The sequence below is a fragment of the Rattus norvegicus genome, chromosome 1 (assembly GCF_036323735.1).
Source record: "Rattus norvegicus strain BN/NHsdMcwi chromosome 1, GRCr8, whole genome shotgun sequence".
Classification (NCBI taxonomy): Eukaryota; Metazoa; Chordata; class Mammalia; order Rodentia; family Muridae; genus Rattus; species Rattus norvegicus.
The window spans coordinates 168,150,870-168,206,289 of record NC_086019.1 but is presented as its reverse complement, the minus strand read 5'-3'; the positions used below and the strand labels follow the sequence as shown (position 1 = coordinate 168,206,289).

Sequence of the window (55,420 nt, the reverse complement as noted above, 5' to 3'; positions counted from 1 at the left end):
CTTAGGTTAGTATGGCTCCTGCAAGGCAGCTGCTGAGGACTCAGCCCCCTTAGAGCAGCTGTCTCTGTGAAAGGAGTAGAGGAAGCATGTACAGGACAGCAAATACAATCCAGATTATAGGATCACATGCTGACAGAGTATGCAGCAGCCCATTCAAAACTGTCACCTTGCTTCAGTCATCAGGGAAATGCAAATCAAAATGACCTTGACAGTCTGCCTTATACCAATCGGAATGGCTAAGATCAAAGATGCAGGTGACAGCATATTCTGGAAGGGATGTGAAAAAAGAGGACCATTCCTCTATTGCTGGTGGAGCTAAAAGATTGGTAAATTCCTTTGGAACTCAATCTGGCAGTTCCTCGGAAAATTGGAAATAGTTCTATCAGAAAGCCCAGCTATACCACTACTGGACATATAACCAAAAGAAGCTCCAACATATAACAAGGATACCTGCTCCACTATTTTTCTAGCAGCCTTATTTATTACAGTCAGAAGCTAGAAAAAACCTAGATGCCCTTCAACAGAAGAACGGATACAGAAAATGTGGTATATTTACACAATGGAGTATTACTCCAATATTAAAAACAATGACTTCTTACACAACTGGATAGAACTAGAAAATGTCATCCTGAGTGAGGATACCCAGACACAAAATTACACACATGTTATATACTCATTGATAAATGCATATTAGCCCAAAAGTTCAGAGTACCTCACAAACCATAGGGAGCTTAAGAAGAAGGAAGACCCACAGATCCCTGCTCCCAAACCCCTTGGGAGAGCTCACTGCCCAGACAGGTGGGCAATTCTGAGACTTCAGGGCAGGAGAGACCGCCAGCACTGCCCACCCCTGCCCACATCCCTGGCCCAAGAGAAAACTATATAGGGCCTCTGAGAACAGGAAGATAGGGGCACTCAATGCTGTGGTCCAGACACTACCTGGATCTAAAGGGACCCGGTCAAAAAGCTCCCTGCACCCAAATCCCTTGGGAGGGAGAGCTAGACCTTCAGAGGGACAGACTTGACTGGGAAGCCACAGGAGACTACTCTCTGCCCACATTTCTGACTCTAGAGGAAAATGCCTACCTCCATCAGGGCACCCTATGCACAGGGTTCCGAGCGAAGGCAGAGCAGGCCCTTCTGGTTGCTGCCCTCACAGAGAGTTGAAACCCAGATCTGAGAAGTGACTCCAGGCTCTGGAGGAGAGTTAAGACCAACTTTTCTGCTCCAAGTGACCTGCTTGGTGGACCCAGGACACACGCCCATAGGAACACCTGAAGACCAGTAGACAGGAATGGCAACACGCCTGAAAGCAGAACACTCTGTTCCCATAATTGGCTGAAATAGAACAGGAAAACAGGTCTACAGAATTCCTGGTACACAGGCCTATAGGACAGTCTAACCACTGTCAGAAATAGCAGAACAAGGTAACACCAGAGACAACGTGATGGCAAGAGGGAAGCACAGGAACCCAAGCAACAGAAACCAAGACTACATGGCATCATCAGAGCCAAACTCTCCCACCAAAGCAAACACTGAATATCCAAACACACCAGAAAAGCAAGATCTAGATTTAAAATCACATTTGATCATGATATTGGAGGACTTCAAGAAAGACATAAAGAAATCCCTTAGAAAATTGTAGGAAAACACAAATAAACAGGCCGAAGCCTATAGAGAGGAAATGCAAAAATCCCTGAAAGAATTACAGGAAAACACAATCAAACACGTGAAAGAATTAAAAATGGAAATAGAAGCAATAAAGAAGGCAGAAAGGGAGACAACCCTGGATATAGAAAACCAAAGGAAGAGACAAGGAGCTATAGATACAAGCATGACCAACAGAATGCAAGAAATAGAAGAGAGAATCTCAGGAGCAGAAGATTCCATAGAAATCATCGACACAACTGTCAAAGATAATGTAAAACAGAAAAAGCTACTGGCCCAAAACATACAAGAAATCCAGGACACAATGAGAATATCAAACCTAAGGATAATAGGTATAGAAGAGAGTGAAGACTCCCAGCTCAAAAGACCAGTAAATATCTTCACCAAAATCATAGAAGAAAACTTCCCTAACCTAAAGAAAGAGATGCCCATAAACATACAAGGAGCCTACAGAACTCCAAATACATTGGACCAGAAAAGAAACTCCTCCCATCACATAATACTCTAAACACCAAATGCACAAAACAAAGAAAGAATATTATAAGAAGTAAGTGGAAAAGGCCAAGTAACATATAAAGGCAGACCTATCAGAATCACACCAGAAGTCTCGCCAGAGACTATGAAAGCCAGAAGATCCTGGACAGATGTCATACAGACCCTAAGAGAACACAAATGCCAGCCCAGGTTACTGTATCCAGAAAACTCTCAATTAAAATAGATGGAGAAACCAAGGTATCCCATTACAAAACCAAATTTACACAATATCTTTCTACTAATCCAGCCCTACAAAGGATAACAAATGGTAAAGCCCAACCCAAGGAGGCAAGCTACACCCTAGAAAAAGCAAGAAACTAATGGTTTTGCAAGAAAACAAAGAGAAGAGAAGTACAAACAATCTCACATCCAAACACGAATATAACAGGAAGCAACACTCACTATTCTTTAATATCTCTCAACATCAATGGACTCAGTTCCCTAATAAAAAGACACAGATTAACAAACTGGATACACAAGGAGGAACCAACATTTTGCTACCTACAGGAAACACACCTCAGAGACAAAGACAGACACTACCTCAGAGTAAAAGGCTGGAAAACAACTTTCAAGCAAATGGCCTGAAGAAGCAAGCTGGAGTAGCCATTCTAATATCTAATGAAATCGATTTTCAACCATTTTCAAGTCATCAAAAAAGATAAAGAAGGACACTTCATATTCATTAAAGGAAAAATCCACCAAGATGAACTCTCAATCCTAAATATCTATGCTCCAAATACAAGGGCACCTACATACAAAAAAGAAACCTTACTAAAGCTCAAAGCACACATTGCACCTCACACAATAATAGTAGGAGATTTCAACACCCCACTCTCATCAATGGACAGATCATGGAAACAGATATTAAACAAAGACATAGACAGACTAAGAGAAGTCATGAACCAAATAGATTTAACATATATTTATAGAACATTCTATCCTAAAACAAAAGGATATACTTTCTTTTCACGACCTCATGGTGCTTTCTCCAAAATTGACCATATAATTGGTCATAAAAGAGGCCTCAACAGATACAGAAAGATAGAAATAATACCATGCATCTTATCAGACCACCATGGGCTAAAGCTGGTCTTCAATAACAATAAGGAGCAAATGCCCAATATGGATGGAAGTTGAATAATGCTCTACTCAGTGATAACCTGGTCAAGGAAAACATAAAGAAAAAAATTAAAGACTTAGAATTTAATGAAAATGAAGGTACAACGTACCAAAACCTATGGGACACTAGGAAAGCTGTGCTTAGAGGAAAACTCATAGCTCTGCAGAAAGAAACAGGAGAGAGCATATATCAGCAGCTTGACAGCACACCTAAAAATTCTAGAACAAAAAGAATAAAACACCCCCAGGAGGAGTAGAGGGCAGGAAATGATCAAACTCAGAGCTGAAATCAACCAAGTAGAAACAAAAAGGACTATACAAAGAATCAACAGAAATAAAACCTGGTTCTTTGAGAAAATCAACAAGATAGATAAACCCTTAGCCAGACTAACCAGAGGACACAGAGAGTGTGTCCAAATTAACAAAATTAGAAATGAAAAGGGAGACATAACAACAGAGCCAGAGGAAATTCAAAAAATCATCAGATCCTAATACAAAAGCCTATATTCAGTAAAACTTGAAAATCTGGAGGAAATAGACAATTTCCTAGACAGATACCAGGTACCAAAGTTAAATCAGGAAAAAATAAACCATTTAAATAACCCCATAACTCCTAAAGAAATAGAAGCAGTCATTAAAAGTCTCCCAACCAAAAAGAGCCCAGGTCCAGATGGGTTCAGTGCAGAACTCTATCAGACCTTCATAGAAGACCTCATACCAATACTATCCAAACTATTCCACGAAATTGAAACAGATGGAGCACTACCGAATTCCTTCTATGAAACCACAATTACTCTTATACCTAAACCACACAAAGACCCAACAAAGAAAGAGAACTTCAAACCAATTGCCCTTATGAATATCAACACAAAGATATTCAATAAAATTCTTGCTAACGGAATACAAGAGCACATCGAAACAATCATCAATCATGATCATGTAGGCTTCATTCCAGGTATGCAGGGATGGTTTAATATATGGAAAACCATCAACATAATCCACTAAGTAAACATACTGAAAGATAAAAACCACATGATCATTTCATTAGATGCTGAGAAAGCATTTGACAAAATTCAACACCTCTTCATGATAGAAGTCCTGGAAAGAACAGGAATTCAAGACCCATACCTAAACATAGTAAAAGCCATATACAGCAAACCAGTAGCTAATATTAAACTAAACAGAGAGAAACTTGAAGCAATCCCACTAAAATCAGGGACTAGAAAAGGCTACCCACTGTCTCCCTACTTATTCAATATAGTTCTCAAAGTCTTAACCAGAGCAATCAGAGAACAAAAAGAGATCAAAGAGATACAGATTGGAAAGGAAGAAGTCAAAATATCACTATTTGCAGATGATATGATTGTATACTTAAGTTATCCCAAAAGTTCCACCAGAGAACTACTAAACCTGACAAACACCTTCAGCAAAGTGACTGGGTATAAAATTAACTCAAATAAATCAGTAGCCTTCCTCTACATAAAAGAGAAACAAGCCAAGAAAGAAATTAGGGAAACGACACCCTTCGAAATAGTCCCAAATAATATAAAATACCTTGGTGTGACTTTAACCAAGCAAGTAAAAGATATGTATGATAAGAACTTCAAGCCTCTGAAGAAAGAAATTGAAGATCTCAGACGATGGAAAGATCTCCCATGCCCATGGATCGGCAGGATTAATATAGTAAAAATGGCCATTTTACCAAAAGCGATCTACAGATTTAATGCAATCTCCATCAAAATTCCAACCCAATCCTTCATAGAGTTAGACGGAACAATTTACAAATTCATCTGGAATAACAAAAAACCCAGGATAGCTAAAACTATCCTCAACAATAAAAGGACTTCCAGGGCAATCACTATCCCTGAACTCAAGCAGTATTACAGAGCAATAGTGATAAAAACTGTATTGTCTTGGTACAGAGAAAGACAGATAGACCAATGGAATAGAATTGAAGACCCACATACCTATGGTCACTTGATTTTTGACAAAGGAGCCAAAACCATCCAATGGAAAAAAGATAGCATTTTCAGCAAATGGTGCTGGTTCAACTGGAGGGCAACATGTAGAAGAATGCAGATCGATCCATGCTTATCACCCTGTACAAAGCTTAAGTTAAAGTGGATCAAGGACCTCCACATCAAACCAGATACGCTCAAACTAATAGAAGAAAAAGTGGAGAAGCATCTGGAACACATGGGCACTGGAGAAAATTTCCTGAACAAAACACCAATGGCTTATGCTCTAAGATCAAGAATCGACAAATGGGATCTCATAAAACTGCAAAGCTTCTGTAAGGCAAAGGACACTGTGGTTAGGACAAAATGGCAACCAACAGATTGGGAAAAGATCTTTACCAATCCTACAACTGATAGAGGGCTGATATCTAAAATATACAAAGAACTCACAAAGTTAGACCGCAGGGAGACAAATAACCCTATTAAAAATGGGGTTCAGCCCCAGTGAATGTGATTGTTGAGGGGAGGGTGGCAATGGGGGAAGGATGGGGAGGGGAAGCCCATATGGAAGGGGAGGGGGGGGTTAGGGGGATGTTGGCCTGGAAACCAGGAAGGGGAATAACAGTAAGTCATTTCAACACTTACAACCTATAGGAGCTAATTTCTGGTCCTTCAATAATAAACCAAGGACAAGTTTCTGACACAAAGACAAAAAAATTTAACGAGATCCTTTTTCTTAACTCTTACTCCCCCTTCCCTGAGAGAAGCCTTAAGGTCTTTGATAAGGACCGCTTCCTTAGACATTTTTTGCCCATTCTCAATTAGACAGAAAACTCTTACCTGCTACGTCTTTCTCTCATGAGCAGTGAGAGCGCGAGGCTATGAACACCAGTTCGGCGCAGCTACTTTCACTTTATCTGCGTCGGTTTCTGGACAAATACCCGGGGTCCTCAACTTCTTTTTCTGTCCGGTGAGGGTCCGTACCTCGAGCCCCACATCGGACGCCACTTGCCCCCGCCAGCGGGGACCCAGTTATTCGTTGGGGTCGAGGGGGACCCATACCTGCGGGAGAACAGGTGAGAAAGAGGAGCAAGACCAAGCAGTGTCTTTGTCAAGGTCTGTTTATTGAGAGGAATGTACAGCACTTAAAGCTCTGAAGCAGGAATTGAAGCTTAGGGCAGGGGGAGTACTGGGAAGTGCCCAAGGACATAAGGTGAATCATTAAACTGCAAGATATCCTCCTTAGACAAAGAGGCAACAGTCTTCCAGGGACATGTTCTTTCTTTGAAAAGGTCAAGCCCTTCTCAGGAATCTGCTCAGGGCAGGGCACTAGCTTTGCTTAGTCCGGCAGTCCAGTCCCCAACATGTGAAAGGACTAGGTCTGTTCAGCCACAGAGTACATAATCTGGAGAGACCATGGGGCAGCTAGAGAGCCCTCTGCAGCTCACGACCCTGTGCACTGCTAGTGTGGTGAGGTGTTTCTGCTCGCTCTGCACATGACTCCTCCCCATCCTGCCCCTGCCGAGTGGCAAAATCTTACTGGTGTGGTCTTCCCTGAACTACAACTCCTTCCTGTTCTCATCCTGTAAGAGGCCAGCTCCAACCTCAGAGGAGCTGAGCTTTCCACTGCAGCTTTCTGTCCCTAGCCTTGTTTTTCCTTCCCTTTGGGCCACACCAAAGCAAAACCCAGCCAGGAGCTAAGGAACAGGAGAAACCATAGGGAAGGCTTTCTGTTCATCACAGGCAGATTTCCAAAGGGTCAGGAACTTTTTGGGTGATTTTATCCTGAGTCAGAACAAGGGACATAACTAGTTCCTGTAGCTCTGAAAAATGCCCCACGCTCCTGGAAGGCAGAGCTGACCCAAGGCAGTTGACTCTCTCTGGTGGTACAACCCCAGTTCATGATGTGGAACCATCCTGTTGCTTGATAGTTCTGTGGTTTCCTTTTCTCAGTTCCAACCCTCAAAGTCTTAGCTTTCATTTCTCTCCTGACTCACCAGCGGACCAGCTTAGCGACTAAATTCTCAGGGCATAGACTTTGGCCTGAGTTTGCTTCTTTCCACAAATTCTGTGTCACTTGGTTGGTGTCTGAAGGTGTGAGAACAATTTTAGACTGCAGAGTCTTGAAGAATTTAGAAGAAAACCCTGTCTCTGCCTAGGTAAGTTTTATTTGTACTAAGATGAGGCGGGCAGCAGAGGACTACTGGTATCCTGCTGAGTGTTCTGGGCCCAGGATTCAGAAGGAAGAGTAGCCTGAAGAAGACAGCTCTCAAGGGCTGGAGAGGGCCAGTTATCTCTCTACGTTCACTCTCTTCTTTTCTCATCTTTAATTTTGCGTTGCATGTGAATCTCCTGCCCCCTAAAAAGAAACTACTTTCCTCTGGTGGAAGTAGAACCAGAGTAGAGTTTGCAAACAAAAGTTTAGGATTTCCCTGAGAAATAGTGGATTTGCCTGTGATCCTCTACACTCATTCCCTATGCTTCTGTCTCTGTCGTTGGAAGTCCTGACTTTTCTGCAGCTGCCTATCCATTTACTTATTCTATGAAACAGCCGCGAGTCTGAATAAAATTCCTAATATAACTTAAAAGTTTTTACTCTTGCCTGCTCTTTTCATGGGGCAATGCCGGCTCTGTCTGACTCAAGATCAGCCCAGACTACTAATTCCAGCTACAAAGAAAGCTCAGCAGGAAGATCCACAGAGAGAGGGGGGGGGAGAAGAAGGAGGGAGGGAGGGAGAGAGAGAGAGAGAGAGATCATTGGAGGAGCACACTTTCTAGAAGTGTCAGATTTCTATTCCTTTGGGACATAATGTCCCTATATAGCCCAGGCTGAACTCATGGAATTGTCCTATGTCAACCTACACAGCTGCTGGGATTACAGGTAAACATGCCTGTCCCAGGACTTTTCTACTCTTCAAGATAAGAGTTCCTGATTGAGTTTAATGATATTAGTGACGGAAAGATGTCTGCTAATGGAAATATCTAGAGAAGCATGAAAAAAAGGGACTTGCAGCAAAGTATTCAGACTTCACACAAGCTAATGTAGACACCAGACAACACAGGTCAGGACTTCCTGTATCCAGGTTGGCTTTGAAGATTATCACCAGCCCATCCTCTTTCCCTTTGTACTCTCCAGCTCTTAGTTGTGGACACCTGTCTTTTGAACTTAGGAACTACCTCTCTTTACCACTGTATCTAATGAGATATTAAAATGCATATATTAGGGTTGTCAAATTTTAAGTTCAAATGCATCTAGGCAATACACATTAAGCTACTCTAGATAATACTATTTAGTACATGAAACCGAGAACAGTTTATTTTCCAGGACTATTTGAAAAAGGAGCATTTCTCATATGACTTCAGCACCTTGAAATTTCATCATCCTGAAAGAAACATTTTTTTTACTTTTTCCAGATTTACAATGAAGTGGAAAATAACCAACACTCAACTTAAATTATAATCAAGTGAATTCATTAATTAGTGCTAGTAGCTCAACATTCTTACAGCAAAATCAAAGGCTTGTCACACAGAAAAGACTAGAGGAAGTGTATTTAAAGGTGGACATCATAATCCACTCATTTGTGTGGGATGTGTAGCTGAGAAACTGCCTGCACTCCCTCACACGTGCGGAGCTGTCTCACTTCCTGTTGCACAGCAATAAGTGGGTTCACAAAACCAGAACAATGAGTTAATTATCTCATGGTAGTTTTATAATTCTTGGGAGGGGAGCAAAGAGTTAGAGTTGCCAGTAGCTTATAATTAGGAATTAAGAATAGTTGCCTAGCACAAAATGGAGTTTTCCTTAGCTGTCACATGCTCCAATCATTAAAGAAACAAGTTCTGTCTATAGACTATTGCTTCAATGAAACAAAACTAGTTATTTCCTTAATGTCTCTTGAGAAAAGATTTATCGTGTTGAAATTGAGGAACATTTGAGTAATTTTATGGAAACCTAGTATAGCGGAATATTCCTAAAATGTATGGTGATGCTAATGAGATATATTAACGATGGGAGGCATGGAATCTTGACTGGCAATCTCTTGTCACCAAACAAGGTTCCAGGTGTAGGACTGGTTTGCATTCAATTAAGTTGTTGGAATGCATGGAATTCCCCCCAAACAACCCAGACTTTTGCTAAGACAAAGGATTCCTCTCTGCAAAGTGTTAGAGGAGCCTTATGGCCAAGAACAATACCCACAGAATTAATTGAACGTGGAGATTCAAGTCGGTGACTACATGGAACCTTCACTTCTAAGTTCTAGTCTCTTTGTTGCCAGAAGGTACTCTGCTAGATACCAAAAGAAAAACATAAAAATCAACGCAGCCGCAAAACCTTTTCCTACAATATATCTGGACTGCAAAATACATTAGGGTAATGGTGACACAGAACTTGTCTGAGTAGCTAACCAATGTCTGATCTGACTTAAAGTCCACTTAAGAATCTATTCATATCTGACACTGCTTGAGTAATATAAAAACAGAGAGTAGATAACACAGAGGTGTAGTTGAACCAATTTAAACTTATCCCCATCTTGCTTATTAGTGAATGAGACTCAGAGTATGGTTATTTTATTTGGCTTTGACAATTACTGGGGTATTATTCCTTATCTACTTTTCTAACTCCTGGCCTGGCGACTTCCCCAGTGGTGTACCCCAAATATGTGCTATTTCTCCTGATCATATGCTCATGGTCCATCTTTTCTCATGGCAGCTTCCTCCTTTCTCCATGTCCTTTCTTCTCTCTCTTACATCTGTAGCTCCTAACCAGGTAATTCAAAACCTGCCTACCTGTAATCCCTCAAGTAACTGACTATAGCCACTTTTATTTAACCAATAGTTTTAAATGAAGGAATAAAGTTTGCACAACAAAAGCTGGCAAATGTGAGAATCCCCTGGTGGGCAACTAGACCTTCAGATACAGAATTTTGTATTACAATACATACCAACAGACCAAAGCTCAAAAATTCTCCTTTTTTGCCTAATTAAAAAGGTTCTTTTTCTTAAAATAATAAACAACTTAAATAGAAACAATTATGAAACAATTACGAAAATTTTTAGGTAAAATTTACATTAAAAAAGTCCATTCTTGTTCTTATTTGGCAACTCAGGAGAAAGTTCAGAGTTCTGTGTCTAATCAACTTCTATCCTAACTTGCATTATCACTCTAAAAACATCTTCTCAGACCTAGAACATCTTCTTAAATCCAAAACAACTTAAGTTTATTGGAAGACTGTAACTATCAGGTCTTGAGACTTGATAAGGAAAAAAATATCTGAATATGCAGAAAGTACAGGCAAGCACTTCCAAAGTTATAGAAATGACAAACAATTGGATGCCTGGACAGTTATCAAGTATTCTAAAACATTGAAGCATCATCTTCAGCATTCTGGCTTAGAATATCTGACATATGTTCTGTGAAGAATGAATTATGAAAGACTGACCTGTCTTGGCAGAGCTTGGTAATCAATGTCTCTGTACCCATTTGTCTTCTCCAAGCAGCATTCTGTCTGAGGATAAAGTTAGGGCATTTCCTTTGCTTGGTGGCTTTCTTGACACAAATGAAGCCATCTCCAAATGGAGGTCCTTCAATGGTCATCATCTTCTTCCAAGTGAAATGGGTTGCTTCCAGATCCTGGCATGTCTCAATGTCAAAAAAAAAAACCTTAAATTGCAAGGTTACATGGAGCAGCAAGTCCACTCAGTGACAAATGTTCTTCACATCTCTGTAGTCACCTCTGCCATCTCATGCTGACCAAATCCAGTGTCACAGTGGAGGCCAGAGCTGAAATGCTTTCAACAAGAAGCCTGGTATGAAAAAGAAAAAGTAAAAGTTTCATTGAAGTTGCACCCCTCTCATCCCAGAACCTGAGAGACTGAGGCAGAAGCTGGTCATGAGTTTAAGGTCACCTGAAGAGAGCAGCTGCGTGTTTCAGGACCCTTAAGCAGACCTGTGGAGAAGGCTGTGTGGGGAATAAACTGAGGTCTCTTACCAACAGCTCCAAACCCATTTCTCCCTTCTATGGATCCAGCACTTGAAGCTTTCTCAAGTGACATCCCCAGGGCAGTGACCCTGGCTTCTTTCTGCAGAGCTGTGACTCAATGTCTTACTGTAGGCTTCTGCCAGAGGTCAAAATACAGAGCCTTCAAAGAGTGTTTCTGTACCCCTATAAAATAGCAGCTAAAGATGGCATCTGTTTCCTGGTGTGTGGTCCTTTCTGAATCAATTTGGTTTCCATGGTGCCTGGGTGCATTTCCTGTCAGGAGGCTGACTATGGGTGATTTTTTTCCTTCTTGCCTCTGCTGCTGGGAAGATTCATCCCTTAATAAATGTGACTTCCTTTAACCAGTTTTACTCACTCTCCTTGATACTGTGATAAGATGCCTAACAAGAAGCAAATTAGGGCAGGAAAGGAGCAGTGTAGCTCACAGATTGACTATACAGTCCAACATGGAGGAATAGCACAGAATCGGAATAAGAGGTTGCTGGTCACATTGCATCCAAAGACAGGAGACAGAGAGATGCTGGTGTTCAGCTACCTTTCTCCTTTTTATTCAGTCCAGGACCCCAGCCTATAGATGGTGCCATCAACACTCATAATAGGCCTTCCCTCCTCAGTTAAATCTCATCGTGCTAACAATTAAAATTAACTATCACATCAATCATTTATCATGTTGGTTAGTGCCCTCTACTATCTTGCTGAGCTCAGAAACACAGACAATATCCTAGAATGTTCTATCTCCTCACATTTACCAAATAAATTTTCCCTTGGAAAATGGAAAACAGCCTTAAATTAATGAAAAAAAAATGTTTCAGTGCTATATTCTGAAAGTCTCTGTTGTTTTTGAAGACCAACTGTCTATTCATAGTGTATCTGCAAATATTGCTGGTCTCTAATTATTTATTATCTGTTTAACCCAAGATTTATATTTCTGTGATAATCCACACTAGGATCTGGCATGACTATGAGATTGATTTTCTGGTCATTAACTTGTGTTTCTCAACCATTCTTAACAGTTTGCATAACAGTTACTGAAAGGACTGGGAAAAACCTTGTATTTTCTTTTAATGAGCTGCATAAGTGTAATACCTATACAACAGCTGAAATATACATACATTGTACTGTAACAAAAACCTTACTTCCTGTTGGTAAAGAAGGTTGGTTATATATAGTACAAGTATAAGATGTCTGTACAATTTCCTTGGCTTGTTGCCAAATGATAGAAAATTCTTTTTGTAAACCTTTATTGTGAACATGCTGGTTTTGTTGTTTAGTTGTGTTTTACACATTTTGAAGCCTCTAGCACACTTCCTATCAATACCTGATTAATTTCCTCATCACTGGTAGACCTTTACAGTATCTGACATGTGTTAAATTTAATGGATGACTTCTATTCTGGATCTCTTGTGGTAGTTGAATAAACAGTGAAGTCAATTTGGAATGATCGTAAAAGAGCTCAACAGTTTCTATCACAAAATAATGCTTTCTGCATTCTGAGAGTCAATTACTATCTTAAGACACTTTTGACAATCTAGTAACACCATAAGAATAGTATATAACTCTGATATTTTTTTAGGAGACAAAAGTAAGAATTTTATTCCTTTCGTTTATATACTTATGTATCATATAATTTTAAATGAGGAACATATTAAATATATTATAATAGTACAGATCATTCTTTTTTAATAAGGTCTTGTGAACCTAAATGTCCTCAAGGCAGAAACTAGCCAAATTCTGACAGTCTCTTCACATGAATGAATATCATGTGTTCCTTTCACTCATTTTTATAAGGAAGAAAATTTTGTATGTTACCTATTTTCTATAACACTTGATGAAACTAACATAATCAATTTTTAAAAATTAAATACACAGTTATTTAGTATTTGAAATATTTATATTCAGAAACTTAGAATTCTTGATAACTCTGATATTTTAACTGAGTTATAAGTACCCTCAACTACCTGACTCATATCCTAAACCTCCCAATTTGCATCAGTATAAAATGTAAGAGCTCCAGAAATTAGTCTCCCTTTTACTATATAGGAGAGAATACGATTAGTGCTTTTTATAAACTGAAGTTGTTTGCTTTCTAGGTATGTGTTCATTTTTCCAAAAAAAATTTACAGCAAGATCTTTGCCAATGTTCATTTCTGCCCATAATGAGACAATCTCAGCATTAGTAAAAGATACCACAATCTCCAAGGAGCTATTCCTGCTAACTGATGAAGTCTCGTTTTTCCTTTACAATCAGTTCAGAAACCTTTTTATATAGGTCTTTAATTGTTACTCTCTTTCTGTACTATAAATATCCATTCTAAGATATAATCTGCTCTCTGCATAAGAATTCTGCTGAGAGATGAATAGAAGGCAAGACAACTAAAATCCAAGCCCTCTTGGATCAATGAGGCCCATGTGAGCATTTTGTAGTTTCTTTTTTATCAGAGCCAATTCCTTTCCAACTTTCTATCTTCTTGGACTATGTAATTCTTCATCACCTTGAGAGGTTTGAAATAAATTACTGAGCTCTTGCGTGATGTAACCAATTGTAGGCCAAATCCACTTTAATATCTCCAAGTAATTTTTGAAAACCATTAAGAGTTTTTAGTTGGACTCTCCTAATTTGTAACGTTTGTGGTTGAATGTCCTGCAGACTTACTTTATATCCTAATAATGAATAAAATCTTCTCTTAATACTTTCTTTGCTTCATCAAACATTTTTTCCTAAGGTACCTCAATTTGAATCAGCTAGCAAAATATCATCCACATAATGATAAAGTATGAATTGAGAAAATTATTTATGAATAATTTCCAATGGCTGTTATAGAAAATATTGGGGTAAATTAGGACTATTCAACATTCCTTCTGGCAGGATTTCCATTTTTTTGGTGGGTATTGTGTGGTTAAAATGTGGGCACTGTGAAGGCAAATCACTCTCTTTAGAACATTACTGATCTAAAGTGCACACACACGTACACACACACACACACACACACACACACACACACACACACACATAGACACACAAACACATACCCACAAAGATTTATTTTGTTGGAGTTATATATTTGTATGACTGCCTGTGACCACACATATTTGAAGGGAACGGCTGTGGTGGTCAGAGGTGCTGTATTCTCTCAAGAGTTACAGTTAGCTGTGAGCCGTTTCGTGTGAGTATCAGGAGCTGGATTTGGATCATCTACAACAGCCCTCTCTACCCCTATGTTGAATTAGTATGGGCATTTTACTAACTCACTTATTCACTTTGTTTTAATGTTATTTTACGTGAATCACTATCTTACCTGAATATGTGTTTGTTCACCACTTGAATACCCTATACCCACAGATACCAGTAAAGGTACCAGATAGGTAACCTGAAATTGAAGTTACAAACAGTTGTGAATCACCTATCAGGTACTAGGAAGGAAACCAAGGTCCTGTGGGAGAGCAACCAGTGCCCTAAACTGAGGATTCATCTCCCTTGATGAGTGCGTAGACATCTTCAAACACATGAGTACAGAAATTCTTGTATGAAATTGCACCACCTTTCATTTTTTTCAATACTTTTATACTTTTTGGGTACAGATACTTCATCTTGCAATAATTATTTTTCCTAATCCTTTCCTTTCTTGGTCTTAATAGTTTCATGAATGTGATTCCTCTTCATTTCTTTTCTTTTGCTAAAGTTATTTACTCATTTATTTTCAGTGCGCGCGCGCGTGCGTGTGTTTGTGTGTGTGTGTGTGTGTGTGTGTGTGTGCGTGCGTGCGTGCGTGCGTGCCTGCCTGCCTGCCTGCCTGCCTGCATGTTTCTGTACCATATGCATAATATCCCAGCAGAGGCCAGAACAGGGTGTCAGAGCCACTGAAACTGTAGTTATGGGGACTGTGATAGCTATGTGAGGACTGGGAATGGAGCCAAGGACCTCTGCAAGAGTAAGCAATACTCTTAACATTCAGGGATGCTCCAGTCCTTTCTTTGTGTTTTAAATGTAACAGTGTTTCACTATAGAGTCACAATATCCTTGAATTAGGCATCCTCCACCCTCACCACCCAGAGAAAGTGGATTTAGAGACATACGCCACCAGGCTCATCTTCTTAATTTCATTTTTAGTCCCTAATTATTTGTGACATTGCTGCACTGAACATTACATCTTACCTCTTTACTAAGCTCATGGCTGTTCTATCACTTGTAACATAGTTCTTAGGTGCATGCCTAATGGTTTGTTTGAGCTTTTCAATCTGCATTTCTTCCAGGTACTTACCTTGCTGTGATGACTAGAAGTGACAAAAAAAGATGAAAAGCTTTCCATTGCCTAAATTTGTTATGAGGTTGGCAATAGGATTCTCATGTATGGCTTTAAAATACAAAGATGTATGCCTATTTCTAGACAATTTTAGATATTTTATTCCTTAAAAACACTGTATTTTCAGATACTTCTCATGCAATGAATGACAAGAGTTTCTTTGTGGGGGATTGGGGATGACACAAGATACCAATGTCTAGATATAGGTGCCCTGGAACTCACTCTATGCTCCTGACTGGCCTTGAAATCACAGAGACCCACCTACCTTACAAGCATGCACAAACACCATTACCTGGTCAATATGTGGTATGGCTAGTTCATTGGGTTTTTTTATGCTAAACTAATATGACATATTATTGGGGGGAAGTCTGTATACTTTGAAGTATAACTTTTAATGTAGTTTTGAAGTCAGAATCATGCTGGCACACATACCTAGAGTCTCTTGTCAATGTTTTCAGCAAATTTCTAGACCAAGATAATAATCTCATCACTGACAGACACAATGTTTACATGACCCCAAGAAGAAGAGGGCATAATTCCTCACATACTTTGTTTTGGTTTTGAGTTTTGCCCTAGTGGTCACCTCTTTTTTTTTCTTGGTAACCTCTAAGAGTTAGAGCAGCCTTAGACACACACACACACACACACACACACACACACACACACACACAAACACACACAAGATTTCAGAGGGATGATTTTCAATGTCTTGAAAACAAAAGACCCTTCTGAGTGACCATCTCTATACATCTAGTACAGGTATTAACTTAACATGTGAACAAACACTCATGTAGTCTTTTATTAGATGCCAATCAGAGAAATCATTGCATATGTGCCCTAGAAGATGGGAACATCTACACTGCAGGTAAGCACTTGCTCTTTCTGGTAAGAAACTTGTAAGGAGAGGATCAGAGTGAGTCACACCAACAAGTGCTCAGAGAAGTACAGTGGCCAGAGACATGAAAGGTTTGGTGCTTTTGACACTGAAGATGTTGCCTGGGAAATTAAAGAGAAGGATAGAAGGGACTCTACACAAGGCTGTGGAAAAAAACATTCTCTCTGTTCCACTAAAAGGGGAATAACAATCCTGTGTCAAATTTGTCATTTGAAATATCATTTAAGAGCAGAGCACTTGAGAGTATGATAAAATGCTATTTGTTATGTCACTTAATATCTTTATATATTTCTTCATTTGCCCTTTTATCTTGACATTTTGGTCCTTCTTTGATCTCTCCAAAGGGTGCACTCTGCTCCTCCACTTCTTACCTGTCCCTTTTTACAATCCCTAACATGCAGGGATCTAGACAGAAGTGTGAGGAGTCAAAACAGACAGACACAGGATCACAGCAACTATGGCCTCATCTGTCCTGGAGATGATAAAGGAGGAGGTGACCTGTCCTCTCTGTCTAGAGCTCCTGAAGGAACCCGTGAGTGCTGATTGCAACCATAGCTTCTGCAGAGCCTGCATCACTCCGAACTATGAGTCCAACAGAAACACAGAAGGGCAGGGCAGCTGCCCTGTGTGCCGAGTTCGTTACCTGTTTAGGAACCTGAGGCCTAATCAACATGTGGCCAAGATAGTTGAGAGTCTCAAGGGGTTCAAGTCCATTCCAGAGAAGGAGCAAAAGGTGAATGTTTGTGCACAACATGGAGAGAAACTCCAGCTCTTCTGTACGAAGGAGATGAGAGCCATCTGTTGGGTTTGTGAGAGATCTCAGGACCACCGTGGTCACCAGACAGCTCTCATTGAAGAGCTGGACCATGAGTACAAGGTAAGGAAGCAGAATACAGGAAATAAAACATAAAACAGTAACAAATAGAAAACATCCACTTTTTCTGACAGGGTACTAATCGGAGCATCATGGACTTGAAACCTGACATGTCATGCCATTCTTTTAAACATGTTGAGTCTGAAAAGGTACAGTAACTTATTCCACTGAATCAATGAATATGCCTGGACTACAATGAGTAAGATAGAAAAAATTGGAACTGCTTCTTTAAGTTGAGTTGATATCCAAGAAAGCCAAATCAACAGAAAAACGTCTGCTGATATATTCTGTGTTCATCTCCTTTCAATGTTAACATCAGATTCATTCAAAGGGCATAACATGCTGTTTAGTGACTTGCAACAATGAGGTTAATAAACACATGGCACGCAGCAGTGAAGAGAATGTGTATTTGGCAACTGAACCATCAGAGGGGAAAGATTTCCATAATGGAAAGCACAGCAGCAAGTTCTGTATTAGACGGTTTCTGTGCTGTTGCTGTTTGTTTTTGAGCTGAAGCATAAACTCACAGAGTCTGTGGCTACATGCACAGAGCCTGAAAGGGGCTGTACCTGATGGGATCCTAGAACTGGAAGAAAAACTAGACAAATACTCTCAGCCCAAACCCACAAGTAATCTGTAACTGAAGGCTTTTATATTCAATATGTCAAATCTTTAATATATGAAGCTCTAGTTTTTATGAGATTCCCATGAGTTGGGAACCTGTGTGTCTCTGTGTCTATATGTACTTCTTGTGTTTTTTATTTAGCACTTTTTATAGTTTCTTCATTTTGTCATATTCTACACTTGATCTTAGCCAAAAGGCCGAGAAGCGATCATTTTGTCATATTCTAATGTCTTTAGTCTTTTTTTTCCTCTTTCATATGTACTTTCTTTTACTTTGTTATTGTTCTTTACATGCCTCTTTGTTTCCTAACATGAGAGAGAAGGGATGTGAATCTGGATGGGAGGAGAGGTTTTGTGCAAACCATAATCAGAATATATTGTATGGGGCTAAAGAGATGGTTCAGCAGTTAAGAGAACTGGGCTGCTCTTCCAGAGGTCTGAAATTCAATTTCTAGCAACCACATGGTGACTCACAACCATCTGTAATGGGATCAGATGCCCTCTTCTGGCCTGCAGGCAAACAAGAAAGTAGAGCACTCATATATATAAAACAAACGTTTTTTAATGATACTTTAAAATCTATTGACTGAAAAATCTATTTTAGTGGAAAAATATCTTAATTACAAAAATATGCAATTAAGAAACAGAAAAGAAAAGAAAATTTTCATGTGGCCAGAGTTATGGTGCAAGTTTTAGTCCCAGAGATCAGGCTGCTAATGTTGAAGGGTCTCTGAATTTCAGGAGTATGCTGTCTACACCAAAATTCCAGGCCAGCCAGGGCTACATAGCATGACCAAGTTGCTGTTTGTTTTTAAAGTGCAGGTGTCAAATGAAACAATATAGGGGGATATGATATAAGTTTATGCTTATAGGAAAAATGAAGAAATTAACAAAACACTCCAAGTTCTATGATGCTGAATTCAAAGTAACAGGATTTTACTTGGTGGGATGATTGAATAGAAGAGATTCCTGTGTTTCATTTATGGAGTTTGTGTATATGTAATACCAGAATCAATTGAGCCATAGAGTTAAATTGTACATACTTTATGCACATAAATATTGACACACTTTTTTAAAATTTTATTTATTTATTTATTTATTTATTTATTTATTTATTTATTTTTACACTCCAGATTTTATTCCCTTCCCGGTCCAGCCCCTGAGGGTTCCACATCCCATACCTCCTCCCTATACCCTCCCACCCCTGCCGCAACTGCACCACCCCCCATCTCCACAAGGATGTCCCCACCCCACCCACCCCACCAGAACTCTAAACTTCCTGAGGCCTCCAGTGTCTTGAGGATTAGTTGCATCTTCTCTGACTGAACCCAGACCCAGGAATCCTCTGCTATATACATGTTGGAGATCTCATCTCAGCTGGTATATGCTGCCTGGTCTAAAAGATCTCAGGAACCTAGGTTAATTGAGTCTGCTGGTCCTCCTACAAGGTTGCCCTCCTCCTTAGCTTCCTCCAACTTTTTCCTAATTCAACCAGAGGGGTCAGCAGCTTCTGTGCATTGGTTGGGTGCACAGATTTGCATCTGACTGTTTCAGCTGCTTATTGGGTCTTTTGGAGAACAGTCATGGTAGGTCCCGTTTTGTGAATTCCCCATAGCTTCAATAATGGTGTCAGGTCTTGTGTCCTCCCCTTGAGTTGTAACCCACTTTGGGCCTGTCACTGGACCTTCTTTTCCTCAGGCTCTTCTCCATTTCTATCCCTGCACTTCTTTCAGACAGAAAGAATTATGAGTCAGAGCTTTGGCTGTGGGATAGCAGCCCAATCTCTCACTTGTTGCCCTGTCTTTCTGCTGGAGGTAGATTGAATAAGTTCCCTTTCCTCACTGTAGGACCTTTCACCTAGAGCCTCCCTCACCCCTTTGAGTCCTGAGAGTCTCTTACTTCCCAGGTCTCTGGAACATTCTAGAGGGTCTTCCCAACCTCCTTTCTGCTAAGGTCGCCTATTTCCACTCTGCTGGCCCTCAAGGCTTCAGTCCTTTTCCCCTACCCAATATCAGATCATGTTCCCCTCTTCCCCCACCTCCCTTCTTACCTCCCTCCCTCCCCCATTGTGGTTGCTTTCTTCTTCCTCCCAAGTGGAACTGAGGCATCCTCACTTGGGCCCTTCAGCTTGTTGACCATCCTGAGTTCTGTGGACTGCATCTTAGGTATACTTTTTTTTTTGCTAATATCCACTTATTAATGAGAACATACCATGCATGTCCTTTGGAGTCTGAGTTACCTCACTCAGGATGATATTTTCTAGACACACGTTTTTCAAAAGAGAACAGTCCTAGGCTTCCAGTCTTTCCTGAAGAGTTTCTTGACCTTTGCTTAGGGACAGCAGTCCTACTAATCACACAACTTGACTCTGCTACAATTCCTTTCTCACAGAGGAAGCTGCAGGATGCTCTGCAAAAGCTGATGGAAAAAGAGAAAACATGTGATGAATGGCAAGAGAACGTTCAACAGCAGAGAACTTACTGGGAGGCAAGTGGGGACCCTTCTTAAGGGAGTCAGCCTGATGCCCAGGAGGGACCTGGTTAAGAAGCTACTGGGATCTTTATCTCTCGGAATTTGATGAGGCCAAGAGTCCTTGATTACTCCTCCTTATTGGTTCCCCTGGAACTGGAGATGCAAAGTCAGTGTATCACAACTGAGCTGGGCTCTGTGAGGAGCTGGCACCATGGAGGGTACTTAGTCAGAATAGCTGCTGGGTGCTGGGTCTCACTCCTGTTGTGCCTTCCAAAAATCAGAAGATGTTTGGGAAGAGACCAGTGTTCTATTCTTAAGGTTTAGTTTCCTCAGGGGTTCAGAGGTAGAAAGAGAAATATGCAGGCAGGCACAAGAATCTTGGTCAACTGAGTAAAAATGAGCCAAATTCCACTTAGGCTCAGGTGGTCTTGGTAAAGGTGACCTTACGTTTTTGTTTTGAAGTATTGTGAAAAGACATTGAAAGGAGACAAAGGCTTCCCTAAGATTCCCTTCCTTTTCCTAAGCCCAAGTCCCTGTGAAAGCCCACCTAGAGCCATATTTCTCTATCACCAAATCACATTTAATCAAACTGAATTCCTCTCCCTTTTCTTACCCCTGAAGACTCAAATACAGAGTGATGTAGAATATATTCAGAAGGAGTTTAAATTACTAAGAGAGCTTCTGGACTCCAAGGAGAATGAAAAGCTGCAGGAGTTGAAGAAAGAGAAGGAAGATGTTGTGAAAAGGTTGGAAAGGTCTGAAAATGAGCTGGTGCAGAGGAGGCAGCGGGTGAGAGACCTCATCTCATATATGCAGCATCAGTTGAAGTTCTCAACCATGGACATGCAGCAGGTAAGACTGCAGGAGGTCCTAGGATCTAGGTGTTAAAGGACATGGAAGCCATCGCCCTCCCTCTCTGCTGCTGTGATCTTCCTGGCGGTGACAATGAGCTCTTTCTGAACTCTTTCCTGAATCAGATTCAAAGGCAGAAAGAACCGTGGCATTCATGAAAGCCAAGGGGAAACTATTTTATTGGTTTATCAATAACGTATCAGTACTAAAGCTGAACCTTGGAAAGAAGATCTCTTGCATCATGGGTATTGTTACCCTGCTCTATTGCTGAGCATATGTGAAGCACATTTTCAACTGTCAAGTTAGTCACTTCACCAGAATTTGAAATTGGTAGAGTTTGTTTCTCCCTCTAATGATTTGAGACTTTTACCCCCACTACCTCTGATTCTAGTGGAATGGGACTCTGTTGGTGGGAGTACCATCCAAGAACTCTGAGAATTTCCCCTGACGCTGTCTTCCAATTACTGACAGGAAAGGTGTCTCCTTTATCTATGGAGGTATAAAGTTTGTAGTTTATTTGATCTCTATCCCAATTTTTTTTCTTTTTTTTTTCTATCCCAATTTTTAAATAATTTCTTTCAAAGTCATAGTCTGGTGGTGAATATCTCTTTATGAATTTGTTACTTTCATCTGAATTATCAACTTGTAGACCTTGCAGTTCTAGAAATTCTTCATAATATTTTAATTGTTTTTTTCTCCATTGTATTAATTGTAATTTAAAACATTCATAATAGTTAGAATTAGGCATCTATATCTAAAATGAGCTAGTGAACACAATAACCATAGCCCACACGCTTCATAATTCTGAATTTTTATCTCTTGACTAATGAATCTGATCATTTTTCTCTGCCTCCAGGTCCTGACAACCTCATTCTAATATTTACTGTTATGAGATGAAATATGTTTACATGACATATTTCTATGATATCATTTAGTTGTATTTTTTCCTGTTTCCAGATGCTCGCATATAACTAATTCTCTGAGTTCAGAAAAGCTGCCAAATGACAATGCTTCTGGGTTTTACATGCCTAATATTTTAATACATATTCTGACCATATCATTTTTACCCATTCATCTATTGATTAGTTCTCCAACTGACCTACTATTTTATTTATTACACTAATGGTTCAGTAGACATGGACTACTGAATTCTTCATGAGGATAAACTTGTGCATCAGAATTCATTTCTATTAGAATAATTGGATCTGTAAAGGAAATTCATTTTACTGTGAAATCTAATTTTGTTTATTTATGTTATATAAAATAAATCCATATGTGGTAGCCTGTGATCTCAGAACTTCAGAGATTCTAATATACAGAAATAAAAATACATATATATGATCTGCCCACAATAATGAAAAGAAAATATAGGCTTTCTATCCTAGATCGAGGTCTGGTGGCACACCCCTTTTACTCCAGCAGCTGGGATGCAAAAGCAAATGAATCTTAGGTATTCACGGCAAGCCTGTTCTATATAGTGAGTAAAGGCCATCACGGTTAAAGAAACTAACAACTCTCAAGGTAATTGCAAGAGACTGCAGACTGTCCAGCCCTAAACAGAGCATATATACTGTACCACTAATTCAGAGGACCAGGGATCATTGCAGAAGAAGGGACAGAAGGAATGTAAGAGTCAGTGTGGTAGATGACTACAAGGAAAACACTGTCTTCTGTGCACAGCTTAGCAGCAGTACATATACACTAAGATTGGTTTTGAGAACAAACCCAAGACCTGTGTAAGCCTAAACTACCACAAATTCAAGTACAGAAAGTAGGCTTGTTTAGGAAACCCACCGCGCTGAAGGAGCTACTGGTAATTCTCAACTGCAGGGAGTCAGAGGGTTATAGTTCTGTAAGAATGTAACTTTACATGTATCTACCAATATCCAGTGAAACCCAAACATCCAAGAATTCTTGCATAGTGGTAATTTAAAACACAGGAAAAATGGCAAATTTTAGTACCTATTTAACATGTCACAAAGGACCTGGTCAGTCAGGTCTTGATATCTGTCCTCAATAAGCCAATATAAAGAAGCCTAATTAATATTGGAAAGCAAAGGAAGGAGATTTACTAAAGGGTGCCACATTTTCTTTCTGAATCTGAAAACAACTGTAGAATCTTTATTACTTTCCTTTAAACAGTTGCCAGGACTGGAATCAACGATAAACAGAAGGTACAAAGTGGCTTGTTTTTGTTATCAGGTTTGGGGGATTGTTTTCTTGTGGGAACTTTTTGTCCTTTTTTTTCCTTTTTCTTTCCTTCCTTTTTTTAACAAATACAAATAAAACATGAAAAACTCTACCTCAAAAAAAAAAAAACAAAAAACAAAATCTAACAGTTCAACAAAAGTCTTTAGCTGTATTCTAGACATTGACAGGTTACATCACAATTTAAAAATTCAATGGGAAAACAGAAAAACAGAGGTTTAGAATTGTTTAGTAATCACATGTCCAAGGAACAAAGTTCTGGAAACACCTTTTATTCAGCTAGCCACACCTGCAGGGACCCAGTGGCAGTTGCCAAAAGGCAATTTTTCCACACCAGAAAGGAGTCATGATTTTTGTCTGCTTCCAAAATGTTTTTCAAATCCTGTGTCTCCCAACAATGAAACATCCATTGTGAGTGAAACGGAGTCACGTTTCTCTGGGGAATGGCCGTGAAACTCCAGTCTGTGTCTGCAGTGTGAGCAGGAAGATCAGGCTTTCCTCTTCTTCTTTACAAATGTATTCCTCCTAAAGTAAACTGGGAATGAAGGACTAAAAGGTCAAGAGAGGAAAGGGGATTGGGAGCCACACCGTGAACACAAACGAAATTAAAATTATACAAACTCAAGCAGTTTATAATAGACTACTCTGAGACACCAAAGGCTGATTGAAAGAATCCATCATTCTGCAGGACCTGGGGCTGTGTGCTGTGGGGAGATCTGAGCCAAGCAATTGGAGAGCTGAGCCAAGCAATTCACTACCTTGGAGTTGTAATCCCCCTGCCCACGGCAAACACTGGTTTCTGCACCATGCCTCCACCCGGACAGCCTCTCATCCCACCACTTGGCTCACCACCGGAGCCTCCAGGCCCCCAAAGGCAGTTATCCCTGCGGTTGCCTTCCCTGGCAGCTCGAGTCTTCTTATCCACATTCAAGCTGACTGTGCCTCGGAACATGACGGGCTTATTATTAAGGACCTTCAGAACAGGTTTAGAATCATCAAACACAACAAAACCGAAATTGAGCAACTTCCCACCACTGTGGATGCACAGCTCCACCACATTCCCATAATTTTGGGGAAAAAAATCCTTCAGTTCCGACTTGTCAATAGCTGGTGACTGTCAGGGTGCCTCACCATCCTTTGAGGTTCCACATCTCCTGGCTCACCCCCCTCACAGATTGGTCGGGGTCCTCTCTGAGGAGGGATATTGATCAACTACTCTCGAACACTCTGACTTCTCTTAGGCCTTTGTGGTGGGATCTGAGAGTCAGGCTTAGATTCTGATCCGGGTTGTGATGTGGAACTGGAATAGTCCCACTGGGAGGAAGGCTCTTACTCGTCACAGATGCCCCAGAAAATTCCTTACGCCCTCCTGTGCTGGAGCCATGTCTTCCAGAGCCCGGGAAGTACTTGCTCTTCTGCACACCCTGAGGAGCAGCTTCTTCCAATGCAGGCTCAGGCATGTCCTCTTGAATGTCTGGCACAGTTCCGGTTCCAGCTCTGGTTCCAGTTCCACAGCGGGCTCCTCTGAATGTTCCTCCAAGTCATTGCTGACAGTCTGATCATAGAAAGCTCCAGAATCACCAGGCACCACCTCTGGTGTCTGCTGTCTTTCTTCAGGTTCCTCTACTTCTTCCTCAGATTCCTCTTGAGGGTCTGTGACAAAGCCACCGAAGACCTCATCTCGGTATCTGAAGATGTCGTTGTGAACAGAGAGTTTGCTGGCAAAAGAGCCCTCAGGATCAAGGGCAAAGGTCTGCATGAACCTCTGCAGAGCGGAGTGGTTGGACTGTAGCCCCATCACTTAGACCACCGCCCCGTCCACGTGACGGATCTTGGTGTGGCAGTTGGTAAAGATTTGTGATATCACTTCCCTGTGGATTTCCGTCTGCCTGTAGACTTCATCTTCTGGCTTCCAATTGGAATCCAAGCCCCTGTGGACATAGGAAGAGTTCTTTTCACAAAATCTGTGCAGCATATCCTGGGCCTGGTCCAGCAGGGTGTACTACTGTAGAAAAACTCCTACCAGAACAGCAGGGGACTAGGCTTCTCCATAACCTTTGCTTTGGTGGATTCAACCTACACAACTGAGCCGGAGGATAGGGCTGCTGAATGGGAGGAGGTGGTGGTGTCCCTCCTGTGATGCCCTGGCACTACATTTTGAAAAGAGAGGAAGAGATTTAAACAAAAAAACACCTTCTGTGCATCCAATAATATGCACATATGTGTAGTCCAAGACAAGGTGTGGTCGTATCCATCATTCTCCTATCATGAGCTGGGTCACAGTGTCACACTTTAAGGTGGTCAGACAAGTCATTACAACTGTTTGAAATCTTTTGAGAAGACCAGCTCTTCCTCTGGATAGAGCTGTTTTCCCTTCTTTGAATATGAGATCCTGGAATAATTCCCATTTCTTAGGAGTCTTTGTTTCAACAGTTTAATAGGCAAAGTGAGAGACACATATATCTCTCTAGATCAACTTCTTTCCTGCCAAGCCATTTGCAGAGAGAGAACAAAAGGGGGAGGGGTGAGAAGGGTGGGATTTGGAGAGATCTGCTCAGCTAGTTTCAAGTATTAAATGTCTTAAACTTCTAGTCCTTTTGTCTTCCTCATTAATGAAATCATGTTTAAATGACAAAAATAATTTGGAATTTAGCTTCCCATATATGTGAGTTGCATGTAAGGAACTGGATAGCTAATATGTAGCATGAAAAGTGGCCTGTGTTTATGTTGAATATGTACACCAAAACTTGTATAAGCTATCTAACTATTGTTTCTTCATCTTTAGTCTTCAATGCCTTGTAGTATAAAACAGAAAGTGTGTACCAATTTACATATATGACAAATCTAGAGCTATACACTGTATTTATATCATGTCTTGGGGAACTATGGGTGACTGATTTGATTCTCTTTTGATTTTAGTCTCTGTGACTAAGAGTGTGACCACAATTTGCAAGAATATGAAGAACATGCTGTGAATTAGCTGTGATTTCTCCTTCTCCCTAGGATGTGAATTCTCTTCTAAGAAGTTATGTCAAGGCAATAGAAAGGAATAGCCCCATTGTGCGGTAAGAATTCTTTGACAGAATGATAGCAAGTCAGTGGTGGTCAAAGGTCAAAAGGTTTGAGATATGGAGGTCAATTTTTATTTCTAGGAGTCAGACCTTGAAACTGAAACAGCCGCAAACTATCCCAAAAAGAAGAAGAAGAATGTTCCAAGCTCAGGATATGAAAGGCATGCTGCAAGCATATCTAGGTAAGGGCAGCTAAATTCTGTGATTCATTGTACTATTCTAGGTGTGGCTAAGCTGCATGTGGAAGAGAGTAAGGATTCTGAATGTGGGGAGAGGGACTCAGGACAGCAGATAGTGTGTCCCTATAATATTATTGTAGATAATGGGAAATTATCCTTCATCTCCTCCTATTTTCCAAACCTTCCTCCTCATCTGGAGAAGAGATGGGCTTTAATGGTTGTTTCATTTGCTTGTACTTACTTACTACTGGGAACTTTCATCATTTCAGGGCTCATGGATCTCCGGCGATACTGGGGTAAGGAGAAACCACAGCGCCATAAGCCCCTCTCCTCTCAATGTCTTCCAGAATGTATTTCTCTGTTAAGTCTCATGTTTCATGTAGCTACGCCCACTATGCAGAGCAATCTGCCTCTCCTTGAGAGGAAATGCTTCTCCACATTTCTTCTCTCTTCCTCATTTGCCTTCTGCTCTTTGTGTTACAAATAAGCAGTAATTTATTTCATCTGACTAAAAACTCATGTGTCTCATTTTTCTGCAGTTCATATGAATCTACATGCAAACAACCATGCAGTCATTGCCGTTAACAAAGAAAAAAGACAAATACAACATACAAGTTACTATAAAAGGAATTTACAAATTTCTGAGATCTATAACTTGAGTGTCCTGGGATACCCAGCTATCCACTCAGGAAAACATTACTGGGAAGTAGATGTGTCTAGAAAAAATGCCTGGCTCCTGGGAGTAAATGATGGACTGTGTGCTCAACCTCAACTTCATTCTATAACTGAAATGAGCTTCAGTGCCAAATATAATTCTTGTGTTGAACAACATGGAAATTATCAGCCGAAATATGGCTACTGGGTTATAGGAATGAAGAATAGGTCAGCCTCTGATGAGTGTTTTGTTTCTCATAATTCCAGTGTCTCGACTCTCTCTCTGCCTTGTCCTCCCACTCGTGTTGGAGTTTTCCTGGACCGGGAAGCTTGCACTCTCTCATTTTATGATGTTTCTAACTTTGGAGGTCTTATCTATAGGTTCCATAACCCTTTCTTCCCTGATACACTCTATCCATATTTTAATCCTATGGAATGTTCAGAGCCAATGACAGTATGTAGGCCACCTTCTTCAAACTCTGTAGGAAGATAGATAAAAGAATGACCCATATTCCTCAGAAAATTGGACATTGAACTGCCTGAGGATCCAGCTATACCTCTCTTGGGCATATACCCAAAAGATGCCCCCAACATATACAAAAGGCACGTGCTCCACTGTGTTCATCGCAGCCTTATTTATAATAGCCAGAAGCTGGAAAGAACCCAGATGCCCTTCAACAGAGGAATGGATTCAGAAAATATGGTACATCTACACAATGGAATATTACTCAGCTATCAAAAACGAGTTTATGAAATTCGTAGGCAAATGGTTGGAACTGGAAAATATCATCCTGAGTGAGCTAACCCAAACACAGAAAGACATACATAGTATGCACTCACTGATAAGTGGCTATTAGCCCAAATGCTTGAATTACCCTAGATGCCTAGAACAAATGAAACTCGAGACGGATGATCAAAATGTGAATGCTTCACTCCTTCTCTAAAAGGGGAACAAGAATACCCTTGGCAGGGAAGAGAGAGGCAAAGATTAAAACAGAGACTGAAGGAACTCCCATTCAGAGCCTGCCCCACATGTGGCCCATACATATACAGCCACCCAATTAGACAAGATGGATGAAGCAAAGAAGTGCAGACCGACAGGAGCCGGATGTAGATCTCTCCTGAGAGACACAGCCAGAATACAGCAAATACAGAGGCGAATGCCAGCAGCAAACCACTAAACTGAGAATAGGACCCCCGTTGAAGGAATCAGAGAAAGAACTGGAAGAGCTTGAAGGGGCTCGAGACCCCATATGTACAACAATGCCAAGCAACCAGAGCTTCCAGGGACTAAGCCACTACCTAAAGACTATGCATGGACTGATCCTGGACTCTGACCTCATAGGTAGCAATGAATATCCTAGTAAGAGCACCAGCGGAAGGGGAAGCCCTGGGTCCTGCTAAGACTGAACCCCCAGTGAACTAGACTGTTGGGGGAGGGCGGCAATGGGGGGATGGTTGGGAGGGGAACACCTATAAGGAAGGGGAGGGGGGAGGGGGATGTTTACCCGGAAACCAAAGAATTATTATTACATATTAAATAAATTTAAAAAAAATTAAAAAAAAAGAATGACCCATAGCAAACATAGCCTTGAGACCTGTAAAATAGATCACAGAAAATAAGGCAGAGGGTCTTTTGCCTCAAGAGCATTTTGTTCCTTAGATTGTTCTTGGTCATGATTTTGTACCGGCAACAAACATTTGCATTCAACTTACAATATGTGTTTTCTCTTGTTGGATGTTAGAACATAGCTACAGAATCCATCCTTGTGAAAGGATATGCTGAGTGCTGACCTCATGTACACTGGTTCTAGATATGGCCTGTTCCTTGCTTTCCTGATTTGCCAGATACAATCTATAGTATAGTGCAGACCATTATGTTTAAGTTCATCTGTCCTGAGAAAGTTGTGCAAAAGGGTCCTCTGTTAATATTTGCTATATGCTTACTGGCATTTATTTTTTATTTACATGTTTTTATGATTACATTTCTCTGAACTCAAACAAACCTCCTTAAATTGTTGCTTTCCATTGTACATTCATGTCTAAAAGCACAGTGAAATTGAAGTAAAGGTGTCTTGTGGCATTAGAGTGTAGTCCCCCACCAACACCCTCATTTATTAAGGTCTTCAAATCCTAGATCTTGCAGAGAGATCTGACAAGGTGGACAAAGGTCTACACACCTTCCTTTTAAGGTACTAGAGGTGGAAGCCATGGCCTCGTGCATTCTGAGTTCTACTATAGAGCTTCTTACCTCAGCTCTGCCAAATCTCGACAAGCCCAGTCTTTCTGTCACTAACAAACATGAAAGAAAGTTCTTCCCCAGATTGTCTAGCACTTTAGAAAATTACAAATAGGAGTTTCTCACTAAGGAATGCGCCTTTAGCAGAAGGTCAGTTTAACCACAATGTTTGTGTTTCATCAAAGACTTACGAAGGATACCTCTCAAATGATACCCACTAAGACCATATGTTTAGACTTTCCGAGTTCTAATCCTGCCTCTCCACATAGCAGTGTAACCCTGAAAAACATCCTGTAAAGCCTATGTTTGCTTGGGTTTATTTTTTTCTTTTGTCTCATTTTTCCTTTTGTTTTACAATTTTGGTATAGCATACCTATATTGTACATCATTGTAGGAAAATGAATTTGGGATCTCTAGAAGGCGACAAGGGTAAGAGCCCTTTCCTCTAAGAGTGATGAAGTGAGTTCATTTAATCAGACCTAGAGGTTGGCAGCCAACTCCCATAGAGTATCCTCAGCCTCCACACACATGCTGTAGGACGCAGGCTGAAACACCTACACAGATACAAAATGAATTGTATGGATTTTAGTGAGAGAAGAAGTCCGATTTGCATAATGCAGCCACTGCTCACTCAGCAGCTGGTGATTGTGCCCATTACTGGGGGACCTGCTGTACTGAAGTTGCACACAACAGTGGGCAACTGGGTAAACTAAGATTTGGCTCTCCTTGTGTGTTGCTGTTAGATCCTGGGAACTGTTATCAGGGCTACTCTACCATGTTATATTTATTAATATTTTGGTGTTTTACACTTATTTTCCAAGAGAGTATTTTTGTTTGCTTAGCTACATTTGTTAACAAGCAAGTTAAATTCAATTGTTTTCCATTGTTTTAAGTAATTATTTTTTGTATTTACATTCTAAATATTGCTTCTGCTCTTGGTTCCCCATCCTAGAGTGCTTTACCCCATGCCCCTTCTTTGCTTCTGAGGAGGTACTCCCACACACACACACACCTACCCCCATTGCATCACCCCCCACATGTGGTATATCCCTTCCCTGGAGCATCAAATCTCTACAGGAGTAGGTACATTATCTTCTACTGAGGCCAGACAAGGCAGTTCTCTGTTACATATGTGCCAGGGCCATCGACGAGCCCATGTATGCTCTTTGGTTGATGCTTTAGTCTCTGGGAACTCGTTCTGGGTTAGTTGATACTGTTAGTCTTCCTATAGGGTTGCCATCCCCTTCTTCTTTGTCAATCCTTCCCCTAACTCTTCCATAGGGGTCCCTGACCTCAGTCCAATGGTTGGCTATAAGTATCTGCATCTGTCTCAATCAGCTACTGGAAGAACCTCTTGGAGAACAGTTATGCTAGGCTCCTGTCTGCAAGCACAACATAGCATAGTAATAATTTCAGGGTTTGGTGCCCACCCATCAGATGAATCCCAAGTTAGGCTGGTCACTGGATGGCCTTTCCTTTTTTCTATGTTTCGTTGTTGTCCCTGCATTTCTTTTAGACAGGAACAATTTGGGGTCAAAAATTTTGAAGACGCCCATGCCTCCACTGGGGACCCAGTCTATCTACTGGAGGTGGTCTCTTCAGATTTTATCTCCCCACTGTTGGGCATTTTCAAAATTTCCTTCCTTAGCTGTAAGGTCGTACTCATTGAGTCCTAGGAGTCCTTCACATCCCAGGTTTCTGGAGCTTTTGAGAGGTTCCCCGCACGCCCCGCGCAGCCTGGACCCCCAGCAGCTGCCTATTTCTATTTGTTCTCCTGGCCTTCTGGGCTTCTCTGCTGTCTCCCTCATAACCAAACGTGTACCCCTTTCCTCTCCCCCTCCCTTCTCCCACTCAGATCCCTCCCTCCCACTGTCTCCTATGATTATTTTGTTCCCTTTTCAAAGTGAGATTGAAGTATCCTTACTTTACAGTCAGTGCTAATGACAATAATACCAATAACCTTATCCTTGGTGGTGTTGCGAAATACAAACAATACAGTGCCTTGGAACTTATATTGTTTCTGCCATGTAAGCTTATTTGATGTGGTATCTGTTAAATTTTGTCTCCCTTTGGATGTGAACATAATAAAGTATCATTGGATTAGCAAACAGATCTGCCATGGTGGTTGTGATACAATCCCAGCACTCAGGAGGCAGAAAAAAGAAGATTTCTGTGCATTTTCTGTGCCAGGCTCAGTTACAGAACCTTTTTTTTTTTTTGGTTTGCTTTGTTTTGCTTTATTTTGCTTTTAAAGAAGAATGTGCTAAACTTTGAATGAATTTTGTGGCTCAAGAGAATATAGTAAGAGACTACTGAGGAAAGGGAATTTATTTGAAGACTCATATTGACATAAACAGACAGGGACAAGATGCAATATGTGTTGTGGTTCACAGCACCAGGGAGGGCAAGAATGTAGGGATCCTAGCAGAGCATCACAGTCCCTGTGGCACAAGAACAAGACTCTTCTTCTACCTTTTAATATGGGACAGGGGGTTCAGTTCACAGCAAGAGCCTGCAGCCAGGCTCTCTGATGTCTAGAAAAGACTCAGAGCAGCCAGGTGACAAAGGACAATATACCCTCTCATGGAAACTCATTTAGGTTAGTGTGGCTCCTGAAAGGCAGCTGCTGAGGGTTCAGTTCCCTTAGAGCAGCTGTCTCTGTGAGAGAAGCAGGAGGGAGCACTTAGAGGACATCAAGTACAATCCAGATTGTAATATCACATGCTGATAGAGTATGCAATAACCCATTCAAACTGTCACCATTCATTGTTTTAAGAATGAGAATACCTTCTAAGAAGTAACAAAATACAGAGACAAAGTGTGGAGCAGAGGATGAAGGAAAGGCCATCCAGAGACTACCGCACATGGGGATCCATCCCACATATAGTCACCAAACCCAGTCACTATTGGGGATGCCAAGAGGTGCATGCTGACAGAAGCCTGATATAGCCATCTCCTGAGAGGTTCAGCCAAAGCCGGACAAGTACAGAGGCAGACGCTCGCAGCCAACCATTGGACTAAAAACGTGACCCCTAATGGAGGAGCTAGAGAAAGGACTGAGGTAACTGAGGGGGTTTCAACCCCATAGGAAGAACAACAATATCAACCAACCAGACACCCCAGATCTCCCAGGGACTAAACCACCAACCAGAGTACACATGAAGGGAACCATGGCTCCAGCCTCATATGTAGCAGAGAATAGGCCTTATCAGGCATCAATGGGAGGAGATGCCCTTGGTCTGGTGAAGCCTTGATGCCCCAGTGTAGGGAAATGCCAGGGCTGGGAGATGGGAAGGAGTGGGTGACGATGCCTGCGCCAGTGTGTGAATATCTGGCGTAGGTCTGCGGGATTGAAAGAAAACACATACACGGGTCACCCATTTTTAGAGAGTGCCACCAAGGCTTTACTGAGATCTCCTAATATACCTGAGGCAGTGGAAAAAACAACAAGGCAGGTGAAAATCCCCAACCAGGAAAACAGGAAAAGTCTGTGTGGTGGAAAGTCCCAGGCCCAATCAGGGGCATAAACAACTTCTTAACAACAACAAGCTGGAGGGCTCGGTGGGGGAGAAGGGTGCCATGGAAAGTCCCAGCCCCAAGTTCAGGGCCAAGAGCAGCTGCCGAGGGTGTAAACAACTTCTTCCTATAGCAGGCTAAAAGGCTCAGTGAGGGGAAAGGGAAACAGCCTAAGGTAGGGCCCAACAAGTGGGTGGATGGGTCAGGCAGCACCCTCATGGAGTCAGGAGGTTGGGGGATGGAATGGGGGATTTCCAGAGGGGAAACCAGGAATGGGGATAACATTTGAAATGTAAATAAAGAAAATACCTGATAAAAGAAAAAGAAAAGAAAAGACCATGTTCAGAAAGAAGAAGAGGAAGAGGAGGAAGGAGGGTGGAAGAGGAGGAGGAGGGGGGAGGAGGAGGAGGAAGAGGAGAAGAAGAACAACAACAACAACAACACAACAACAACAACCACCTAGAAGACAATGAAGAAACACAGGCAGGGAAACGTGGTAACTACCTGAGGTGGATGCTGTCTTGGACAGTCCTGGAGAAATAATAACTGAATTAAGTGATAACAACTGAAGAAAGTAAGAAGACATGTCTGGGAGCTATGACAACAGCAGGTATGGAGGCCCTACAGTGGGGTATTCTAGGCATGTTAGGAACAACACCATTACTGAGAGGCAAAAATACTATCATCTTATTCCTGGTCTACTAAGACATCTTCCTGCTTTTCTGCCTGGTTTTAGAGGGTTCCTCAAAACTTAAATAAAGAGAAGTGGATTTTTAAGTGGAGACACATACACACTACAGAATACCACTCAGCAATGAAAAAATAAAAGAAAGAAAAGAAAAGGAAGAAAGAAAGAAAGAAAAGAAGGAAGGAAAAATGAATGAATGAATGAATGAACGAATGAACAAATGAATGAATGGCTAAAATGCTAGTTGGACATGGGATAGGATCTCACATCTTTAATCACAGCACTTGGGAGGCAGAGGCAGTTTTAGCACTGTGAATTCCAGGACAACCAGGGCTGTAATAGAGGGACCTGTCTCAAACAAACAAACAAATAAAACCTAACAACAAAGCCTGCTGATGGAAGCTAGTGATGCTGCTGACCCTGCAGCCTGCACAGCTTATGCTTTTGCAGGGTAACTCCAGGAAAAATGAACTCATCCATGTTCAGTGGTTGCCTACCCACAAAGGGGCTGATTGGCTAAATAGGAACAATGGACAGGAGAAAACCTAACCTCTGATGTAGCTATGTGACTGCATACATTTCCTAAAATTATCTAACTGTATCGTGCTCACTTTAAGCAAACTATATTTTGAGAGCCTATTTAATACTTCAATAAAAGTATTCTTTAAAATATTCCTTAAACAAAAAACAGAATGAGAATACCTGAGTTGCTCCAGCAACACCCCCACATCCATATATAGAGACAGCTTGACTCAGAGGTTGGTCATATCCAGGCTTGCAGGTGAGACACACACCCCAGCCCCAACACTTGGCCTAACTGGGAGACCCACGGGGCCCAGTAGAGGTAAGACCCATCTGCCCAGCCAGAGACACATTTTTCTTCCAGTCCACAACTCTGTCCGGGGCAGCCAGCACTGCAGACTCCCTCCCATACCCAGAAACAGCTTGACTCCTAGGAGGTCATGGAAGCTTAACAACACTCTACTCAATGATGTCTTGGTCAGGGAAGAAAGAAAGAAAGGAAGAAAGGAAGAAAGAAAGAAAGAAAGAAAGAAAGAAAGAAAGAAAGAAAGAAAGAAAGAAAGAAAGAAAGAAAGAAGGAAGGAAGGAAGGAAGGAAGGAAGGAAGGAAGGAAGGAAGGAAGGAAGGAAAGAAAGAAAGAAAGAAAGAAAGAAAGAAAGGAAAAGAAAGAGAGAGAGAGAGAGAGAGAAAGAAAGAAAGAAAGAAAGAAGGAAAGAAAGAAGGAAAGAAAGAAAGAAAGAAAGAAAGGTAAGAAAAGAAAGACTTTCTAGAATTTAACAAAAATGAAGGTATAGCATACCCAAACTTGTGGGACACAATGAAAGCAGGGTTAGAGGAAAAACTCCTAACTCTGAGTGCCTTCATAAAGAAATTGGAGAGATCCTACACTAGCAATTTAACAGCATATTTGAAAGCTCTAGAACAAAATGAAGCAAACTCAGGGCTGAAATCAACCAATTAGAACTGAAACCAATGACCAAAACGTGAATGCTTCACTCCTGCTTTAAAAGGGGAACAAGAATACCCTTGGGAGGAAATAGGGAGGCAAAGTTTAGAACAGAGGCAGAAGGAACACCCATTCAGGGCCTGCCCCACATGTGGCCCATACATATACAGCCACCAAACTAGATAAGATGGATGAAGCAAAGAAGTGCAGGCCGACAGGAACTGGATATAGATCTCTCCTGGGAGACACAGCCAGAATACAGCAAATACATAGGCAAATGCCATCATTAAACCACTGAACTGAGAACGGGACCTCTGTTGAAGGAATTAGAGAAAGGGCTGAAAGAGCTTGAAGGGGCTCAAGACCCCATATGAACAACAATGCCAAGCAACCAGAGCTTCCAGGGACTAAGTCACTACCCAAAGACTATACATGGACTGACCCTGGGCTCCAACCTCATAGGTAGCAATGAATAGCCTAGTAAGAGCACCAGTGGAAGGGGAAACCCTTGGTCCTGCCAAGACTGAACCCCCAATGAATGTGATTGTTGGAGGGAGGGTAGTAATGGGGGAAGAATGGGGAGGGGAACAACCATAGAGCATGAGAGGGGGAGGGGTTAGGAGGATGTTGGCCTGGAAACCGGGAAAGGGAATAGCAACCGAAATGTAAATAAGAAATACCCACGTTAATAAAGATGAAAAAAAAAAAGAACTGAAACCAAAGAGAACTATACAAAGAATCAACAGAACTAAGAGCTGCTTCTTTGAGAAGATCAGTAGGATAGATAAACTTTACCAATCTAACTAAAGGTCTTAGAGACAGTATCCAGATTAACAAAATCAAAAATGAAACTGAGGAAAATCAAAACATCATCAGATCCTACCACAAAAGCCTATACCCAACAAAGCTGGAAAATGTAGATGAAATGGATGGTTTTGTTATATATATATAACAAAAAATCCAAGGGCCAGATGGTTTTAGTGCACAATTGTATTAGAACTTCAAAGAAGACCTAATACCAATACTTCTCAAGCTATTCCACAGAAAAGAAACAAAAGGAATACTAACATGTTCTATGAAACCACAACTACACTGATACTTGAACCACACAAAGACCCAACAAAGAGAACTTCAGAACAACCTTTGCTTATGAATACAGATGCAAAAATTCTCTCAAACTAAATTCTCTCAAACTAAATCTTAGAAAACATCAAAACCATCATTCACCACTATCAAGTAGGCTTCCTCCTAGGGATGGAGGGATGGTTCAATATACAGAAATCCATCTATGCAATCCACTATATAAACAAACTCGAAGAATAAACCACGTGATCATTTCATTAGATGCTGAAATAGCTTTCACAAAATACAACACCCCTTCACATTAAAAGTCTTGAAAAGATCAGAAACTCAAGGCACATACCTAAACATAAGAAAAGCAATATACAGGAAACCAGCAGCCAAGATCAAATAAAACGGAGAGAAGCTAGAAACAACCCCACTAAAATTAGGGACAAAACCAGGCTGCCCACTTTCCCCATATATATTCAATATAGTACTCAAAATTCTACCTAGGGCAACTAGAAAACAAAAGAGATCAACAGGATACAAATTGGCAAAGAAGAAGTCAAGGTATCACTCTATTTGCAGATACCTTGTACACTAAAACCATCTGGCCCTTGAATTTTTTGTTTTTTGCAGATATGATAGAATACATAATGACCCCCAAAAAAAATCTACCAGAGAACTCCTACACCTGATAATCAACTTCAGCAAAATGGCTGAATATAAAATTAATTCAAACAAATTAGAAGACTTCCTCTACACAAAGGATAAATGGACTGAGAAAGAAATTAGGGAAACAACACCCTTCATAATAGTCATAAATAATATAAAATATCTTGATGTAACTCTAACCAAGCAAGTGAAAGATCTGTATGACAAGAACTTCACGTCTCTAAAGAATGAAATTGAAGACCTCAGGAGATGGAAAGACCTCCCATGCTAATGGATCAGTAGGATTAACATAGTAACAATGGCTATCTTACCAAAAGCAATCTATAAATTCAATGTAATCCCCATTAAAATCCCAATTCAATTCTTCACAGAGATAGAAAGAGCAATTCTCAACTTTATCTGGAATAACAAAAAACTCAGGATAGTGAAAAATTCTCAACAATAAAAGAATTTTGGGGGGAATCACCATCCTGACCTCAAGTTGTACTATAAAACAATAGTGGTAAAAATTTCATGGTATTGGTGCAGAGACAGAAAGGTAGATCAATGGAATAGAATAAAAGACCCAGATATAAGCCCACACACCTATGGTCACTTGATCTTTGACAAAGAAGCCAAAAAACATACAGTGGAAAAAAGACAGCATTTTCAACAAATAGTCCTGGTCTAACTGGTGATCTGCATGTAGAGGGATGCAAATTGATTCATTTTTATCTCCTTTTACAAAGCTCAAGTCCATGTGGATCAAGTACCTCCACATAAAACCAGATATGCTGAATCCGATAGAGGAAAAAGTAGGAAAGAACCTCAAATAGGTTGGCAGAGGGAAAATTTTTCTGAACAGAACACCAATGGCTTAGGCTCTAAAATCAATAATTGACAAATGGAACCTCATGAAATTGAAAAGCTTCTGTAAGGCAAAGAACACTGTCAATAGGGAAAAACATCAAGCTACAGATTGGGAAAAGATCTTTATCAACCCTACATCCCATAGAGGGCTAATATACAAAATATACAAAGAATTCAAGAAGGTGGACTCCAGAAAACTAAATAACCCTATTGAAAAATGGAGTTCAGAGCCTAACAAAAAATGCTCAACTGGGAAATCTCTAATGGCCAAGAAGCACCTTAAAAAGGGTTCAACAGCCTTAGCCATCTTAAAATGCAAATCAAAATGACCCTGAGGTTTCATCTTACATTAATCAGAGTGGCTAACATCAAAAGCTTGGGTGAAAGTGGATGCTAGTGAAGATGTGAAGAAAGAACACGCCTCCATTGCTGGTGGGATTTCAAGCTGGAACAACCTCTATAAAAATCAATCTGGTAGTTCCTTAGAAAATTGGAAATCGTTTTACCTGAAGACCCAACTATCCCACCACTGAGCATATACCCAAAAGATGCTCCAACACATAACAAGAACACATGCTACACTATGGTCATAGCCTTATTTATAATAGCCAGAAACTGGAGACCTACATGTCCCTCAACAGAAGACGGGATATAGAAAATGTGGTACATATCACAATGGAATAGTACTATTAAGACAGAGGACTTCATGAAATTCACAGGCAAATGGATAGATCTAGAAAATATCATCCTGAGGGAGGTAACCCAGACCCAAAAGGACATACATGATATGCATTCACTCATAAGTGGATATTAGCACAAAAGCTCAGAATACCCACAATATATCTCAAAGACCACATGAAACTTGACAAGAAGGAAGGGCAAAGTGTAGATGTTACAATCCTACATAGAAGGGGGAACAAAATGATCCTAGGAAGTAGAAGGAGAAAGGTACTGGGTGGGAGGGGTAGGGAGGGAAGGAGGGCAAAAATCAGATATAGGAAGAGACAGGAGAGAATTCCAGAGGGTCAGGAGAATGAATAGAAATAAGTAGCAGTGGGGGGGGGGGCATGGAGAACCACAAGAAAGTCCCAGATGCTAATAATGCCAGAGGCTCTTCAGATCCATTGGAGATGACAGAAGAGACCACCTCCAGTAGATAGACATGGCTCCCAGTGAAGGGATGGAGCTGCCCACCCATCTCAAAATGTTTAACTCAGAATTGTTCCTGTTTAAATGAAACACAGGGACAAAAAAAATGGAGCAGAGACTGAGGAAAGTGCATCTGGAGACCACCCACCTTAGGATCCATCCTATCCACAGACACTATTTCTGATGCCAAGATGTGGTTTCAGACAGGAGCCTGGTATGGATGTCGTCTAAGAATCTCTGTTAGCACCTAAGACAGATACAGATACTCACAGCCAACCACTGGACTGAGCCCAGGGACCTGAATGGAAAAGTTAGGGAAAGGACTAAAGGAGCTGAAGGGGATTGCAATCCCATAGGAAGAACAATATTATCAACTAACTGGATCCTACAGCGCTCCTAGGGACTAAGCCACAAATCAAAGAGTATACATGGGTGAATCCATGGCTTCCGCTACATATATAGCAGAAGACTGCCTTATCTGACTTCAGTGGGAGGAGAGATGCTTGATCCTGTGGATGCTTATTGCTCCATCAAAGGGGAATGCTGGAGATGTGAGCAGGGATGGGTGGAGCACCTTTTTAGAAGCAAAGGGGAGAGTGACCAGGAGTGGGGTTAGCAGAGGGGAGACCATGAAGGGGAACAAAATCTGAAATAAATAATTAATTTAAAAGAAAAATGATAATACCCAAATCCAATTGCAGAAATACATGTGTAGTATGTATCCACTTATAAGCATGCATTTGTCATTAAATACAGGATAACCATATTATAATTCACAGACCCAAAGAAACTAAGCAAGATCCAAGGCCTAATGGAGGATGCATGAATCTCACTCTGAAGGGGAAACAAAATAGTCATCTGAGGTGGATAGAGGTGGGGAACTGGGTGGCAGAGGGTGTGAGGAGTGGATCTGTGATGGGGATCAGGTGTGGGGAGAATGGTTGTTGGAGGAGGATGGGAGGGAGAATGCCAATCTCTGGGAGGAGTTGGAGACCTAGCATAAAGGGATTTCTGGGGAGTCTGTGGGGTGACCCTTGCTGAGATTCCTTCAAGTTGAGGATATGAAGACTAAAGTGGCCTCCTCCTGTAGACAGATAGGACTACCACTGGAGAGAGAGGGTGACATCAACCCAACCAAAAATAATTCAACCCAAAATTTGTCCTGCCTTTAAAATGCAAAGAGATGAAGAGGAAGCAAAGTTGAGGGAAAAGCCAATTAATGGCTGCTCCATCTTGAGATCCATCTATAGCAGGAATATTTTAATAAATCCTATGCCTACCCTCCATGCTGTTAGATTCTACAGATTGATTAACTCCAATTTACTATTTACTAATTTCTATGTTCTATGATCCATCTTGGCTGCTCTTAACTCCAATTAGTCATCCCTCTGGACCACATTCTCTTGGCATAGAGACCCAGGGTGCTGTTCTCCTTGCTTCCCTACCCATGGTGGCTCTTGTCTGCATCCTGCATATTCTTCTAAGGCATGGAGGCTCTCTCTCTCTCTCTCTCTCTCTCTCTCTCTCTCTCTCTCTCTCTCTCTCTCTCTCTCCTCATAGTCCCAAGCTAAAGAAACCTAAACCCACCTATGTCTCTTCTACCAGCTACTAGCTGCTGACATCTTTACCAATCAGAATTAAATGAAGTCAGGGTCCCTCGGTGTCTTATGTGCAGACTATCTTCTGCAAACAGTTTGAAGGGACTCAAATTAACATTAAAAAAACAAGCAGCATTAGGCCAAATGCACTACATTCATCCTCTGTGAGAGAGCCAACCTCTGACACTATTAATGATGCTCTGCTATCCTTGTGGACAGGAGCTATCTCCTGAGAGGCTTCTTCCAGCAGCTGATGGAAACAGATGCAAAGACCCATGGCCAAACATAAGGCAGTGCTAGGGTAGTCTTAGGCTGTCCTTGGAAATGAGTATTGCCTGGAATTGGAGACCATCCTGAACACTTAGTTACTTCCAGCCCAAGCTTGAATTTAGAGTAAATCCCTGCCTCAAAAAATAAGTTGTGAAAGGATTTTACATAAAGATTAAAAATTCAGAAGGTAGGAACATCCTAATATTGTCAGCAATTGTGTCCACAGCAAAAACAACAGTAGAGGCTCATGAGCTCATCAAGATGTGAAATTGAGGTAGAGGTGTGGCTAGGAATGGAGAGCTAGCCCAACATCCACAGGGCACAGGATTCAATCCCTGAAAGTGAAAGGCCAAACTAAATAACAACGGCAAAGTCCATGACCCCAGCACTGGGAAGCCTGAGGAAACTAGATCTCAGTAAGGGTCAGGTTGGGGTAGACCGTGAGAATATGTCTCAAAGGAAGAAGAGGATAAAGAGGAAAAGACAACAAATATGTGAAATAAGTTCAAACTACAGTGTCATATCTCCTGTCACTTATATTTCAGTAGATTTGAGAATGTAGGGAAATAATGAGAGAGGCAAACAGGAGTGGGGACATAGGTGATGGTGACTGGGCAGGTTTCTCCAGTGTTCCCTCACACACCAACTTACTTGAATTGACTTATTTTATTTCTTATTCTGTTCCCTTTTTCTTTCTTCATTCCTGTCTTCCTTCCTTTCCTTATCTCCGTCTTTCTTTCTTTCTCTCTCCCTTTCTTTTCTCTTTGGAAAGTTTCATGTGTTTCCCATGCTGTCCTAAGGTCAGTCACCATGGCTGAGCTCCTGATCCTCATGCAGCCAGCAGGAAAGCAGTGGGACCTTGTGACTGTTTGACTAAGAATTGCCCCAGAGGACAATATCTTGGTTCCCATTTAAGACACTGTTCAGGAAAGAATAGGAGTATGGCATTATTGGAGAAAGTACATGCATGTGTCAGCACATCTGCTTGTGTACACTGGAGAAGATCCACCCTCCTGGGCTCCAGAAAGCTAGGCAAACACTGTGGTAACTGAAGCCCATTCCCAACTATACAGATTTCATCTTGTAATTCAAGGAACGCTGACTGGGTCACCAGAGGTCTTTAATACAAATCCTAAATCAAATGGGACCTCCAAGATATTCTGGCGAGTGACTCCTGGAAAGGAGAAAATGAATGGATGGATCAGATCAGCACTGTGAAAGGACTAGGTCTGTTCAGCCACAGAATACATTATCTAGAGGAGACCATGGGGCAGCTGGAGCACCCTCTGTAGATCACTATGTCTGCTGTGAGTGTGGTGAAGTGTTTTTCTACATGTCTCTGCACATGACTCCTCCCCACTGTGTCCCTGCTGGGTAGCAAATCTTACTGGTGTGGTCCTTCCCTGAACTGCAACTTCCTTCCTGTTCTCATCCTGTAAGAGTCCAGCTCCAACCTCAGGGGAACACTGCAACTTTCTGTCCCTAGCCTTGTTTTTCCTTCCCTTTGGGCCACACCTGACACCAAGGCAAAACCCAACCAGGAACTCAGGTGCAGAAGAAACCATGGGGAAGGCTTTCTTTCCATTACAGGCAGATTTCCAGAGGGTCAGGAACGTTTTGGGTGATTGTTTCCTGAGTCTGAACAAGGGACACAACAAGTTCCTGTAGCTGTGAAAAATGCCGCAAACTTCTGGAAGGCTGAACTGACCCAAGCAACTGACTTCCTCTGGTGGTACACCCCAGTTCATGATGTGGTACCATCCTGTTGATTGTTAGTTTGGTAAAAGTTCCTCTTTCTCAGTTTCAACCTGCAAAGTCTGAACTTTCATTTCTCTCCTGGCTCACCAGAGAACCAGCTTAGTGACTGAATTCTCATACATAGTCTTTGGCCTTCATTTGCTCTTCTATACAGATTTTGGGTCTCTAGGTTGGTGTCTGAAGATGTGTGAACAATTTTAGGGTGCAGAGTTAGGAAGAATTTATAAGAAAACACTGTACTTGCTCTGGTGAGTTTAAGTTGAAAATGAGAAAGGGCTAGGGAAGGGTACTGTTAGCCTCCTGCTGAATGTTCTGGGGTTGGAGAGCAAAAGGAAGGGTAACTTAAGGAAGATGGCTTTCAAGGACTAAAGAAGCCCTGTTATTTTTCCAGATGGACTTCATACTCTTCTTCCTCATCTTTAATTTTGAGATACACCAAGAACCTCTTGCTCCAAGACACGTACTTTCTCCTCCCTTAGGAGGACTTAAGCCAGAGTGGTGTTTGGAAACAAAAGCTTAAGGTTTCTTTCTGTAATAGTATATTTACCCATGGTTCCGTGGGCACATTCGTTTTGCTTCTGTCTCTGTGATTAAAAGTCCTGATCTTTCTGCAGCTTCCTTCCATTTACTTGTGCTACGACCCAGGCTCAAGTCTGCTGTGCCTCAAAAATATGCTGGGACAATGGGAGTACAAAACTTATAGAAGTAGTCAAGCAATGTGTTAATTTAACTAAAAGTCCACTCCACAAGAAGGAACCCATATACTGCTTAGGTAATCAAGAACCAGAAATTATATAGCCCATAGACATATGGTAAACTACTGGTCCACAACACACACACACATACACACACACACACACACACACACACACACACACACACACACATTTTGTCTGCCTGTGTGAATATACTTTTGAAGGGAAGGAGAGCCTGTGGTGTCAGAGATGCTGGATTGTCTGAAGTTACTGTTAGATCAATGGAGTTACAGGTAGATCAATGTGAGTTGTGGTGTGAGGCTGCCAGGAATGGAACTGGATCTTCTGTAGGAACAATAAGCACATTCAACCACTGAGGTTTTTTTCCAGCCCAAGGTAGTATTAGTATGGCATTTTCTTGATTCATTTACTCATTTTGATTTAAATCAGTGTCTTACTGGATATGTATCTCTTCACCACTTGAATGCCCAGCGCACAAGGATGCCAAACGAGGGGGGCAGATACCCTGGGATTAGAGTTACAGACCGTTCTGAATCATCTTGCAGAACTAGAGAATCAAGATTTTCTGGGAGAGCAATCAGTGAGCTAAATCCATGAACCATCTGTCTAGTCCCTCCTGTAGACATTGTAACAATATTCGAATTTGTGGGATCAGGTATCCTCAAGTAATTGTACCAATTTCTTTCCATACTTTTATAGTTTCCTGAGCAGATATTTCATCTTACAATGCTTAGTTCCCTATTCTGTTCATTCTTGGTTTTCATGACTTCATAAATATAATTATTCTTATTTCTTTTCCTAAGATTAATTATTCTTTTTTTTTCATCTTATGTAAATGGGTGTTTGCATGCCAATCTCTGCACCTATGCATGCCATACCTGCAGAGGCCAGAAGAGGTTGACAGATCCACTGAAGAAAACTGAAGTTACAGGGGCTGTGAGAACTCTATGAGGGTTGGGAAGGGAGCCATGTTCTAGGCAAGAGTGCTCTTGCTACTCAGGGATCCCTCCAGAGCTCTCCTTTTTTCCCAATGTATCACTGATTTTGCATACTAATAGCATTAAGCTTGCCATCCTCTGCCCTCTGCCTCCCAAGAAACTGGATTTAGAGGCCTGTACCATCAAGCCCAGTAGACAAATGTACTCCCGAGGCTCAGAGATCCACCAGCATCAGCTGCCAGAGCTGTGGAATTGAAATAGGCTTCATTACACTGGCCTTGTTTACATTCCTTTTTCTTTTCCTTTTTTAAGTGTATGTTTTGTAGTTAAGATATATTTCTTTCACTGAAAGTAGATTTTCTCATACAGTATATGTTAAAAGCATCTTTAAAAAATTTTAGGTGAATTATTTTTTTAAATTGGATATTTTATTTATTTACATTTCAAATGTTTCCCCCTTTCATGGTTTCCCCTCCAGAAACCCCCTAATTATCCTCCCTCCACTTGCTTCTATGAGAGATCTCCTCTACCTACCCACCCACTCCTGCTTCCCCACCCTGGCATTCCCCTACACTGGGGCATCAAGCCTTCCCAGAACCAAGGGCCTCTCCTCCCATTGATGTCCAACAAGGCCATCCTCTGCTACATATGCGGGTGGAGTCATGGGTCCCTCCATGTGTACTTTTTGGTTGGTGGTTTAGTCCCTGGGAGCTCTGAGGGGAGGGGGTAGGGTTGATGTTGTTGTTCTTCCTATGGGATTGCAAACCCCTTTAGCTCCTTCAGTCTTTTCTCTAACTCCTCCATTGGGAACCTCTTTCTCAGTCCAATGGTTGGCTGTGAGCATCTGCTTCTGTATTTGTCACACTCTGGCAGAGCCTCTCAGGAGACAGCTATATCAGGCTCCTGTCAGCAAGTACTTCTTGGCTTGTGCAATACTGTCCTGGGTTTGGTGTCTGTATATGGGATGGATCCCTAGGTGGGGCAGTCTCTGGATGGCCTTTCCTTCAGTCTCTGCTCCACTCTCTGTCCCTGTATTTTTTCCCTTGAGTATTTCGTTTCCCCTTCTAAGGAGGACTGAAGCATCTACACTTTGGTTTTCCTTCTTCTTGAGCTTCATGTGGTCTGTGAATTGTATCTTGGGTATGCTGAGCCAAAAATATTTTTATTTATATATATGCACGTATGCCTACATGATACAAGAGGCATACAGACAGAGCACTCATATACTTGAATAAATAAAACATTTTTTAAAAGGTGCCTTGAAATATATGTTGTATGAAAAGTCTATTTTCAGTGAAAGGAAGAAACTTAACTACAAAAAATGCAATTAAAAGGAGGAAGAAAGGAAAAGAAAAAAGAATGTTCGCGTGGTCAATGAATGTTGTTGCACAGGTTTTAATCCTAGAGCTGAGGCAGCTGACGCTCATCGGTCTCAGTGTTCAGGAGCGTACCTGTCTACACAGGTAGATCTCAAGCTACAGGCAAGCCAGGGCTGCAAAACATGACCCAGTTAAAAAATAGTGCAGGTGTCAAACACCACATTGTAGGGGCATGTGATGTATATATATATATATATATATATATATATATATATATATATATATATATATAGTTATGATCAGAAAACTAACAAAAGGGTCCTGGCTTTCTAATGCTAGAAGCAAAATAAAAGGTTTCTACTGAGTGGGATGACTGACTTAGAGAGATTTTTCTGTCTTTGTCTGTATGGGGATGGTAGGTAGAAAATACAAAAAATCAATCGAACCATAGACTTTTAAGACTTACATATTTTATGTACATAAATATTGACACGAGTTTTTCAAAAGAGAACAGTCCTAGGCTTCCAGTCTTTCCTGAAGAGTTTCTTGACCTTTGCTTAGGGACAGCAGTCCTACTAATCACACAACTTGACTCTGCTACAACTCCTTTCTCACAGGAGAAGCTGCAGGAAGCTATGCAAAAACTGGTGGAAAAAGAGAAAAGATGTGATGAATGGCAGGATGATCTTCAAAAGCAGAGAAGTTACTGGGAAGGAAGTAGGGACCCTTCCTAAGGGAGTCAGCCTGTTGCCCTGGAGGGACCTGGTCAAGAAGCTCCTGGGGTCTTTAGAGGCCTTGATTACTCCTCCCTATTGGTTCCCCTAGAGCTAGAGATGCAAGTCAGTGTGTCACAACTGAACTGGGCTCTGTGAGGAGCTGGCACCATGGAGGGTACTTAGTCAGAATGGTTGCTGAGTCCTACTCCTGTGGTGCCATCTGAAACTCTAATTATTGGGAAATACGCTTGGGAACAGGCCACAGATGTGTTCCTGAGGTTCCCTAGGGGATTCACAGAAGGAATGATGATTTCGTAAACGGGAAAAGTGTTTCAGGCACTCTGAGGCAGTAAATTGCTAAATCTGCTGTGTTTCCAGCCTGTACATGTGCACTCTTGCCACCTGCCCCAGTGTTCTGGATCTCAAGTAACCTTTATACTTTAATATGCCTTATGTAGCTCAATGGTTGGGCCATTCCTGAATCTCCATGTGGCTAACACAACCCCCTCTGACATTCCCAAGTTAATACTTACTAAATGTATATTTTATCTTTGTTGTCCTGGACCCTACTGGGCAGCCCTCTTGGGGGTGTTTTCCCCTTTACACCTACATTTAAGCCATCTCAACGCCCTGCACCTTTCCTGCTTGGTCTGTCTATGTCCTTGTCATGACTGGATCTCCTCTTCATCCTTCCTCTGTGTTTCTTGCCCAGGGATCCTAAAAGTCCCACCTCTGTCTCCCTGCCCAGCCATTGCCTGCTGGCAACTTTATTTCTCAGTCAGAGCCAACTGGGGACAAGGAAACTCAGTGCAGACTGTGGTTCCTGTGTGAGTTCAGCAAATAGCATTAAATCCAATCCACAACAGGGCACCTGTATAAAAACTAAGTCTCACTCAGCCAACCTACTTTGGATCTGGTGGCCTTGGTAGAGATGACCTAAGATCTTTGTTTTGAAATGTACTGAAGAGCCATTAAAAGAAGACACATGGGGTTGGGGATTTAGCTCAGCGGTAGAGCGCTTGCCTAGCGAGCACAAGGCCCTGGGTTCGGTCCCCAGCTCCGGAAAAAAAAAAAAAAAAAAAAAAAAGAAGACACATGCTTCCCTAAGAATCCCTTCCCTTTCCCAAGTTCAGTTCCCTGTGAGAGCTCCCACCCAGAGCAGTATTTCTCCATCTCTTGTTCCCATTTGGACAGACTAAACTACTCTCCCTTTTCTTGCCCCTAAAGAACCAAATACAGGGTGATGTAGAAAATGGTCAGATACATTTTAAAGGACTGAGAGAGCTCCTGGATTCCAAGGAGAATGAGGAGCTGCAAGAGCTGAAGAAAGAGAAGGAAGATGTTGTGAAAAGTCTGGAAGAGTCTGCAAATGAGCTGGTGCAGTAGAGACAGAGGGTGAGAGACCTCATCTCAGATGTGGAACATCAGCTGGAGCTCTCAACCGTGGACATGCTGCAGGCAGGACTACAGGAAGTCCCGGTCTCTGAGAGTCAGGAAACAGGAAGCCACTGCTCTTCCTCTCTGCTGCTGTGATCTTCCTGGTGATGACAATGAGCTATTCTAAAAATCTTCCCTGAATCAGTTTCAGAGTCTGGGGGAACTGTTGCATAAATGGATGCCTAGGAGAAACTGCATTTTATTGGTTTATCAATAATTATGCAGTGCAGTATCCTTGGAAACCTTTCATCTTCGGTATTATTACTCTGCTGTATTGATGAACATGTGTGAAGCACATTTTCAACCATCAAGTTAGTCACTCCACCAGAATTTAAAAGTAGTGGAGGTTGTTTTTCCCTGTCATGATTTGGGACTTTTACCCCCACTGCCTCTGATTACAGTAGAACAGAAAGCTGTTGGTGGGGGTTCCATCCAGGAACTCAGAGAGGTTTCCCTGACCATGTCTTCCAGTCACTGATATGAAAGGTGTCTTCTTTATCTATGGAGGTATAAAGTTTGTAGTGTATTTGATCTCCATCACATTTTTAAATAATTTATACCAAGGTCATATTCTGGTGATAAGTATCTCTGTAGGAATTTGTTTCTTTCATATAAACTGTCAATCTTGCTGGTTCTAGACCTTGCTAGTTCTAGAAATTCTTCATATTCTTTTACTTGTTTTATTTCCATCATGCTAATTTAATTATAATTGAAAATGTTCTTATTAGATAGAATTTTGAGTCTTTGTCTAAAATGAGCTAGTTCTCATACAAAGTACAGCCGACACACTTCATAACCATGAAATCTTATCTCTTGACTATGAATCTGCTCAATTTTCTTTGCCTCCAGCCCCTGATGACCCCCTTGTAATCTTTACTGTTGTGATATCAAATGGTGTGCATGACACATATTTCAAAAATATCATTTAGCATTTTTTTCTATTTCCAGCTGAGTGAGTTTAACAAATTCTGAGTCAAAATAAGTTACCACAAATGACAAGACTTCTTGGTTTTAGATAGCTAATATTTTAATATGTATACTGATCATATCATTTTTATCTATTTATCCACTGATTAATTCTCTGGTTGTCTAATTATTTTATCTACTATAATATTCAGTGTGCACAGACATACTGAGGACATTCTTCATGTGGACAATTTTGAGCATCTGAATTCAGCTATAACTAAAATAATTAGTTCCATTGAAGAACTTTTTCACTATGGGGTTTTGCTGATTTGTGTTATATAAAATAAATCAATGTGTGGTATCCTGTGTTCCCAGGACTTGAGAGGGTCTCAGGTATAGAAACAAACACACAAACAGAAGAACTATAGATTTCCTAACCTATATCCAGTTTCGCTGGCTCACCCCTTTAATTCCAGCATTTGGGATACAGAAGGAAATGAAGCTTAAGTGGGTTCAAGGCCAGCCTGGTCTATGTAGTGAGTTACAGAACAGCAGCATGAGACCCACAACCAGCAAGGTGAAGAGTTCAAGAGACTGCAGAATGTCCAGCCTTAAATAGAACATGTATACTGTACCACTAATTCAAAGGCCCAGGGATTATCGCAGAAGAAGAGATAGAAAGAGGGTAAGAGCCAAATGTGATGAATAACTGCAAGGAAAATATTGTCTTCTGGACACAGCTAAGCAGCAGCATGCAAGAACTAAAGTTGGTTTTGACACCAAACCCAAGAACTGTGCAACCCAAATTCAAGTATAAAAGTGAACTTACTTAGGAAACTCACCACACTCAAGGAGCTACTGGTAATTCTTAACTGCAGGGGAAAAGAGATCACAGTCCTTCAAGACTGTGACTTTACAAATATCTACCAATATCCAGTGGAACCCAAACATATAAGAAGTTTGACATAGGGGTTGGGGATTTAGCTCAGTGGTAGAGCACTTGCCTAGGAAGCGCAAGGCCCTGGGTTCGGTCCCCAGCTCCGGAAAAAAAAAAAAAGGAAAAAAAGAACCAAAAAAAAAAAAAAAAAAGAAGTTTGACATAGTGTTAGGCCTCAAACCCTGAGCAAATGGGGAACTAGGGCGTCTGTTTAACATATCAAAGTCGATCTGCTCAGTCAGGTCTTGATATCTATCTGTTCTCAATAAGTCAATATAAAAGAGGCAAATTAATATTGGAATGCAGAAAATGGAGATTTACTAAATGGAGCCACATTTGGAAGAAGAACAAAGATTCATAATCCTCTCTGTCCATCTTCAGATTCCCTAAGCGAGATGAAAGTTTAAACAGAGAGCCAAGAATATGCACATATGTGTCATCCAAGTCAAAGTGGGGTCCTGTCCATCATCCTCCTATCATGATCTAGGCCACAGTGTCACACTTTTAGGGAATCAGACAAGTCATTACAATTGTTTGAAATCTTTTGTTTTCCTTCTTCCAATGTGAGATCCTGGAGAAATTATTATTTTTTGGGGGGGTCATTGTTTCAGCAGTTTGACAGTCAAATTGAGAGACACACATCTCTTTAGATCAACTTCTTCCCAGTCAGGACAGTTCAGAAAGAGAAGGAAAATAGAAGAGGAGGGATGAGAAGCATGGGGTTAGGAGAGATCTGATTAGCTGGTTTTAAGTATCAAATGTCCTACGCTTCTGGTCCTTCTGGTTTCCTCAGTATTAATATACTACTTCATATTCAAATGACTAAAATAATTTGGAATTCAGCTTCTCATACATTATGAATTGCAAGAAAGATAATGAATATCTAACATGTAGCAGGAGAAAAGTCGTGTGTTTACATGATTATAAGTATGTACATCAAAGCATATGTATTTGTTCAAACAATTGTTTCTTCATCTTTGGCCTCCAATGTCCAGTAGTATAGGATAAAAAAGCGTTTATTAATTTACATAGAAGTCTAACAAAGAGCCTTGGATCATATTTATTTCATGTTTTTGGAGACTAGGTGACTGATGCGGTTATCTTTGACTTTGTCTCTGTGGCTAGTAAGAGCGTGTGACCAAGATTTGCAAGAACAAGAATGTATTAGCCGTGTTTTCTCCTTCTCCCTAGAATGTGAATTATGTCCTGAGAAAGTATGTCTGGGCTGAAAGGGAAGGAAAACCCTATTGTGTGGTGAGAATTATTTAATATCCAACTAGAATAAATATCCCTGGGGTTTTTCAAAATTTATATATAATGCTATCCTCAAGTTGTAGGAAAAAGAAAGAGAGGGAGGAGAAGGCAGGGTCTGAGTGTTTTATAACTATTGAGGCCAGATGAGACTCTCTTTTAGGGGCCTGGGTTATGGGGAGTTATAGAGCAAGGCTCAGTAGTGGGCTGAAGCAAATGGACCTACAGGTACTTCAGACTCCTTGTGGTTCCATCATCCTGTCCACGTCATGGACTTGTATCTGGCTTTACATTCGCACTTAACAAGTGTTTTATTTGTGGATTTATCATATGCAGGGTATGTCCTCTGTGTCTGCAATATTCACAGAATTATAGAGTGGGAATAATTCCTGTGGGTTTGGGCATTTCTCCCAGGGATAGAGAAGATCCAGACTTCCTTTGCAGTTATATTTAGATTTTTTTTTTAAGAGACTTGACTCTGTGGGCACAATATTCTGGCAGTGGTGAAACAAAGACTGCAGTGAACCACATACTTCGCACAGCTGTGGAAAGCCTTGCCCTTGTATGTAAAGTGTCACATCCCAGCTATCAGCATCAGTCTCCCTCCAAACGTATGGAGTTTAAGTCAGCCTACGTGTGGTTTTCCTGTCCCCTTTTCCAAATTTTGTCATCTTAACAAAACAACTTGAAGAAGCAGATGCTAACTGACAGTGTCCTCATTGAGAAAAGTGTTTGAAGGTTTGGCTTTCATCAGATGGCTTTCCCACATTCTATGACTCTATTACACCACGGCCTTAGAAACCAATCTTTCATTCTTTCCTTTGTGTCTTTGTTTCTTCCTTTTTTTTGTTTCTTTCTATGTTTCTTTATGCTGTGTCTTTTTTTTTTTGCTTGCATGCTTGCTTGCTTATTTGTTTGTTTGTTTGTTTGTTTATTTATTTATTCTCATGTTTGTTTGACTTGGTTTTTTGTTTTTCCAGACAAAAACTCACTGTGTAGACAAGGTTGCACTTGAACTCAGAGATTATTGTGCCTCTGCTCCTGAGTACATGTAACACCATTTCCAGCCCATACATTATTTTTTTCATTTTGGTACTTTACTTTTTTATTTGTTTTAAAATTCACTAACTCGTCATTTCAAATGATTCTAGAAGAGAACGAGGAAGAAGCACATTGTTTGACTGTAGGGTGAAGTACTATGCTTCTAAGAATCAAGGCTTGCCTAACATCACACAGCCAGTGACTGGGCAGGGTCATGAGTGTGACACGTCTCTGGAGTTAGTAGTCTATCTTCTTTTTCCTTCTCAGCATTCTCAGGACAATTCAAGGACATCTATGGTTAGAATGACAGGGAGTCAGTGGTAGTCAAAGGTCAAAGGTTAGAGATGTAGAGGTCAATATTTTATCCCGAGGAGTCAGACCTTCAGATTGAAACAGCCACAAATGATCCCAAAAAGAAGAACATTCCAAGCTCTGGATCTGAACAGCACACTGCAAGCATCTCAGGGTGATAGCAGCTTAATTCTGTGGTTCATTGTGCAATTCCAGATGGGAACTGAGCTACATGTGGAAGAGAGTAAGGATTCTGAATGGGTAGAGGGACTCAGGGGAGCAGAGAGTGTGTCCCTGTGATGTCACTGTATATGGTGGAAAATCATTCATCCTGTCCTATGTCACATTTTCCAAACCTTCCCCTCATCTGAAGAAGAGATGGGCTTTAATGGTTGATTCCTTTGCTTGTACTTCCTGCTGGGAACTTTCATCATTTCAGGGCTCATGGATGTCCAGTGGTACTGGGGTAAGGAGAAACCACAGTACTATAAGTCCCTCTCCTCTCAATGTCTTCCAGAGTGTATTTCTCTAAGTCTCATGTTTCTTTTCCCACCACGCACAGCAATCTGCCTCTCCTTGACTTTAGACAACACTTCTCCATGTTTCTTCTCTCTTTCTCATTTGGCTTCTGCTCCTAAAGTTACAAATAAGACTATGCCTTGTCTTTCATGTGACTCTTAGCTAGTATGTCTCAATTTTGTGCAGTTCACATGACTCTACATCAAAAACCAAACAAGGCAAGCATTGTCATTAACAAAGAGAAAAGACAAATACCACACAAATTCCTGTAGAAGGAATTTGCAGATTTCTGAGATCTATCACTTTGGTGTCCTGGGATATGCAACTACCTCCTCAGGGAAACATTACTTGGAAGTAGACATGTCTAGAAGTGATGCCTGGTTCCTGGGATTAAATGATGGACCACATGCTGCACCCCAACTTTGTTTAATGAATGAAATGTTCTCTAATGTCAAATTTGATTCTGATGATAAACAGCATGAAACTTATCAGTCTAAATATTGCTCCTTGGTTATAGGGATGAACAATTGATACAGTGTTTCCGATGAGTATTCTGTCACCCACCATTCCAGTGTCTTGGCCCTCTCTCTGCCTGGTCTTCCCAGTCATAGTGAAGTTTTCCTGAATGGGGAAACTTACGCTCTTCAGTTTGATGGCGTTTCTACCTATGAAGCTTCCATCTATAATTCTATGACCCTTCCTTCCTATAGAATGTTCAGAGCCAATGACAGTATGCAGACCACCCTCTTAAGCCCTCAGCTGGGGCTGGAGAGATGATTCAGTGGTTAGGAGCACTATCTGTTCTTCCAGAGGTTCTGAGTTCAAATTCCAGCAACTACATGGTGGCTCACAACCATCTGTAATGGGATCTGATGCCCTCTTCTGGTGCGTCTGAAGACAGCTACAGTGTAGTTATATATAATAAATAAATAAACCTTTAAAAATAAAAGCCCTCACCTATATTTGTATAGTGCCCGCATGTCTGGTATATCTCATGTGCCTGAGCGCCATTGTCATTTCAACTTTTTCTGGTTTTAGTCCTTCCGTTTTAATGACCTTCCTTTCTAAATACAAACTGGAATAGATTCATTTCCTTGACCCAGTTCTTTCTCTGTTTACAATGCTATGATACTTCATCATTTCCCATACCTCCCCCCGAAAAAAACCCAGCTCCTTAGGTGAAGTAGCACCTCTGATCCCCCATCTCTGTTGGAACACAATCAAAAGAATGACACATGGTGGTGAATAATGCCTTGGGGACTGGTGATAAAGGCCCCAGAAGAGGAATAAAGGCAGAGGGCCTTTTACCTCAAATGGATTCTGTTCCTTTGATTGTTCTTGGATATGATTTCATGCCTTCTGGGAGAAGCATTTGCATTCAATTAATAAGAGTTGTTTATTCTTGTTGGGTATTGTAATAAGGCTATAGACCCATTCTGGTGAAAGCACATGCTAAGTATTGTCCACAATGGATCCTGAGTCTGGATGTGGCCTTGTGCCTTCCTTTCATGATTTATTAGATATAACCAATAGTAAATTTCAGGCAATTGTGTTTTAATTTTTCTGTCATGAGAAAATTCTGGAAAGGGCTGTTCTGTTAATATTTAGTATTTACTAGCATATATTTACATGTCTTTCTAAACTCAAATAACTTGTCTTGAATTGTTGCTTTCTTTTTATATTCACATATAAAGCTACATTGAAACTGAACTAAAGTGGTCTGCACCATTAGACTATATTCTACCCCATTCTTTAAAGTCTTCAAACCCCAGTTCTTTCTGATAGAGCTTCCTAGTTTGTGGTGCCAGAGATGGAATCCTGGTCCTCGTGCATGCTGAGGAGAGGCTCCACTGTAGAGCTTCTTACCTCAGTTCTGTCAGGTCTCCACAACCTCATTCTTTCTGTCACTGAGAACAGATGAAAGAAAGTTCCTCTCCAGCTTGTCTAAAAGTTTTGAAAATTACATGTGGGTGTCTCTACCTAAGGAATAGACCCTTAGCAGAAGGTCAGTTTACCTCTACCTAAGGAATGGACCCTTAGCACAAGGTCAGTTTAGTGACAGAGCTTGTGCCTCATCAAATAGTTAAAAAGGAAATATTTTAAATGGCACCCACTAAGACTGTTTTGTATGCTTAGATTTTTCAAACCCACTCTAGTAAGGGTTCTTAAGTTTTAATACCCCACCCCAGCCCATCATCCACCAGAGTGTGAAAAGGAAAGGTTAATAGGGCAAAGAAGGATCTGGACCTGTTTCGAAATACTTCTTTGAGGTGAATCTTGTCTTCACGGTCAGGATATGAGCAGTTCAGATCACAGAAATCAACAGTGGTAGCTCAATCCACTTGCAAGCACCATTCCCAAATCAGCAATGGCAGTTTAATCCAGGAGAAATGGTAAGGCTCTGCCAATCACCCTAAGACAAGCAAAGGCCATCAAAGACCAGCAACGACCAGCAAAGACTGGCAAGGCAAACCAATGCCACAGATGCCCACTGTCTGTTGGGTTATACTTGTACCCTTTCTGAAGATTGCATATGTTCACATGTATCCTCTCCATCAAAATACTACTTGTCCTTTTTCCAGGAAGCTTCCAGAAAACTAGCATGTGTCTGTTCTCAGCAAAACATCCTCCCATGTGTCTGCTTCATCAAAAACATCCTCTCATAA

The 55,420-nt window shown here is 41.1% G+C and overlaps 1 protein-coding gene and 2 pseudogenes across 2 annotated transcripts; 2 read left to right on the top strand and 1 right to left on the bottom strand.

Moving 5' to 3' along the window:
• Positions 1 to 5,946: 5,946 nt before the first annotated feature.
• Positions 5,947 to 31,762, top strand: Trim30c (tripartite motif-containing 30C). Of its 2 annotated transcripts, XM_006229915.5 has the most exons (8): positions 5,947 to 7,438; positions 16,879 to 17,354; positions 20,367 to 20,462; positions 21,069 to 21,299; positions 26,511 to 26,572; positions 26,660 to 26,760; positions 27,027 to 27,053; positions 27,297 to 31,762. In XM_006229915.5, exons 2-8 carry the CDS (start codon positions 16,935 to 16,937, stop codon positions 27,902 to 27,904), a joined length of 1,545 nt encoding a protein of 514 aa, XP_006229977.1. In that variant the 5' UTR covers positions 5,947 to 7,438; positions 16,879 to 16,934; the 3' UTR covers positions 27,905 to 31,762. The 2 variants fall into 2 exon arrangements, 1 of the variants encoding a protein (XP_006229977.1); XR_005499358.2 differs by lacking the exons at positions 27,027 to 27,053; positions 27,297 to 31,762 and having other exon boundaries at positions 26,427 to 26,572; positions 26,660 to 26,744.
• Positions 24,172 to 25,559, bottom strand: G3bp1-ps1 (G3BP stress granule assembly factor 1, pseudogene 1; annotated as a pseudogene).
• A 14,225-nt stretch (positions 31,763 to 45,987) lies between the features above and the next one.
• Positions 45,988 to 53,986, top strand: Trim30al-ps1 (tripartite motif-containing 30A like, pseudogene 1; annotated as a pseudogene).
• Positions 53,987 to 55,420: the final 1,434 nt, after the last annotated feature.

Coding starts and splice junctions, on each gene's coding strand:
- Trim30c (XM_006229915.5), top strand. CDS start 16,935: ATGGCCTCATCTGTCCTGGAGATGATAAAGGAGGAGGTGACCTGTCCT. Junction 17,355..20,366: donor AGCTGGACCATGAGTACAAG/GTAAGGAAGCAG, acceptor CCTTTCTCACAG/AGGAAGCTGCAGGATGCTCT. Junction 20,463..21,068: donor AGCAGAGAACTTACTGGGAG/GCAAGTGGGGAC, acceptor TTACCCCTGAAG/ACTCAAATACAGAGTGATGT.